The following is a 72,089-nucleotide window of genomic DNA, read 5'->3' on the forward strand; positions in this document are numbered from 1 at the left end:
TGTGAAAGCAGAGACAACTACACTAACACAGTCACACTGCGATGATAATGACCCCACTACAGGGTGATGATTTTCTGGAAAAAGCAGATCTCAGAGTTAGATACGATCCCTTATTACCTCGTGATGTTGCTACAGGGTGCTATACATTGGCACGTACTATACACATTTAGGTAATGTATGCAAGAAATAATGCCTTAAGACATGCTATAAATTCCCATGTTCCAATAACATGGTTTCACACACTAGTTAATATATTCAGCACTTTACAGATGAGTTTTCCTGAATACTTAGGCACTTGGGCAATTTTGACTTCCAGGATAAATGTTACTAGCAGACCGTCTTTGTTGTATGGTAACGCAGTACAAAGGGGTAGAGAACATGTCCATGTGGTATCATGAATCAGGAACAGTACATACCAACATGATATCACAGCTCTTTGATATCGTAAGTCAGTACCTAAAGGTTATTTGGATGTGTTAGGTCCCAAAGGACATATATTGTTTCCGGCAGTCATTACACTTACTCATACTTGCCAACCTTTTTAAACTTCTTTCCAGGAGATCCCAGGCAGGGGGGGGCGTGGCGAATGGCGTCATTTTGGTCCTGCCCCCTGCGTAAAAATGCAGTTTTTGTCGTGGGGGTGGGGCCAAAATAATGCGAATCGCGGCATTTTGACCGCTAGATGCTGTTTGCGGGATATTTGCCTGCTCTCCCGAAATTTCAGGAGTCTCCCGGACATTCCGGTAGAGTTGGCAAGTATGCACTTACTGCCCCACTGGTAGTTAAACTGGTGGTGTAGTGGAAAATCGATGTTCTTGAGAATGCAACCTATAAGTTCACTTTTATACCACACTTAAGCATACAGTTATGGAATACGGGGAGGCAGACACTTGGTGGGAACCAATGTTAGGATATATCTATCAACTCATTAGGAACCAGAGCAGAGGCGGAACCAGAGGGGGGCCATCGGGTCAATTGCCAACCCCCCGTCCGTCCGTCCCCCCCTGCCAGCAGCACTTTGCATACCTTTAAATTGCAGCTGAGAGAGACGATCAAAGTGAAGGAGGGGGTGAGGCCAACCAATCAGATTGTAGGAGGGATGTGGTTATGCTAAATCACCCCTCCCCCTAAATAAAAGTGTAGCTCCGCCCCTGAACCAGTGACACCCCTGAAGCGCTTAGCAAGGCACACAGAGCAGACAGCCATTCTGAGGGACATACTGATATTAAATTGACAGCAAATTAGGAATTTTGTAATGTCACTAGTCCTTAGGGAATTGCTAGTCCACTAAATGGCTGCCCACCCCAGGGACACTAAAGAACAATTACGTAAAACACATAACATGTATTTTCTACTATCTTAGAAAACGATCTCAGCTTATATTTGCTCCAAATTATATCTTAAAAAAAACACATCAGCAACATGATTATGTTTTATATATAGAAGTTTATTAAACATTTGACAGTTTTACATCTTGTAAAAATATAAGTTGATACATTTATAAATATAATATGCAATTGGATAATGCTTGTATAAATGTATAAACAGAGTGAAATAATTTTATAAAAATTATATGAAATGGAAGGTGAGTATGTAACAATGGCATTTAAAACACATTATGAACCAACAAAGAAGGACTATTCACAGAATAATCAGGGTAAACAATCTTTTCAGCCACAGAAATGACTGAGAAGATTTGCAGCAATAATAATAGGAATATATAATTTACATTTTACAAGTCAAACAACAAATACCCCCAAATAACATGACTCACAGTCATCCCAAGAGATTTAAACAGCACCTGTATTTCAGACTCTCTCCCCTCCCATCTTATGTGACAGATCTGTTCTGTAGGTTCCTAACATCATTACAGAGACGGGGAAGATGAGGTGGAATATAAAGAACAGGCAGGAGGGCAGAGGACACAGGGAAGAGATAATGGGGGAGTATTAACAAACCTTTGCCCATAGCAACCAATCAGATTCTAGTTAGCATTTATCTAGTGCATTCTAGAAAATGATAGCTAGGATCTGATTGGTTGCTATGGGCAAAATCTCCACTTTTCTTATTGTAGAAGAATTGATACATCTATCCCAATGTGTGCTCATGTCATGCCCAGATGCCCACCCATATAGGAGGGATGTCACAGTCAAATACCTGGGCACTGTCAGACCCCGACCACAGGGTAAATATACCATCTGTCTGTACATTTAACCCCAACCGACAGATGATTAATTTACCCCTTGATGTCTGTAGGTTCATTTCAGTTTCTCTGTGCTTATAGCTCAAATCTCAGGATTATTCAGTTCATGTGCCTTATATTACCTTCATCAGGTAGGTGCTGTTAGTGTCACTTACTTTATGTTTTACATTTAATAACAATTGTTCATTCATATTCAGGTTTCACACTTAAAAGCTAAACAGGAATTAGCTGTGTAAATTATAGGTGTGACATGTTTCATTCATTCACTTACAGTCTAAATTATAATTCTTTTATAAAAGGCACTATATACAGTGTCAGAGCAGATTACTGCCATCTCTGGCTGTAGAGGGTGATTTCAATGGCTAAATACAGTGAATGAAGCAAAGAGCCTAATTTAGAAAATCTTCTGAGTGGTGTGTGAGCCTTCATCTGCGCCTGTGTGCCTAGACTTACTCCAAAGCGCATGGGTTTGCAGATGGCAGTGTTTACAGAGGAGCAGAAATCTGCAGTAGCCAACGGGAGAAGTTAGGCAGAGTATGGAGTTAGCGCACCGTTTGCACCTAGTTTGGCGGAGCAGTGCAGAAACAAGATTCCATTCTGTCCACTGAGATTATTGAAATTAAATAAAGTGTTGCAGTGGGTATATTGTTAATGGCTGTCCTTGGTTTGCAGATGACACACAGCTATTTCCACTCTGCAAAATACTTGGTTTTTGCACCAGCTTGAGCTGGCACAAATCAGGTTTGGTACTATACTTTTGATGGGACAAGTTTTGAACCTCCCAGTTGCACTTTATCAGTTCTGATAAACCAAGCTGTACTAAGCTCTATTTAATGACAGGGTGGTTCTAAGGTAGTAGGGGTTGCACTTGTGTGATGTTTACACTTTTGCTTACTGCGCCTTTTTGAGATTTTTTTTGCTTCTCTGCAAACCTAGTGGCACTTCTCCTTGTGAACGATTTAAATTCCAGTGTTGGATCCTTAGGATGCTGAACATGTCATTTTGGCAACTGAAAAAGCTGGATGAACTAGTAAAGAAAATTTAGAGTAGTGGCTGTTTATCATTTCAATATCTTAGCAATATGTAATGTAAACATATGGAAATAAAAAGTACTTTTTACTAAATAAAAAATGGTGGTATAGAAATTAGAAGATGTGCTATTACCCTCCAAGTAATCGTGAACAGTACTTTGATTAACAGACCAAAGAAATTGTAGCTGTAGTGGTCGCAAAGACAATACAAATTATCTGCCTGTAAACATACATTGTATATCAGTTTCCAACATCTTAAAATGTAATAAAATAACTTTGGGCCTGATTCATTAAGGAAGTTAAGCAACAAATTGAGTAAGTTTTCTTGCTTAAGTTTTCTGGACAAAACCATGTTGCAATGCAAGGGGTGCAAATTACCGTTTTTATTATTTTGCGCATAAGTTCTTTTTTTCAAACAGCACACAGATACTTGATAGCTTATTTGTACACTGAAATTTAAAAATTGATCTAGTTAAAGAAGCCAGCATTTAACTTATGTGCAAAATAAAAAACTAATTTGCACCCCTTGCATTGTAACATGGTTTTGCCCACGAGAAAACTTAAGTAAAAAAAGATGAGTAATTTCCTTAATGAATCAGGCCCCTTGTGCTTAAGTAATAATAAGCTTGTTTACTTTTTGTGTTGCATATTACTAAGTACTGTTAAATAAAAAGGTCTGTTTATATGAAAATTAATATAGAAATGTTACTCCAGGTTAATGGATCCATTCCAAGGCAAAGCCTGAATTATCTTTATCTAGAAAGAACTTTATAGTGTAAGTACATCCGGTGGTCCAAAAAAACCTATACTACTTATGTATTGGAAATTATTTTTTTATTTTTTTTACAAAAGTGTACTTTATTGATTTTAAGCTATAATTATAACCATTGTGTCTGCCTTCATATGCCCTAGAATAAGGGTTACAGGTAATAAATAGTAAGACTTTCATAGGAGCACACAAATCATTGCAGAGTAAGGGTTTTGAGTTAGGAGCAAATCAAAGAAAATTAGCAACTTTTCACCTGGACAAACCACGTTACAATGCAAGGGGTACAAATTGACTTATTTTTTTGCATGCAAGGGAAATACTGGCTGTTTTTTTCACGAAGCACAAAAATACTTGATAGCTTTATTTTTACCCTAAAATGAAAGTTGATCTATGACATGCTATACCTCAACTATAAATCTGTCCCCACATTTTAAATTTTATCCTCCCCCCTTTCTAATGCAACATGGTTTTTCCAAGATCCAAATTTGCCCCTTTTTTTGGTTTGCTCCTAACTCAAAATCAGGCTTTAAACATTTAGATGTAATTCACAGATAATCAGACTTTTAAGATGTCAATATATTCTTACAAAAGGTACATTTTCCTCTTAAACCTCATTGGGCATTCTTCACAAATAATTCCCTACACATTACAGTCAAACATGCTTATACATTCTGTATCTTCTCTTACATTCCCTATCTTTATTGCCATTTATCAGCTGAATCTTCACATATCTTCATCTTTCCTGAAAATACATAAATCGGTACCTTTAATATTACCATATCATATATTGATTTTGTAAGCAAGTCTTTAATTGTCACAAATATTGTGGTGTTTAGTTAAGAAATAAGATTATATTGCAAATTGTTGTTTATAATAAAAAAATATTACATTTACATTCCATCCACATTAGCAGACCCATTATACTAACAATGGTTATTCTTACACATATGTCCTATGTACCTCAAATAAAGATACTAATACTGTTTTGTTTCTCTGTGTCATATAGCACAGAACTAAGATATCCACACAAACAAATCCAGAAGGAGTATGATGTATAAGCAATAACAATTCTTCCTATATATGCTTATATTAGTAAGACTATTAAAAGCAGAAATGAGGTTATTGATTCATGGGCCAAAAAAGACATATTCTTTGCAACAATTTCTAATAATAAATTGCAAAATATTTTATGCTGCCCATATACATTAAGCTCAAACTAAATTATTAACCTGGATGTCATTGGACTAACTGATGTGAGCTCTGAGTGGTGAACAAACTACCCCCACTAGACCACAGAGGGGAGATAGGCAGTAAAGAGCATGAGTGTATGACACAGAGATGTGGGGAGCACTGTGAGAGGGCACACGGAGCATAGAAAATGATCAGCAAAGAAAGAAGTTTTTGTCTCCTAAAATTGCACTTTGAGTGCTGAGTGGTCAGAGGATGACTGCACACAAATGTTGTTACCAGTCATCTTCAGGCTCCATTCTCCATCAGTGATATAACTAGGACTCTCTTAGGCTAGATACACACTGGAGGTTTTTCCAGCCAATCATCGGGCCAATCAGCCTATATATACGACTGTCTGGTCAGATATCGTGTTAGTGTGTATACTTACATGATGAACAACAGTTGTCCCAAAGTACCGATTGTCGTTTCATTTGGTTGGTCGGCATATTTGGTAATTTTGTTCCAATCACCTTCCAATCCTGCAGTGTGTATGTACTCATGTTCATGATCTCCATAGAGTTTACAGAACCAAGGTCTTTTCAGTTGATGCCAGGAATGAACAATGCAGGGGACGCACAATTATCATTACTGCGGTATTTGCTGTGCATTATTACCGGTACTACGGTAATTGCTGCGCATTATTACCGTTAATACAGTAATTTCAATTCTGATCAATCAGCATTGAAATTACTGTAGTATTAAATCTGTATTAAAATCTCCGTAGTAACGGTAATAATGTGCGCCCCACTTTGTTCTTTAGAACAACGCAGGGAAATAACTCTACTCCTAAATGTAGAGACTGCTGTAAATGTAATAATTTGTTTGTTCTGAGACTGAATGTTTCGTTTCAGAGTCACAGAAGCTAATGACATTTGTTATGACATGTGGATAGCTATAACAAGGCGGTTAATCAGTGTGTCAGGAATTAATGAATTAGTGACTATTGTGCTGTCAGTCTCTATATGACTAGGGAACCAGATGAAGAGCACTGATCTGAAGGTAATCTTGTGTATTCATGAAACGCCCGTCCGGTCAGACCTGCAGTCGAAGGTACAATCGTTGTAGAATACAGATTGGTTGGATAATTCTACAGTGTGTACCTAGCCTTATTGGGCTCGTATTGGGGGCGACTGCATGATATTGCTGCTGGTCTTACAAATAAATGCCAGTAAAGCTAAGAAGTATTTACCTGTTTAGGACATGCAGACTGGACCAAGCATTTTCTCTGTTTACTTTCTGGCCAAGGACAATCATTGAATTTCTGTCTCTTCGCTTGATGTCAACTTGTACAATGTCAGGTCTGAGGAGATAAGTGAGGTAGTAACTGATATGTTAGAAAATATTGTAGTTATGTTTTGTATTAATTAAATGTGAACCACATTTAATTCAGAGCATCACATGAATAAGTGGTCTTTTGTAAAAGACCTAGGGGTATATTTACTAAACTGCCGGTTTGAAAAAGTGGAGATGTTGCCTATAGCAACCAATCAGATTCTAGCTTTCATTATGTAGAATGTACTAAATAAATGACAGCTAGAATCTGATTGGTTGCTATAGGCAACATCTCCACTTTTTCAAACCCGCAGTTTAGTAAACCAAGCCCCTAATCTAATCAAATCTCTTATATGGGTCTATTTAACAAAGGGTGAAAAGACAGATGCCTGGAGGCCAAAAAAACATTTTCACAGGTGAACAAGGAGATCTGCTGGTGTAGGCTATTTAACAAGGATAATGATGGTACAAGCACCACAGTAATACCTGTTCTTTTATCACCATCTCCAGAAAAATATTTGAATAAAGCATTTTTTCAATCGTCAATAGTTGTAAAATATTTTTTTAAATAAAAATAAAATATATATTTTATCTACGTTTAAACTATCATTATTATTTTTTATTTAGTGAAACTGAAAGCCCACATTGGCATCCAGTTCCACTGAACAACAGAGAATGGCCACCAGTTTGAATTGACTTTATATATGACCCTTTAGACTTTATTTACGTCTAATATGACTTATATGGACAGTCAGTGGTCCTGAAGTGGTTAAGTGATTTAGTAATAACTGTATATGGAATGATCTGTCCCTAGGCAGGTAAGATAATTCTATGAGCAATACAGCAATGTATTAGGGGAGTTTACAAGATGTAAGGAAACAATTTTAGCTGAATAAACATAACTAACGCTGTCAATTATTTTTTTCTTTCCTGTGCGATTAAACTAAGCGGGGTCAAACAAATGTAACGTTTCAAAAAAAAAAAAAAATCATGTTTAAACAAAAAGTAAGGAAAAGCATAAAAAATGCTTTAGTCTGGATTTTCTTTAGCTCAAAACAATAGAAGGAAACTCAAATGTTTATTCCAGCTGCAAATGTGACAGTATGGGTTTATTTAAGAAAAAAAATAGGCTATTTCCTTACAGAGCATGTACAAAAATGTCACTTATACTTTCCTCCCCGTTTACATCCATCTAAATTATATTCAGTACAGGATATCCCACCCTGCAAAACCATGAATCGCTATGTTGAATGCATGGTTCCTATATTTAAGGTAAAGTCATAGTTAGATATATATGATAACTGTAAAACCATTCACTTTTGTGCCAATATAATTTACCTGCTTTCAGTGTCAGACCACTTTGGTATAATCTACCTATCTGTAATAGTCACTCTGAGGAGAAATACAACCGTTCCAGGCTCTTTCTCTCACATACCTCCCAAACTTTAACTTTAAGAAGCAAAATAGGTACAAAATAAGCCCTGTCCATGATCCAATCAGACCCTGCCCTATTCACCCAAACTCCACCCAGATCTGTCCAACCACACCCACATTCATTCAAAGCACATTCCACCTTCTTCCTGGAGATCTGAGAATACAATACAGCCATGTTTTTGAAAAATTTGGGGGCATTGATATACAATTAAATCACATTTTCTTTATTTTACTGTGGGCATTAAACAAAGGGCTGATGCCCACACATGGATCCTCTGGTAACTTTAATTCCCAGCCCATACCTGTTCAAGCCTCGGGCAGTTGGATAAGCGAGGCAAATAAGAACAGCCCACACATTCTCATCCTATCACACAATATGGTTGGCCCACAAGAAACATCACATGACATCATATAGAGAGCTATTATATGACATCATGGGAGAATAACGATATAAACCTTGTGTACGAGTGAATTTATTTCTAGATGGATCTTACTACAGACTGGTAAATTATACATTATTAATTACCCAAGATTTGGAGCCAGCTCTAAAGGGGGAAATTTTATGATTTTGACCATAAATGAAATAAAGTATTTACTCTGGCAGGAATTACCTGAGAAAGATGTATAAAAAAAAACCTTAATTTTATAAGCATATAATCAGTGGTCTAAGTGGACATTTAGAAGTAGCGGTATGGAATATGTAATGGGAATCTAAGTGAATGGAATGTGATAGTGTGACAATGATGGCAGTAAGAGAAGTGGCGGTATCACATACCTCCATATATCTGCCAACTTCAACCACTGCATATAATGAGAACAAATAGTCCATCTTACCTGTACAGCTGAGGGCAGGATCTCTTTAGTGATGCTGAGGATAATCCCAGTTTATTCTGATTCCTATTTTTTGTCTTCTTAAGAAGATCCCTGACGCGTCCCCATGGGAGATCAAACTAAAAATAACAAATAGGTGTTACTTCATAATGTATGTGCAATGACATCCAAATCCACAGATCACCTTCAGCACACAGGAATATGCAATAAAGCTATATAGATTGAATTTGTATAATTAGACAGCAGATATTAGAAAGATATTTGATACCTAATTTACACCTCTTGAGTTGAGAGTACATTCTTACAGTAAAGCATCTATGATCTATAGTCTGCCGTTTTCTGAGTATAGATAATACCATAGTCACCAGCTTATACAGCAAGTGATACCAGTGCTCACTCTTTACTCTATAAGACAATCTTACCAAGCGTTATCTCACTGGTGTATGTATATCATTATCATCTATATAGTGCCACTAATTCCGCAGCACTGTATAGAGAACTCAATCACATCAGCCCCTGACCCATATATAAAATACTATTATAATCTGTCTGTTGTTAGTTATTTTTGACTCATCTTTTGCTATGCTAAACATTTCTTGTGTGCATAATAACATATTTTTTTTTTACCATTGAGCAATGTTAAGTATTTATTTAAATTGTTCCCTTCTACAGCACTTGTCCATTGCTAGCAAGCTCTTCCTGCCAAAGATCTCATGCTGGAGTTGAAAAGCAAATATTGCAAGGTTTACACATGTTGTGAAATAACAGAGGAATGTCTAAGTTTGCAATAGGAAAAGTAAAAACATTCCTATTATCTACAAGGCATGGATGACATGGTGCTTCCCAGTTATCGCCTCTCTTCTTGGAGGCCAAACGATGTTACTCTTACCCTTTATGCTGGTACTAGACTAGTATAACTTTATTACTAACCATGTGTAAATGAGGGATTTCAGTGAGGACAGTAGTAGATGTTCTCATCAATGTGTTAAATAGCCATCATTTTTTATCTCTTTGTGTTACAGACTCAATATATACACAACAATTTTAATCCAGCTAATATTTTAACAATAGCTGGTGACCATATGGGTGTTCACTTTCATATGTCCAAATGTGGACACTAGTAACTATTTCTGTTACCGAGTATTCGAGTATGCCGTTAGCAATCTTCATCCATCAATCAGATAATCTCATAGACAACCAACATACATTTGAAGGCCTGAATCAGTGACTTTGGTGAATTATATTTGATCTTTACTACCAACATTAACTGAAACGCAGCCCAACACACTAAACTAAATGCAGCCAATTAGATAAAAGTGAACAATTGGATTGCTATGTGTGTATCTAGCTTAAAGAATTACTAAACTTTAATTATTTTTATTCCACCTCCCTTTAATCGTAGTCCTTCAAATGAGACCATGAGAATTCAACCCAATACTTTATCTCTTGCTAAATCTCATTGGAAAAGTTACTCAGGAGAGATGGCCAGAAACAAACCCTAGGGCAGCACGGTTGGCTAAGTGGTTAGCACTTCTGTCTCACAGCACTGGGGTCATGAGTTCAATTCCCAACCATGGCCTTATCTGTGTGGAGTTTGTATGTTCTCCCTGTGTTTGCGTGAATTTCCTCCGGGTGCTCCGGTTTCCTCCCACACTCCAAAAACATGCTAGTAGGTTAATTGGCTGCTATCAAATTGACTCTAGTCTCTCTGTCTCTGTCTGTCTCTCTCTCTGTCTATGTTAGGGAATTTAGACTGTAAGCCCCAGTGGGGCAGGGACTGATGTGAATGAGTTCTCTGTACAGCGCTGCGGAATTAGTGGCGTTATATAAATAGATGATGATGATGATGATGATGAAGAAAGATTGCATCAATTAGTTGTTCATTATTAGGCAACATATGAGGATAATGGAGATCCTGGTTTTTAAGGCTTAAATGCTAATACACACTGTACAGAACCCAGACACAAAACATCCACTGCATGCAGCTGCATACACATACCAGTCCCAGAAATCTAGTAAACCCATTTGGAAAAAGTTGCTTCAAAGTCTATTTATCCAGCTGCATATTGTTTTATGTAGAAATACAATTCAAGCTCCAGATGACATTTTGTGGTCAATTTGTTAATACTTAGCATAGTTAATCCTGTTATTGTTTAGAATCTTATAGACATGTATTCCAAAATCTATGATATGAATGTCAAAATACTGGTAATCTCCAAAACACATTAGTCACCAGTTATTAAACCTGAGATCATTTTTTTCAAGTTTTCCGCTAAGGACAATAACAAAAAATGAAGCTTTTCCCTGTGTTCTTCTGATTGTTACTCTTATGCAACCTGCCACAGATTAAGGCTGCACAAAATAGTCCAACATATCTTGTCAATGAAAACACATTGGTGGAAAAGTACAACCTTCAAAGCAACAGGTGTGGTCTAGTGCCAAACAATACGTAAAGCAAAGGGGGTATTAAGTCATATATTAATATCCTGGGATAGTTGGGGCAGAATGAGAAGGGACCCTGATAATATTACTCTCCAGGCCCATGACGCCATTACCCAGTTATTAGAGGACAGATGCGAATCCACCAGTTCCGGGTTGGGAATGTTCCCAGTTACCCTGTGAGAATGGTAAGAAATCATAGTGGAACTGAGTCATTGTTTTACATTTTATGTGCTGGTAAAAATGACATATTAACAACACCAACACAAATAATAAACAGATATGGGCAATATAATAATGAAAACTTTATGTACCTTTTTCATATCTTGTTCCGATTGAGCAAAGTTGTCGCTGTAATTCCTGTCCCACACTTGTTTACTTTCTTTGTCTTCATATTTCAATTTATTGAAAGTTTTTCTTAGCCCCAGTATAGAAGGACTTCTCCAGCCATCTGTTTGTGAAGGATTTCCTACAGAAAGAAAAATGATGATGATGATGATGATGTAGTGAATGTCAAGTGATGCTTATTCTCCACTGACTATAGGACATGACGGTACTTCCCCGTGAACCCATCTACTTTCTCCAATAGTTAAAAATATTAGGATACAAGCACTCCCGGTCACTCTTCTACCGGTGGTAATCGTATTAACGGTGATGTAAACACAGACAGTGTTTACACCTACATATTTAATATGATAGTGAAGAAAGCGACATGTAAAAAATAACTACTTACCTGTAAACAGACACACTGGAAAACCGATGTAAGGAGAGGGCGACACTTCCAAATTACATCACTTGCAAGCGTGACTTGGACATTTCGGATTTTAAAGCGGCAATGCCCAGACCCATGGAAGTATTACCTTTACCATAGAGCTTAGGGTTAGGGGTTAGTGTTAGGGTTAGGAATACAATTAATGTTACCATAATTAAATGTGTTCGTGTGTTGCCGCTTTATAAAAAAAGAAAATCCAAGTCGTGCTTGCAAGTAACGCCATTTGGAAGTTTCGCCCTCTCCTCACATCGGATTTTCAGTGTGTCTGTTTACAGGTAAGTAGTTGTTTTTTACATGTCGCTTTCTTCACTATCGTAATAATTATGTAGGTGTAACCACTGTCGGTGTTTACATTATTGTCAGCTCGTACTACACCCCTCTTCTGCACTTGTAGAGCATTACTGTGTCACTCCTCTACACTTGTCTTGCTATCATCTGTACTATGACCACAAACCGATTTCTTTTAGCTATTGTACATAGAGAAGATGAATATATTACAACTATAACTCAATACGACTTTCCCCCCATCTCTATCACAGCTTGCATAAAATGACTGTCAACTTCAATATTAGCACTGCCGATTTAGATGCAAGTGCAGTTTTTGCACTTTTGTCAAAATGGCCATATGGAGACACTGTACATTGTAGTGAATGCAATGTGAATGTTGTATTTATATTGTGTCATATTGGCTCATTCACACTGTAGTCTTGACATTAGCTCCCATTTTGCTGCGACAATGGGATGTGCATATTCTTTTTATTGTGGTCTGTTTCTGCACTATTAAGTTTATTTCAAACAACCAGAAATCTATAAACAAAATACTGAAACATTTTCTTTAAAAGTAGTAGAACATGATAGATATGTTATATGAAAGTGAAGCCATAAGCTATACATAGTGGGGGCAGCCATTTTGTGAGCTGAGCCAATATGTAACCTATCAAGTCACCGGGAAACAGCAGCAGCACTAGAGGGATGTAATATTCCTAGTGAATCGATAGGCTGCAGTCTCATGAATATAGATTAAGACCACAAAATGTCTGCCCCCGCTGTGTGCAGGTGACAGACAACCTTTAAATGTAAGAAAACCTATTATGCTCGTCCGATCTGTTTGTCTGTTTATATGTACTCAATAAACAGGCCCCACATAATGGACTGACTTTATAACAGAAATGTTTAAGTAATAACCAGGGTCTGGCTGGCAAATATTAGCCTGGGTGGTGAGACTTGGCTCAGTAGCCTATTAGGAACATTTTAAAGGAAAAAACTGCAGGTAGCCCAGTGGCCCAGCCCAAGGTAGTACGGGACTATTGGGACCAGCCCCCACCCCAGCCAGCCCTGGGAATAACACAGCTAGTAGTATCTCAAACAGCTAGGTTAAATGTGATTTATTGGTGAAAAGAACAGAATGCAGCTCAAGCAACTATTTTTTGTTGATGGTAGCACAATAAAAAAAGCTCCTACATATACCTATTGTTTCATTGAATTTTATCAAGGTGTGTTAAAGCAGGCGGATTGTGATAAGAAACTAACCTTTGTAGCCAAACCTTTCATTGTTAACGCCAATTTCTGGGATCATGGAGAGGTCAGATTGGTTTCCACTTTGTACAAACATACTGTGCGGCCGGTTCCTCCTTACAGGAAAATGTCTTTTAGTCTCCTGGTACGGACTAAGCAAAACATTTGCTGCTCCACAGGAGCAATGCTGTCCAAGGTACTCCTACACCAAGAAGAGAGGAGGCATGTGAGCTGTTCCATCTCAGTCCTTCCAGTCAGTGCAGTGATATCATGCTCACATTGCTAGCATTCCAAAACTAAGCTCTTTCTAATGGAATTCCTGGATCTTTTAACGTACCATTTTCTCCATACCCTCTCTGGGTAGACAGGCACCGTGACTGATTACATGACAATTTGTATACTTTAACATGCATTTATGAGCATCCTTTGACGTATGTTTGTGTTTAGGGTTATCTAGGTTCTATGTTATCTGCTTTTCACGTCATGCCTGTAGTATAATGAATTCACAAGGCATTTATTTCAGTGCATACATTTCGAGCCACTTACAATAAGAACAGGTTTAGGGGCCTATTTAAGAATTACGGGCTTTTAGCCCTGTTAAGTGTCATCGCAACGATGACAGATGACTTTTCGGACAATTTATTATAAAAGTCATGTCGAACCACACACCGGATAGGAGGCTGTCCCGGCGATTACTCTTTTCTAAGGAAGACTCTGGGTTCTGGCCCGGAATCTTTACTGTGCATTTGTGTTACACAGTGCAGGGGTGAACAGCAACGTGGCCGGAGAGAGATCTGAGGATCTCTCTCCTGTGATGTTCTCCCCATAGGATTGAATGGCTAACCATAGGGGTCAAGCTCCAATGGCCTCTAAGTCATATATTACCCCCACAGTCTTCATAACTACCAAAGAGTGATCAATAAAATAAAGTGACTTAAACACAGATTTTCTATCACAGAATCAATTATCGCAGCTTACCGGTGATACCGGCTTGCAGAACCAAGAGTAGTCTTACCGCACCCCAGGCTAGTCTTAGGAGTATCGGTGCATGCGTGACTGTTGGTTCACACATGGGCACCGGAAGCCCTGACTCAGGTTTTCAGTTCCACTTGCAAAAAAAAGTTAAAAATATATAAAAAATATAATACAATATTTAATTAATTTTGTTGGTGGTCCGATTGAAACGAGGCTTGTGGAGGATTGCCCTCCCCATGTAGTGTATGGGAAAGCTTTACTGGAGTGTAAATAAACCCATCAAACTCATATGTGCTTATAGACAAAACTAGTGCCATGTATATTATAACAAAAATATGCAATAAATAATAAAATAGTTTCACACACATAGACAGTAGTGTTTTGTCATTTGACAGTCATGGTACTCTTACCTCTTTCATCTGTTTCATTCTATCTTCCTTTTGTAAGGTAAATATTTGCTTTTGTAGTTTAAGATTATGCTCCTGAAGTTGCCCAATTTTTTCTATAAGTTGACATATGTGTTCCAAGTATCCAAGGCCTGAGCCGAGCACCTTAGATGCTCCCTGGTTTACCTGCAATATAAACAAGACATGAATTTACCTTCTCAAATAAGGTGTTATCAATGCAGGGTTGTCTTATTTGTTAGGGGTTCTGAGACGTGTAGTATATGGTCTGATGCTGGGTTAAACATATTGGGCGTGATTCATTAAGGAAAGTAAGGCAAATAAATGAGTAGGTTTTCTCCTGGACAAAACCATGCTACAATGCAAGGGGTGCAAATTAGTTTATTATTTTGCACATAAGAAAAATGCTGGGTGTTTTTTTCATGTAGCACACAAATACTGGATAGTTTTGTTTGTACTCTGGAATCTAAAGTCCTACCCTAATTATAAATCTGTCCCCTCATTTTAAATTTATCACCCCCGCCAATGCAACATGGTTTGGCCAGGTGAAAAGTTACTATTTTTTTTGCTTTACTTTCCTTAATGAATCAGGCCCATTAACATTCATTCAAATATTGGAGAAACCCTTTTATCTTTTGTTACATTAAAAAATATATCTTATAGGTTGCCTTCATCTATCGTCTTACTACAATAATAATACATGTTTGGTGGCACAGTGGATAGTAATATTGCCTCAAAGCACTGGAACCTTGAATTCTATTTTCACCCAGGAGGCTACCTGTGTGTGGTTTGTATGTTCTCCCCATGATCCTGTTTCCACTCACGGTCCTTACTGACATACCGCTAGGTTTATTGTCTTCTGACTAAACTGATCCTGTATCTGACTACCTGGGATGCAATAAGTGAATAAACCTATCTATATAGCGCTGCAGAATATATCAGTACTATAAAAATAATAATACACTCAGGGCCTGAGTCATTAAGAAGAGCAAAACATAAAAAAGGAGTAACTTTACTGGGCAAAACCATGTTGCATTGGAGGGGGAGGTTAATTTGTAAAATGTGTGGACAGATTTATAGTTGGGGTAGGGCATGTCCTAGATCAACTTTAAATTTCAGTGTACAAATAAAGCTATCAACTATTTGTGTGCTACATGACACAACAGCCACAATTTAACTTATGTGCAAAATAATAAACTAATGTGCACCCCTTGCATTGTAACATGGTTTGTCCCAGAATACATTTACTCCTTTTTTTTTTTTACTTAATTTCCTTAATGACTCAGGCCCTCAGTATTATACAAGTATTACTGCTATAAAGATGACAATTTAATGACACACATAATAATGTATTTTAAATTAATTCCTTTTAACCACTGCTGCTACAAATTATGGTAATAGAGGAAGGGACTGTCATTCCAGGGCTATTGAGAGGCAAAACCGTTTTCCTTTTTTGTAGAAAAGAAAATCTGGCCCTTCACACACCACTGAGAATTACAAGGAGGTGTTTCTGAGAGTTACAAGGAAAGGAAGGGATCACTGCATTTAACCAGATAAAGAGTGTTACAAGGTTACATCAACAAAAGAGGTGTAATGAAGCATGGTAGGGCTGACCTCATGACAGAGTGCTGGGAACAAGCAAGATCTACCTCTGTGCTGAAGGGTCAGTCACACTACTTGTTGTCACCTTTGGCCTATCTACTGCTAGCACATAGTTATCCCTAGCCCCAGGTATCTGCTATCTGGGTCTATCATGTCTCTGAATTCCTGGCAACAGGGATAAGCCAGTATGCAGGTAACTTGTTTATCTTACTAAAAGTGGACCTGTCAACAGGATTTTGTTGTTTTTTTTTTCATTTCAAAGTATATATTAAAAACCACTTATATGTCATGCTAATAATTTTTTTTCAGCTTTACTAGCAGCCCTACCCTAAGCCAGTGGCATTCAACGAAAGCTGTTCCCTGTCATATAACATGATAGATATCCTATCTGTATCTGCATTTCATGTGGTATATGCTCTCATGCGGTGTAAATATATGACAATGCTTCATCTAAGTATTGGAGAAACCTCATATGTTTGCATTGCATGAAAAACACATGTCTCTAGGTTGTCCTAACCTATAGTCCACTGTATTTGTATAGTGTTAGCTCATTCTGTCTATGTTACATTGTATCCGGGGCTAGAGTGGACCAGGACTGAGATAGAACACCGTTCCGCCAATTATTTCTTGCAGGGGAGCTGCATTGCGTCAACTCCCTGCCCTCCTTACTGTCAACCACAGCTAAAGCTAGGTACACACTACACGGTTTTCGTCCAATAATTGGCTCAATCAGCCAACATACGACCGCTCGTTCAAAAGTCGGGTCAGTGTGTGTAGTGACACGATGGTCGAAAGTCTGCCCAAATGGACGATTGTCGCCTCATTTGGTTGGTCGTACCGTTTAATATTTTCGTTCCAATCTTGTTTCCACTGTGTAGTGTGTATAAACTTCCAACTGATCCACAACAGTGAGTACGAAATTACAATCATTGCTCACGACAACATGGCTGTAAAAAGTCGCTAACGGGACGTCCACTCTTCCCTTTATCGTCCTAAACAAGGCTAGTGTGTATGCAGTCCATGGACCGATGTAAAATCGATCGGCATGAAAAGTTGGTGGAAAATTCTGTAGTGTGTACCCAGCTTAAGGTAGTGTCTAGTTCCCCTTCATAATAAGGACCTTCTGATGTTGTAGTGGGACATGGGAAATACAGACTGGTGAGCTGTTGGCAATGGGTGGTTAGGTAAGAGACATATAGGGCTATGGATTTATTAAGTAGTATTGGTGGTGGAGTTTTCTTTATATTTAAATGATTAAAACTGTTGCTAATTCATTATTGTAAATTATTTGTTATATTTTTGAGTTATTTAGGTGCTACTGGAGTAAAGATGGTTATATTGTGATTATTGCCTACCTCATATACAAACATAATCAGTAGTCACATGGCTTATAAATAATATAAATTCATTTAAATAATAGTGATATAAGAAGATAAAAAATAAAGGTAATATGCTCTTACAGCATAAAAAGGAATATCATTCCTGGGACACAGAGAAGTTAAACCACGCGCCTTCTGGTGAAAACAAATCTTTCACACATGATTTATCAATAGTCACATTTTCCAGGTGAGAAGGATGATTTTTATTATTGCCGTGATAAAAAAAATCTCCCATCTCTGCAATTTACCCCAAAATTATTGCTGGGGCAGCTGAGCGATACTCAGCTGCCCCGGAGTACTAATGGTTAATGTACCACTTTGTCGGCCCTGGATTGGCATGCACAGTGGAACAAATACCACCGCATAACTTGGCTTCACCATGCAAAGGCACCTACGGGCTAAACAAGAACAGTCTCCATCGCCTGTGAAAACACATATTTTTTGCCTTTTAATAAATAGGCCTCTAATATTTAAACAGTGGTGTCTCTGCCACTCTAACATTGGATAAATAAATACAAATGTGCCATACCCCCAAATGTGGCGGGCCATTCCTGATTTGTGGCACCTAAAATGTGTTTTCTGATTTGCAGGAACGGCCTCCAGCCAATCTGAGAATGGTCCGTCAGATGGAGGGTCCGGCTTAGCAGATCAGGGTAGTGGTGAAATTGTGTCCCGATTTTACCTGAGGTATGACGTTCCACTTGTTTTTTTTAATCAAACAGTAAACTCTTTAATGTCCTAAAGATTATAAAGAGAAGTGTTTCAAATTAAATTTCAGTAATGTAATAGTCTTATTTATAAATGTCAAATAAAGTCTGAAATAAAAACACTGTACAGCTCAAGTACTGTTGCTCTCTGGAGTGATATTGTGTTCAGTAGCACTCAGCATCCTACCCAATCTGTATATACCCACGTAGATCCCACCTACACTTGTGACAATCACGGATTTAAAAACATGTTCCATGATGACATGCATAACAGAATCAATGAAGTTGAAACTGACTAAGAACCCAGCAACATGTAGTACAGCTGTCACCTGCACTAGATTTTAAACAGCTTTTTCTTTCATTTACCAAATACACATTAGTTCTTTCCTTACTGCCAATATCATCACTTGATAAAAATAACTGGACTAATTCTGTGGAAACACGCAGTGCACATTTTTTTTAGACACTTCATCGCCATTTACAAAAGAAGGAAGTGAATTCAAAGCTTTCCCATAACAAACGCACTATTAGGGAAATGCCAAACCAATGACTTTCCGTTCTGTGCATTATGTGTGGACTAGTGTGAAGATCAAATGTTCAACAACAATACAACCCGGGGTACACGATGACGGCTCAGGATTACCTAGGCAATGTTACACAAGTTCCGTACTGATTCATTTACAAACCATCACTGTTCATAACTCACCCTTTTGGCATTTTTCAAACGTTATTTTCTTACATCATGGAGTCAAAGTACATTTATTTGGTCATTTTTACCACTGATTAACACAATATACTATGAGATGTCAAATAAAAAAAACATATCTTAAGCTTTTTCTTAATTACAAATTTTAAAAATAGACAATAATCGATTCCATCCTTTTTTCTGAGGTAACCCTAAATAAACTGTGGAGCAATCAGTTTTCTTCAGAGGTCACAAGGTTAACTGAAGATCACCATTGTACAACTAAAATATTTCAAAAGAATTACACCTGTCAGTGAGAGGTCACACAGCTGGTTAGGGCATTTCCCTCCCAACAAGGAAGAGAGATTGAGATTGAATTATTTGGCCTGAGTGCTAGGTGCTATGCTTGGTGCAAGCCTAACACTGCGCATCATACCAAGCTCACTATCCCCACCGTGGGGTGGAGCATTATACTGTGGGATTAGTTCTCTCTTTCAAGGTCAAATAGAGGGTAAAATGGATTTAGCAAGTTCTTGAAGGAAAGCCTGCTCGGTCTTAAAATTGCTGTATTCTTCTAACATGATGGAGCTCAAGAAATATTAGGAATGGGCACAAATTGCAGATGTACAATGCTGGTAGAGTCTTGCCGAAATAGACTTACAGCTATAATAACAGCTAACGGTGCTTCTACCGAGTATTAAACCAAGAATGGTGAATACATATTGTATGTCATCAGTTAATGTCTGTTTTGTATTAGTAATCAATAATATAATTTGGTTATTTGAAACTAGACAGTATTTTGTGCCAATTTGTGGTAGGAATAATCACATTTTTATTCCACAATGTAAATCTCCCAACAAAAAACAAACTAAACGAATGAAACCATATTATATATTGTATATTGTGAGTATATATATATCATCATCATCATCATTTATTTAAATAGCGCCACTAATTCCGCAGCGCTGTACATCAGTCCCTGCCCCATTGGGGGGGGGGGGGGGGGGGGCAGAGAAACCCCCCAACAAAAAACAAACTAAATGAATGAAACCATACTATATATTGTATATTGTGAGTATATATATATTTCATCATCATCATTTATTTATATAGCACCACTAATTCCACAGCGCTGTACATCAGTCCCTGCCCCATTGGAGCTTACAGTCTAAATTCCCTAATATAGACACACACTCACACAGACAGACAAAGAGGGAGATTGACAGACAGACAGAGACTAGGGTCAATTTTTGATAGCAGCCAATTAACCTACTAGTATGTTTTTGGAGTGTGGGAGAAAACCTGAGCACCTGGAGGAAACCCATGCAAACACAGGGAGAACATACAAACTCCGCACAGATAAGGCCATGATCGGGAATCGAACTCATGACCCCAGTGCTGCGAGGCAGAAGTGCTAACCACTAGGCTACTGTGCTGCCCATATATATATATATATATATATATATATATGTATGTGTGTATATATGTATATATATTCAAAAAGTAGAGAGGGCTCTCACCATTTAAGACATATAGATTATTCTTTATTTTCAACCCATTTCCTTTACATTGTAGTCGACGTTTCGTTCTCATATCCAGACATTTTTCAAGGCAGATTTACATACAAGACAAGCATAGTCTGTGGCATTTACATGATCATTAATAGGTATTAAGGGGCCTAATTTGTACCAAAAAAACATACCCTACACCATTATACCACCACCAGCCAGCACCGTTGGCACAAGACAAGATGGATCCATGGATTTATAATGTTTACGCCAAAGTCTGACCCTACCATCTGCATGTAGCAGCAGAAATCGAGGTTCCTCAAACCAGGCAACGTTTATCCAGTCTTCAACTGTTCAGTGTCAGTGACCCCGTGCCCACTGTACCCTCAGTTTCCTTAGCTGGCAGGAGTGTACACCAGTGTGGTCTTCTGCTGGTGTAGCCCATCCACTTCAGGGTTCGACATGCTGTGTGCTCAGACATGCTCTTCTGCTTACCACTGTTGTAACCCATGGTTATTTGGATTGTTGTCCCTTCCTGTGAACTTGAACCAGTCTGACCATTCTCCTCTGACCTCTCACATTAACGAGGCATTTTTTGCAGACAGAACTGCCACTCACTGGATATTTTTTGTTTTGTGCATCAATCTCTGTAAGCTATAGGGACTGTTGTATGTGAAAATCCCAGTAGATCAGCAGTTTCTGAGATACTCAAACCATTCATCTGGCTCCAACTATCATTCTACTGCCAAAGTCACTTACATCACTTTTTTTCTCCATTCTGGTGTTTGGCCTGAACAACAACTGAACCTCTTGACCCCGTCGGCATGGTAAATAGGTTCAGTTAGGATAACACAGATCTGGGTACTGTACAAAGCATAAAGCAAAATATAACTGAAATTTTAAATGCAAATAAATCTATATGAGAAACTTCAGTGATCATTCACCATCCCAGTCTCAGCTTAAAGTTCAGAGATTGTCTTGTTGTGAACCTGTTATATTTTCCATTGTAGTTGAGGTGTGTTTGTAGATTTCTTGCTTATTTTGTTCTTGGAGACCGGTGATTTCCCAGGCTGAACCCTGCGGAGGCCCAAAATGAGGTTGTTCTTGGAAATCTTGGATTTATGTTTTAGACCTGATTCAGGAATATTCAACTTTTCCATAAAGTCAGAGTGATAGGTTTTCTCCTTATGATTCACAATAATACATGTAGAGAAACCATCCGAACAGAATGTTGTTTGCTTTGAGGGTGTTAGTTAAAGATTGTATGTTTGTTCTCTGCTGCAAAGTATTCCAAAATAAACTATGGAATATTTGATTTATTTCTAATGAGATTTCATGTTTCTTCTTTTATTATCTCTCCTTTAAGACGGAGATCACGAATCCTCAGGATGAAGTCTCTTGGTTTGCTGGAATTAAGATTTGTTAAAGCCCTCAAGTATTCCAAGAACTATAGAAATTAGCAAGAGCTTTGGTGATTACTGTTTCTCAGACTGGTATTCTTCTTATTGTAATACTGTTTCTCCTGTTTTTACCAAATATTGATAAAAATGAGTTACAAATAAATATCAGACTGATCCTATATGTGCAATGGTGCAAGGGGTGCATATGCAATGGTGCAAGGGGTGCATATGCAATGGGACTTCATAAATCGTTTTGTCCGTACCTACCTCTAAGGTGCAACCATCATCGTCATCATTTATTTATATAGGGCCACTGATTACGCAGCGCTGTACAGAGAACTCACTCACATCAGTCCCTGCCCCATTGGGGCTTACAGGCTAACAAACACACACACACACACACACACACAGACCCGAGAGAGGCTACATACTAGTATGTTTTTGGGGTGTGGGAGGAAACCAGAGCACCTGGAGGAAACCTACGCAAACACGGGGAGAACATACAAAGTCCACACAGATAAGGCCATGGATGGGAATCGAACTCATGCCACCGTGCTGCTAAGATGATTTGTGTATGCAATACTGCATTGTGTTAGGTGGCCTATATTACATTCAGGTATTGTGCCACGAAAGGGCAATAAAATATTTTTTAAAATGATTTAATACATTTTTAATAAATCTGTATAATTGTATTTGGCAATAGGCCCACTTCAACGTGCGTTCCCCTAAAACATAACCCTATCAGAACATATGATTAAACCATAATGCTATCTGTGACACATCCAATAACATAACCTAAGCTTGCCTTCACTCTTTTCATTATTCAGGTCCATTTTAGTAAATACCATAGTGGTTACAATACACTACTTGACAGGTCACTGTTGTGTCTATGCCGTGTGCTTGCTCCCACATGCCTGATAGCCACAGGGAAAGAATCCCTTTATACTGCTGTATTGCTGCTATAATCTCATGCTGAGGGCAAACAGATGGCAGCACAGCTGGACGTTTTTGCTTCAGGTCAATAAATAGAAATCTCTTTGAAGTGAATACAGGGGTTTCAGGCCTATGAACCAGACATGTAGCCAGCGCGCAATTATTTCTAGTATCCTGTCTGTTGCAAAAGAAGCATCATCTTTATAGTTCCATAAGCTGCATTGAATATTAAAGTGGCCAAGCCGTTATATAGCTCACTTACTATAAGGTAACTCCACGTTTCCGCCTATGCTCATTTAACCAGAACATTACTGATCAAATGTTTAGAGGTTAACCCTTTGCATTACTTCCATCCAGATGTGTTGCTTAAACTAAATTAATAATTGGACAATGATTAGCCAATGGGCATTGTTGTATTATTTCCCATACTTGCCAACTCTCCCGGAAAGTCCGGGAGACTCCCGAAATTCGGGTCAGTCTCCCGGGTCCCGCGAGAGTTGGCATTTCTCCCGCATCCCGGAATTCCCTTGTTAAAATGGCGCGATTCACCGAGACGCGATTCTCTGTGAATCGCGCCATTTTGCCCCCATCCCGAGAGTAGATAAGTATGTTAGTTACCCATGAATTTAAAGCTATGCACGCATGTAATGTGACAATACTGAGAATAACATAACATGTTGTAACTAATATGAATATTACAGATCAAATATGAATTTAATTTCTAAAATCTCTACAGTGAGTAACTTGTAACAAGAATATCATTTATACTAGGCAAATGGTAATTACGGAAGATTTTGTTCAACTTGCGAACGGTTTCATAGAGGAAAATATTGGCAGAGAATAACTAAGTGCAGTATATGTTTTCATTACTGATTTTACAGGTAGAGGGTAATTAGGAGGAAACATAATTTAGATTAATATTGTATATACAGCGAATGGTCTGGGTTACAGAGGGCAACTCCCTCCCATTGTGGACATTACCTTGCTATGTAATTAGAGGGGGTACCTTATCCATATACATCATTTAGCAAAATATGTTATTGATTCTTTTCATTTATATAAAATTTAGTTTAAATTTAATATAGAGAAACACATTATACAAGCTTTGCTCCTTGTCTGGGTGCTGCATCCAGGTTAATACCCTAAAAACAAAGTGCTGATTTTACATCCATATTTCATTGATATAAAATTGTGGTGATAACCCCTTAATCCACATTGCAGTGTATCTGTGTCATCCCCTGTCCCAAGGATTACATTGACCAATTTGCATTGAAGAGCGGTGATAGGAGACGATTGAAGCTGCTCAATCCATAATAAGTTCTAGTTTGCAGCCTTCAAAAGTCCAGCGGACAACACTGTGCGTCAGGCACTATATGCACAGTAACTATAGTAAACAGCCCCTACAGAACATGAAGCGATGGCTCAAAATATCACTACTTATTGATTTCCTTCCAATAAATTACAACATTCTCCCAAACAAGATTTTAAAGCAGACAGCATATCTGATGAATCGAACTATGTAAAATAAATAAACCATGGGTTGAAAGAAAGGTCATAACATATACACTGAGAACAAATTACTGTCACATATAAATAAGCCCCTGGGTCTTGCAAGACCTGCTGCAGAAGGCTCAACACACTCAGCCCCTACTGATAGAGCGTGTGTTAACTTGCTAAAAAATGAGCTTACATGTCACAGACTTGCTGAGTCTACAAAAGAGGTCTTCCCATAGGGTATTTCTTTAAAACGTGTCTAAAAATAAATCAATAAAGTTAAAAAAAACTAAAGACATAGCCACCATTTATAGATAACATACATCTAAGCATGATCTGTAATAAATAATGCAGTAAGTAATCCATACTAACCAACCAAACCTTTTGCCATGGCTAAGTGCAATTTTGCCTGTAATATCCTAATTTCACTTGGGTAGACACGAATAAAACACCACTATTTCTTTTTTAATTGATTGTCCTTAAATGCAAATAGAGAGATTTCATTTGCGTGGGAGAGCAGTAGATTGAAGAGAAGACACACAATGGCACTGAGCTTGATACTACCTAGACTATCCTACCTTCAATGTTTAATTTCCGCTATATAGCACAGATATGTCCTGCAGTGTTAAACTCTGCCCTGAAAATAGCTTTTTTTTCCCCCTGTTTTTCTTTTTTGACTTAGTAAACAGTGTTGGAATGCAGATAAACACTTACATTAAATGTATAGCAAAGGCTGTATATTATTATGCTGAATATTGTACATAAAATAGTGTAGTTATACTTAACAAAATATGTAAACCAATATCTATTTCACTCCATTGCAGTAAGTTCCCATGTTAGAAGGGAGGTGTTTTTCCAGCTAAGCAGGCAGATTTTGAGTGACAACTTTGCCGGTTTTGGATTGGTTGATTCACAGTAACTCAAATGCCTGTAGAATCAGCTTTGTGACCTGAATAAGATCTGATTAGGACAGTGACCTAAGATGTGAAGAAGCTTTTTTAATGTAGCAGACAGGTGACACATTACTTTTTAAGTGAGCTGCAATGGAATTTAATGGTATCACTGAATAATCTATTTGATCACAATGGTTTGTATCTGAACATTGAAATTTTGGGATATAGTCATCCTTAAGAACAGCTGTTTAAGAGCAGACAAAATCTTTTTTGACTCATAAAATTACAGGGTAGAGGTTCGTCATTTTTTGCTTCACTTAGGGGCGTATTCAATTGTTGAGAAATTCCGCCGCGTAAAAACTACTACTGTTATTACGGTAATAAATAGTTAGCTGGATTTCAGCTCGCGGCTTAGGGAGCTTCGAGCTGAAATCCAGCGAGAAAATTACCGAAGTAACGGTTTTTCCGCGCACTATTACCGTAATAACGGTAATAGTGCGCGGACCGCGGGATTTTCTGCGTTTCTGCCGACAATTGAATACCCCTCTTAAAGTTGCCTACAAAAGACAAAAAATATAATGTATATGGGATTTGTTTTTAACATAAACCACCTTGCTTGTAAGTATTCACATAGTTTTCATCTATTTTACTTAGCTTTTTGCATCAAGCTGCTAAATTGTTTACAATCTGGTATGTGTCTTGCAATTACCATGGTAGCCACAGTTACATGACATATGATGCAGTGAACAGAGAAGCTTCTCAGCATACACATTCACAGCATAATCCCTTGTCCCTCCATCACATGACCACAGAGAAGCTCTGTGACTGACTGGCTCAGACTCATAGATCAAGTTACACTTTCCTTGGGAACAAGCAGAAATCAAATGTCTGCAGCCAAAAGACACTTTTTTTTCCCCCGCAGTGGCAATGGCATATAAATAGACTAGCACAGAGTGATTTAGAGAGGGAAGTCTGAGATACAGGAGGACATCCTGGAAAAATGACACAAGCTTCATGTTACAAAGGTATAAAACTTACTGTTTAAAAGGAACATAGATTTATGTGTCTAACAGGACTTCCTATGTCTGATTTCCAAGGCTATAACATTAGAATTAATTGTCCTAACCCTATAGGGTCAGTAACACACTCAGTACATGTGCAGGGACATAGTGATTATCACTGCACTTTTGTGTGCAGTCTGTGTTCCGTTAAAGCACAAAATGACAGCGATGGCACTGCTGATGGTCTGCAATATATCATACTTTTAATATACTTGTTAGACCCCACACATCCTTGGCTCATTACATTTTGATGTGTAGAGCAGACATCCTCAGGCTAATATTTGATAGATGGTTGAAGGAGTCATACATCCTTCACTCCCCTGTTGCTTTTTTTCCTCTAACTGGCTTAACAGGTTATATGGAATTTGAGTTATGGTCTTTTGTATGTATTATTTTTTTTCAGCATCACTGAACCAAAAAAGGGAAAAAAAAAGTAAATATCGACATTTCAACAATATAAACTCACTGAAAGCAGCAAGTTGAATAGATTTTGTGTTATGATTGTAAAATCTATTTCGGAAAATGTCAGGTGTTTTCCGTCTGTAGAAGAGGCTTGTTGCCTGCTCTTTTGTACCATGAAGCCATGAAACACGATGCAGCACGGTGGCTCAGTGGTTAGCACTTCTGCCTCACAGCACTGGGGTCATGAGTTCAATTCCCAACCATGGCCTTTTCTGTGAGGAGTTTGTATGTTCTCCCCGTGTTTGCGTGGGTTTCCTCCGGGTGCTCCGGTTTCCTCCCACACTCCAAAAACATACCAGTAGGTTAATTGACTGCTATCAAATTCTCTGTGTGTGTGTTAGGGAATTTAGACTGTAAGCTCCAATGGGGCAGGGACTGATGTGAGTGAATTCTCTGTACATCGCTGCGGAATCAGTGGCGCTATATAAATTGATGATGATGATGATAGTGCCTTGACATAAATTTATTGGTAGTGCTCAGTGAAAACATTCCTCACAGCCCAATTGGAAGATTTAGTTTATCTTAATCATCTTTTCCTCCAAATAGAAACATTATTAGCACCTGTGTTAATATTCTGTCTGAGTTATTTTTTCCTGCGTGACGTGAAAACTATGAGTAATGCAAGAATTCCCCATAGAAACCACAGATCTACGCAGTACCCCAATTCCTCAAGGAATGTACAAGGCTTTGTTTACTTGCTGAATTTCTTTTAATAACATCCTAGTAGTCAGGGATAAAGTCTGCTGCTGGGAACAACTTCACAGCATGATTATCCCCTCCTTGTTCTCAGTTTCCTCTAAGATGCGGCTCAGGATATGCTAAAAAAAAACCGTAGGGGCTGAAATCATCTGACCAGATGAGAGATGAGCAGAAACAAATATTATACCTGTGATCTTTCATTTTCCAGTTTAGTCCCCTTGTTTATCTTGATTAAAAATTCAACTATTACACAGAGTTTGTATGTAAAAAAAATCTACTGTACATTTAAAAAGCATTACAATTGCAGCATTACGACTGAATTCTGTTATTTTGTGTGAATGACCTGGCATGGGTTTAGTCCCGAATGCATGGCTATCTGCAGGAGGCTCCGTTTGTTAACCTGGGAAACCATAGGAGACCTGGAGCTGTCACAACTACCCCTAAGTACCTGTAACTTTTATGATGTTATATTTGCATAAATATTGTAAAAATGTAATGTGAAAGTTTAATTATTGATCCTTAAAATAAGAAAAATGTTACTTGTGTTTATACTACATGCCTCAAACTGTATATTATTGAAATACTCTCCTATCTTAACATTATATTCAGAAATATGTGTAACTAGCTGAAGTGCCCGGGTTTATATCTTCTAGTTATTAAGTTATCAATGAGTTGGACGTAACTGTCAACCTTTTAAAAATAATTAGCAGCTTAGCAGCTCTTCCAGCCCACCTGTGAGGTTGCTGCCCAGTGTAGTTTTTGTTTTTATATTAAATGTCATCCAAATCCATCCAGTGGAAGGCCCAGAACAGGCTCCCGGGTCAAAGTTCTGCCCAGCGTACACCAACGGGAGGTCCAACCGAGATCCTAACTCCCGCATAATACCTGAGCAGGATCCAACTGGACCACTACGTGTTGGTTTCATCCCAATTGGTGCAGGGGTATCCGAATTCATAACCGGACAGACAAACAGACCAATGATTCTTATATATAAGATAGGCAATGATGATGATGATGATGATAGGCAACAAGCACGAAAAACAAAAATTAGTTTTCTTCTGCAGTATACCAATGAGTAAAACATACATATGTTTGTGTTACATAGATAGAAATACCCTAATAGAGGGATCGCCATTCAGTGGGACGAGTATTCATCATCATCATCATCGTCATCATCATTTATTTATATAGCGCCAGAAAATTCCGTAGCGCTTTACAATTGGGAACAAACATTAATAAAACAATACTGGGTAATACATACAGACAGAGAGATAAGAAAACCCTGCTCGCAAGCTTACAATCTATGGGAGTACTGAATTGAGATCACTGTAATAACCCTTAAAGTATATTTTGTTCTGGTGATTTTCTGAGTGATTTCTTCTATTTTGGAGTAGGAACTATAATGCATAGAGTAATGTTAGTTTGAGTGCAGGAAAAGATTCAGAAGGGCACCATTTAAACTGCTGTGTCAAGCACAGACATGGTTGGGAGTCCAACTTTGTACAAACGTCTGGACTTAGTGCATATTGTTCCATTTAAAACAACAGAGGTGTATTGGATACAACTCACATAAGATTATTTTTCTACACAAAGGCCTTGGGCTGCATAAACTCTAGATACATTATTGATGACCTCAACTGTTCAGTGGGACGCTGAAGTGTAGATTTCAGTGTGGGATTACTACATAACCCTGCAGCCCACAATACATAGAAAATGAACTTTTGACGGCAGCCAAACAACTTTTCTCTAAGACACCTACTTATATGAAGAGAGGATCTTGGTGTAATCTGGCTGGGCCAAAGTAAGTTTGCGAAAGAGGGATACAAGAGAAGATTCAAGCCCCCTGGTGTGAAAAATCTGTATAAATGGGATGTGACTATGCCTTCATTATTTAAGATTGATGTAAGCATATTACCATGAGGGGCTTATTGGAATCTGTGGTGATTGATCTTGTATAGACTACTATTACACTAATAAGATTTGGGGTGTTTTTCCTTTTCCTCACTTGGTGAGGTGAGGTATCTCTTTTGGATGTCACTTTTTATCCGTGTTCTGACGTACTTCACTATTATTACGTTTTATTCTCCCCCTGTTGGTACTCACCTCTGATGAGTGACGAAAAGGTTTAAAGGAGAGGAGAAGAGGAATTAGAAGAAAACATTTCCCTATGGACTATTGAAATCTATTTCGGACCAGTATCTATAAGATTATTGAAATCCATTTGGAACAATTATCTATATTGGGCCTATTATCTATATGACTGATATCTAGCGCCTACAGTTTCATTCTAATTATTATTGTATTGTTCAGGAGGGTGGTTCTCCTTTTGATGAGATTTGGGCTGCTGTGATATTATTGGAGCGCTTTGGGAAATATTGTATTTTTTGCCAGGTAACAAACAATGCCCACCAGCCAGGTAACACACATTGCACACCAGCCAAGTAACACACATTGCACACCAGCCAAGTAACACACACACACACAATGCACACCAGCCAGGTAAAACACAATGCACACCAGCCAGGTCACACACACACAATGCACACCAGCCAGGTAACACACAATGCACACCAGCCAGGTAAAACACAATGCACACCAGCCAGGTAACACACATTGCACACCAGCCAAGTAACACACATTGCACACCAGCCAAGTAACACACACACAATGCACACCAGCCAGGTAAAACACAATGCACACCAGCCAGGTCACATACACACAATGCACACCAACCAGGTAACACACAATGCACACCAGCCAGGTAACACACACACAATGCACACCAACCAGGTAACATACAATGCACACCAGCCAGGTAAAACACAATGCACACCAGCCAGTTAACACACACACAATGCACACCAGCCATGTAACACACACACAATGCACACCAACCAGGTAACACACAATGTACACCAGCCAGGTAACACACACACAATGCACACCAACCAGGTAACATACAATGCACATCAGCCAGGTAACACACACACACTATACACCAACCAGGTAACATACAATGCACACCAGCCAGGTAACACACACACAATATACACCAGCCAGGTAAAACACAATGCACACCAGCCAGGTCACACACACACAATGCACACCAACCAGGTAACACACAATGCACACCAGCCAAGTAACACACATTGCACACCAGCCAAGTAACACACACACAATGCACACCAGCCAGGTCACACACACACAATGCACACCAGCCAGGTAAAACACAATGCACACCAGCCAGGTCACACACACACAATGCACACCAACCAGGTAACACACAATGCACACCAGCCAGGTAACACACACACAATGCACACCAACCAGGTAACACACAATGCACACCAGCCAGGTAAAACACAATGCACACCAGCCAGGTAACACACACACAATGCACACCAGCCAGGTAACACACACACAATGCACACCAACCAGGTAACATACAATGCACATCAGCCAGGTAACACACACACAATATACACCAACCAGGTAACATACAATGCACACCAGCCAGGTAACACACACTGCACACCAGCCAGGTAACACACAATGAACACCAGCCAGGTAACACACAATGAACACCAGCCAGGTAACACACACTGCATACCAACCAGGTAACACACACACACACACACACACACACACACATGCACACAATATACACCAACCAGGTAACACACAATGAACACCAGCCAGGTAACACACACACTGCATACCAACCAGGTAACACACACACACACACACACACACACACACACACGCACACAATATACACCAACCAGGTAACATACAATGCACACCAGCCAGGTAACACACACTGCACACCAGCCAGGTAACACACACACTGCATACCAGCCAGGTAACACACACACAATATACACCAACCAGGTAACATACAATGCACACCAGCCAGGTAACACACACTGCACACCAGCCAGGTAACACACACACTGCATACCAGCCAGGTAACACACACACTGCATACCAGCCAGGTAACACACACACAATATACACCAACCAGGTAACATACAATGCACACCAGCCAGGTAACACACACTGCACACCAGCCTGGTCACACCATCCCCAACTGCCAAATGGCAGAGGCAGCATTATGTTATAGGGTTGTTTTCAGAAGCAGGGTCTGGTAATGTTGTCAACATTGATGAGAAGATGAATGGTAAACATTATAGCCAAATCCTAAATAAAACTCAACCTTCTGACAAAAAGCTCAAACTGGGGAGAACATGTGTCTTTCAGCAGGATAATGATCCAAATCACACTGCAAGAGCACCGGGAGGCTTAAAGTGAAGAAAATAGATACTTTCCTTGGTCCAGTCCTGTGCATCAAAAATCTGTGGCATCACCTCAAACGTGCTGACCATTGTGACTCCACAACTAACCTAAGCCATCTTCAGCAATTCCTCAAGACGTAATGGGCATATATTACTTCAGCTATGTGTTAACAGTTAATAGAGACTCATCCAAAAAGCCAGTAGGCTGCAATAGCTGCCAGAGATTCTTCAACACAGCATTAACCAAGTGGGATTATTAAATAATAATATTTAATTTGTATTACTTTATGGTTTACTATTATCTTTATTTTTGGGAGGTCTATGTAAAGAGGAACATGTGACTCAGAAATAAAAGATCCCATTCTAATAAATTAAAATTCAAGGCTTTGTGATTATGAAGTGTGTAAAAAGGACTGATGTAAATGTTTAAATATTATCTGTAAAACGCTAATAACTTGAACAACTACAAAATATTGGTAAATGTGTGTGTTGAATATAGTACACCAATTCTCAAATACAAAATCACAAAAAATAATGGCTAATCTATGTAGAACCTGCCCACATAAAACTTGGTTTCTTTAAAGCATTGGCAGTTTCTTGAGATGATTTGATAAGAATAGAATGGAACTGTTGTACGATAATGACTTTTTTCTTTTCTCTTTCTCAATTGGAAGTGGAATTCTAGAATGCCTGCTGAATACGTCTCCTCTATTCTTTGCAGCGAGATTCTATAGGCATCAAGCAGAAAATACCAGCAGGAAATATTCAATAAAGACATTAAAGGCTCCTTCTAGGTACCTCAGCATAAATAACAATACATGATACTATTCTCTTGCCCAAACTCTTGTGGAGTTTGTATGTTCTCCCTGCGTTTGCATGGGTTTCCTCCGGGTGCTCCGGTTTCCTCCCACACTCCAAAAAACATACTAGTAGGTTAATTGGCTGCTATCAAAATTGACCCTAGTCTCTACCTGTCTGTCTCCCTCTCTGTCTGTCTGTATGAGTCTGTCTGTGAGTGTGTGTCTATATTAGGGAATTAAGACTGTAAGCTCCAATGGGGCAGGGACAGATGTGAATGAGTTCTCTGTACAGCGCTGCGGAATCAGTGGCGCTATATAAATAAATGGTGATGATGATGATGATCTTGCCCATCATTAAACAGTCACCTTCAAGTAACGATGAGCAAAATTGTGGCACCATATTTGCTCAAACTGCAATTCATGACATTAGTCTGTTTCGTAAAGTTCCAGTTATACAATCTGTGAGTTCCACTTTTGGTCCACTATTCCAGGGTAGTACTGGGAACACTTAAATCCAAATTTCACTGGAGAAACATGTAAAATTTAATTGCCAAATGTAGCTTGAGGCAAATTGTCCGCAGAAAATTTTGCTCAACTTTACCTGCAACTTTGTTGGCTTTAAATCACAAGTCACATGTGGAGTTTATCAAGTTTCACTACTCGTTTTACTGATCTACATCTTATACCATTTTTTATTTCTACTTTGCTTCCAATTGCCTTTTCTGTGCAGATTTCGCCTCTTTACAACTACAATTTTCTGTCTACATTAAGTAACTAATACATAAATATGCTGATTTGTAACATGGTCCCACTACACACATTTTAGATTGAGTCGTTGTCCCATTCATACAGAAAGCTTGTGTGATCTCCCATGAATAAGCCCTTAGAGTTACGGAGTAAATATTTCATCCAATCCTTTAATACTGTTTCATTTTTGTTGTAATGTTTACCGTGTTCTCACAAGATTATTGCTGTTTTAAATGAATGTTTAACAAAGCACAATATCTCTGATCACAATTTACTTTTTCTTCTAAAGATTGCTTTTAAAGCTCCGTGATGATACAGTTTGAACATAAAACAACAGTCTGTCAGCGCAGAGGCTAAACCTGAGCTTCTGAAGTATAGAAGCAACAAGAGCTGGAAGGGCTCCAACCTGCTTATAAAGCCTCATTCAACAAAGATTCCTTTATTTACTTAAAACGTAAATATTTTAATCAATGTTGAACCTGCGTTGAAATATGTAGTTTGTTGTACCATCAGAAAGCAACGAGGAAGGACAAAGGACATCAATCGACATAGAATAGCATTCCCCATAGATGGTGAAGACTTTTAAACCATCTTTAAATATTATATAATTTGTGTTCTGTGTCTTATGTCCACCTTGTCTGTCACGTGTGGCCTCCAATGATTGCTAATTAGCTGTATGAGAAGAGTCTGCATAGAGAGCAGGAATGTCTTAGAGCTATTAACAGAGAATAGCTGACCTTAAGGAATAATGATGTATCCAGACTAATGATTGGAAGTCAATGCAATTACCAGCATACAATGTATCTGCGGCTTCTGAAGCATCATTCTCTTACAATGTAATCCTTTCCAGTGCGCTCTACACAACTTTCTTGTTGCAATCCTTATCTTGTATGATTCATGTGTTAATATTCATTAAACAGAGTATTTCACATAAAATTGGAGAATGCATGTGTTGTCATTTGTAGACACACCGAATCATAGGAAACGTGTTGATTGGAAAGATAATTTTATGTTGACGTGGATTTAATTTAACAGTGCATGTAGATAGTACCTTTATTTTTTTTCATTCAAAATACAAGTATCCACCAGTGTCACTTTCTATAATAGAAATATGTATTACTGTAAAACAAGGTAATAATAAACTGGGAAGGGGAGGGTAAGGTTATGGACATGGAAGGGGTGTAGGGGAGGGGGGAGGAAATGGTCGTCGAGTGAGATGAGCTAGAAGGAACATGTTCTCCTATAGGAGGGGACATTGCCAGGTGATAGTTCCTTTTTTTGGACACCAAGCTGCCTCCATATAAGTCTATTGAAGCCACTTGGAATGTCCAATGGGTGGCTGAATATGTGGTTTGGCTCTATAGTAACTAATGAACATCTAAATTATATTTACATATGTAAATTATGGGAATCTTTTCATACTAAACCAACATGCTTTACTAGCTCCCTTAAAGACAAGTGATGTTCACAGTCATGTATGTAAACATGGTCATCAAGATAGAGCTCATGGAGTAAATATATCAAACATTCTAAACAAGAATAGTGGAGGTGTAACCAGGTCCGGATTAACCCTAGGGCTAACTGGGCTACAGCCCATGGGCCTCAGGCATCCAGGGGGCCCTTGAAAGTGCTCAGCAGCAGTATTGATCGGTCGGGGGCGTGGGCGCCCCCGGCGCGATCAATGCTGCTGAGCACTTTCACTGTAGTCCTTCCCCGGCACGCTGTAGTCTCCTTACTGAGGAGATCTCGTGAGTCTCACTCTCACGAGATCTCCTCAGTAAAGAGCATACAGCGTGCCGGGGAAGGACTGCAATGCCAGGAGAAGGAGGTAAGTGCCTTGGGGACGGCTCGACTCACCTGGGGGGGGGGCTCGTATCATGTGGGGGGGGGGGGGCCCTCACGGGGGAATAGAGGCCCCCTTAGCCCAGGGTACTCCATTCCCTTAATCCGGCCCTGGGTGTAACCCATAGCAACCAATCAGAATCTAGCTATCATGTACAAGAATGTACTGGATTAATGCTAGCTAGAATCTGATTGTTGCTATGACAGCACTTTCACTTTTCCTGCGTAAAACATCTGATCAATCTAATGATGTTTGATATGGGATGCAGCCTTGACAGCTACTTTATCTTAAGCTATTGCTCTTTGTTATAAGCCAGATTCTGTCATCTTCTACACTTATAGATAGTTTGGACTACATAGGGGAAAAAAACCTACACCATGTTCTAATTCTTATCTCAAGTACTTTTATTTCTCATGAACACCTGAAATGGTTACAGGTACTAGTGGCTATGTAGTAGTTTAGAAGTCCTTTAAAGCAGGCCTGTCCAACCTGTGGCCCTCCAGATGTTGTTAAACTACAAGTCCCAGCATGCCCTTCCAGCTATCAACTGGTTGTCTACTGGCAAAGCATTCTGGGGCTTGTAGTTTCACAACACCTGGAGGGCCGCAGGTTGGACAGGCCTGCTTTAAAGTAATTTCTGCACAGTAAATAAGCATTGAGCAACATTCAATTTAACAGTTAAATATACTCTAGCGACCACAAGTTTCTGCCACATTTTAGTGGTCTGGACACTACAGTTATTTGGGCAGCTCACATATTTTCCTTTGTCAAGAGGACGTTATTTGTCAGATGTCCAGAACGCATGCATTCAGCAGGGCTACCTGTCAATGATTAACTGCTCTCAGCTTATATATTGTTAGACAGCCTCTCCCTCCTAACAGAAATACCTGGGAAAGGTGGCTGGTTCTTTTCCAAACTATATATAGTAGATTGTTCTGGGTGAACTGTTCTCTACCAAAAATATATTTTTTATTTTTTTTTATTGTGCAGATAACACGGATAGGCACTTAGTGAACAAATGTATTGCTTTATAACGCAATGTTATTACTTAATGATCAATAACAGAGATATCTGATAGCAATTAAATGGCAGTAGGTAAGGTGTTTATTACTACTATCTTTCTATTTACAGGCAACTTTTTTTTTCAGTAAAACATTAAAGGCTCAGTCTGCTGGCTGCTGATCTAGCACTAGTTAATCAAAGAAAAAGCTTTTCACTAGTCAACATTATTGCTTCCCCTAATATATACAGTGCTCGGTATAGTAGCCATGCAGGTATAGTCCTAATCCTATAAAGTTAAACTAGTTTATTATTTAAAGCTGCTCTACCACCTACTAAAAGATTTTACCAAAAATCCCTTCTCCCTGAAAGATTTTACCAAGGAGCCCTTCCCCCGCAGCTTCTCCGATTCTCCTACAGGACTGGCTGCAGTCTTGGTTTAGCTAAATACAGATCTGGCAGAGCCCTGACAAAAACGACTGCATGTAGCAGCCCCAAGACTTTGGCTAGAGGGAGGGGCTTTTTTGCAAATTCTTTTACCTAGGTAGAGGTGCAGCTTTAATCTTCTCCTATGAATAAAATGTAACAGAAGATGTAAGAACTCCCAGCATGGGATCATCAACATTGATTAATTTCCGCTCCCACTTACTTTGTTTTTGACAGATGCTCTGCTATTAGTCATGGAGGGATCACTAGATATTATTTTTGGCAGATGTAAGGGTCTAATGAGTGAGGAGAGTAGCAGGTGTGAAGTAAAACGTTAAATAATACTTCTTTAGCATCCAGTGCATCCTGTACTATTTTCTGTCAGACGAGACTAATCATAACTATAAAATGTGTTGTGGGTCATAAATCTTCTAAATATCTGGGTAACGTATAGACATAACAGGTGATGCCTTGGTTAAAACTTGGTCTACATATATAAGACGTTCACTTACCTCACTCAACCTGCAACATTCGTCCATATATTCGTCCAGGCTGTCACTCGTTGGGCATCTTTTTAATTGATGTAAATCCTGAATGTCGTTGAAAGTGTCTTTGTAAAAGTCATCCATGGCTTTGGTTTCCTCCTCCATTGTAGATGAAAGTTCTGTACTAAATAGATTGGTGTCTGTAGGTGTTTTGCCATTACTGCACAGGGGCAAGTCTAGTTCCTCCTCTTCTTGGCAGTCAATAAAGTCTTCTATGGTATGTTCCTGGTCTTCAACATCTTCTTTAACATGGTCAGCGTAGTCCTTGGAGTGTTCGATATCTGAAAGGAAGGCATGCGTCTCGTCTTCCGTTGCACAAGCATTTATTTCCATGTGGCCTACGGTAGGTGAGGAAGATGCACTGAGGACCCCCGAATCACAGGAAGAATCTCTGCTATGCACCACAAAACTCTTCTCAGAACCTTTCGGAGTGGACGGTGAATTGGCTCCACTTGGCATCTCAACCCCTGAGTCCTCAGACTCAAATTTGTACAACCTCTTGAATTGCTGAAGAGGATTTGATGTCGGCAGTTCACATATATTATCTTCTTTATTTGGCACATCAGACGGACAATCTGAAGCTGCATCTGTGTGATCAAATCCATCCCCATTTAAACCACGAGGATATAATGTGTCATTTTCATAGTCATTTATTAATTTCTTCATGTGGGTCAACACGACCTCCCCATCAGATGAGACACCTTTCTTCCCTGTTAAGAGACAAAGCATTAAAATTAAAACTAAATTAAGAGAAACCACCACATTGAAACATTAAATAAAAATAGCATGGTTTTCTTCAAGCTTCTTCTGCTCTTGTATCAGACATTTTAAAGATAATCACATCATTAGATAGCATTGTTTTATTAGGTAAGTTTTGGAGTCAGAACACTTTTTGTTATCAATTTTCAACGACTGTATTGTCCGTGTCCCCCAGAACAATCTGTAGCCAATCAGGACATTAGATTGCTCACAGCATCACAACATTTTTGAGTATATGAAGGTACTGTTCTTGTGAACCATACATTATTGTGTGAGTAACTGAGGAAAGTGCTACATGTGACGACCAGTATAATGATTATTGGAAGATAGGAAGCCGGAAGCCACAGACTGAGAGCTAGATATTGGAAAGAGCAGGGTCCTCCAACAGCTCAGACTAGTGATGTCAGGTTCATCTCAAAATGAAGTGGAAAGATTCATATCACTAATATGGAACAAAGTTGATACACTGATGATGTCAATCATTGTTGACACTTCATTTGAACTATGGGCCTACTAATCCTGGAAGTGCAAGCAAAAATGAGCGTAAGCGAGCCCTATTCCAGGCGTGATGAGGATCGCGGGTCCTAGAATGAAATAGTTCTCCTGGATTCGGTGTGTATAATAGACGTGTGAAACACTTCACTCGGAATTTCACTCCCCTCAGTAATTACAAGATTGTAAAATATTAATATCGTTATTTAATAATATGGAAATTGTTGGAATAAAGAAGGAATCCTCCAATATATAATCTAATTAAATGGCGTATGCACTTTGCAGTACCTTACACCTGATCTGTTAAAGGCTTCCTCCTTTCATCTAGTGCTCTCCATACTACTTAAATTTCGTGCCTACACTGGTGTGATGATGGACACAGGATCTGAGTACTGAACCGAAGAAGCAGCAGTACCAAAAGTGAATAGATCCTTGGAAATTTATACACATCCCCTAATTACAGAGGGGCACACTTATCATAGGGTGAATAGCTGTATGGCCGCCAAAAACGAAAAAACTGAAAAACGGTGAATACTTTTAAAATATTACTCTGATTTTTTTGCCTTCGTTCATAATATAAATCTGATATCTTTTTTTTTTTTTTATCTCTTTATTTTTGCAAAAACATGAGATCCACACAGTAGGTTACATAAAAAATATAAGTTGAGGTAGATGAATCAAGACATAACGATAAAAGTATAGAAAGTTATTACCAAAAAATCTGATATCTTTTTATAAATAAGACATTATGGGGCATATTCAATTCCGATCCGATCCGCGGTAACGTGCGTTACCGCGGAAAATGCGCTGTACTGCCGGTAATACGGTACCGCAATAACGCTGATTTTCGTACGCAGCCCTATGTGCTGCGAATGAAAATCCACGTTATTGCGGTACCGCGGATTAGGTTTGCGGCCGTTCTGCCGCGATCCCGCGGATCGGGATCGGAATTGAATATGCCCCTATGATCTGAATCCCAGTTTACTGTTTGGTGTGGCACTTCTACCTTTTTTCAGAACATTATTCAATTTGTGTCTTTTAACAGTTTCGATTGAAATAATGTGATAAATCCTCCTGCATAAACATGGAATGCGGCACACATTCCTTTGCAGATTGATGGTGAATCTCTCCGAAAATCCCAGGCAATACAACATACACCTGCTGTTATGAATGAATAATACAGGGGTAATACTCACAAGTAGCATAAGCATAGCCAAACTTGCTTGCTCTGGAATTTGTAATACATTCATAAGATCTACTGATTAAAACTGTACTTTACAAGTAATAATTAGATACATTTTTTAAATGATTTCAGTAACTTTATGATATAGTAGAGTAGAGTAGAGCCATTTCTACTGAGTTTATAGGTTAAATCATAATAACTAAATAACTAAACTGATTAGGCAAATAAGCCACTGTGAAAAAATAATAGACTAGGTGATTCCGCTTACATGCCGATGTCATGCTCTGAAAACCTAGTGGTTATGGCACTGACTGAAAGATCGGTCATGTAAATTAACTTACCCAGAAATCTCTTCTATTTTTGGAGTGGTTAATTTGCGGTTTGTCCTTCAGTAGCTTAACTTGGAAAGTTTCCTAACTCATTGTTTTAATTAGGCTGTTTCAACATGCTGAATAGAACAATCTATCTTGCACTGAATAGACTAAAGCAAATTGAATCATTTATTGGTAGATGCCATAGGCTTATCTATCTATTGTTAGGTAGGATTTACTAGAGGGTTCACTAGAGCCTGCATCTTTTAGTGAAGATTAGGTGTAGCACTCAGGGGTGCCGAGAAGGGGGAGGATACAAAGTACCTGGGCCCAGGTCTGCGTAGGGGCCCTGGTCTGCTTGTGTTGTGGAAGAAGCCACCAACCTAGAGTGGCCATGCCCCCTTCGGTGAATATGGAACGCCCCCAAGTGGTTGCTATACCGGGGCCTGAAATTTCCCTTGGCTGCCCTGGTAGCACTGTCCTAGGGTGAATTGGCAAACTACCTGATAGTAAGCCCGAGGTGCTCAGTAACTCCGAAGTGGCGGTTTGGGGATAGTGCTAATTTATGAGAAGTACAGCAAGAGCTGGGTGGTGGTGATAGCCATTTAGTTCCCACCTCCTGAATTTGCCCAATTGACCCATCATCATCATCAGTTATTTATATAGCGCCAGTAATTCCGAAGCGCTGTACAGAGAACTCACTCTCATCAGTCCCTGCCCCATTGGGGCTTACAATCTAAATTCCATAACAAACACACACAGAGACAGACAGACTAGGATCAATTTGTTAGCAGCCAATTAACCTACTAGTATGTTTTTGGATGGTGGGAGGAAACTGGAGCACCTGGAGGAAACCCACGCAAACACAGGGAGAACATACAAACTCCTCACAGATAAGGCCACGGTCAGGAATTGAACTCATCACTCCAGCGATGTAAGGCAGAAGTGCTAACCACTTAGCCACCGTGTTGCCCATAGCCCATAGCCCAATGTACATTAATATGAGGAGTACATAGTATATGGCATGTAGGAGCTAGACCACAGCATGATTATTCATTAATTATATTTTTAAACCAAAATTTTCCCTGTTTATTATATTCCCTTTTGGGTTTCATTTCTACCTGTGCAATTCTAAGACACATGAATCATCTCACGTCACAATTAGAGCAATAGGAGGCAGATCCCAAAGGAGGGGAGTTGGATTGACATACAGTGCTCCAAAATGGAGCTGGAAATCCCCACCCAAAAAAAAGAAAAGCAAGAAAACAATCAATAGTAAGTTATAGATCCAAATGCACAGTGCCACAATGCAAATGTGACAGGCCTGAACTTCTAACTTGTATATTGAATGTGCTTAATGTATTCATCCCATTGGCATTTGATCATCTCTTTGCACGTATGTGTTGAACTTGACATCCAGAGGAAATCCATTACCCTAGAAATGCACAAAGTCCTGGCTTAATTAAAAAGTTTACAGGACTTGAAAGTCATATGACAGCTATTATTATTATGCAGTAGAGATATTGTACTCTGAACTGTACACTTAGTAAACAGTGCACAGATATTACATACAAGTACAAACTGGATCAAAGAGCGAACAATCTAAAGGGAAAAGGACATAAAAGACAAAAACTGTGGCCTATGACAAGAGGCAGGTTGGATTCATATAGAGCACTTATGGTTAATGATATAGTGCGGCACATGGGGTACATAACTGCACAGAGCCTGCTATACCTGTTGAGATGTTTCCTTAAAAGCTGTTCAGCACATGTGCTCTTAGATGTGCCTCTGCATGTACCATGTAATTACAGATCTACTGATAAGTGCCTGTGCCTTATTGTACTCAGTGAAAAAGTGATTACTTAGCAAGGTTGTATATCCCAAAATGATTTATTTAGGGCACCATTGTACTGTGGAAAAGAAACTACTGTGCACAGCAGACCTAGCTGTGCAGAATATTATACATACTTACAAACTTTACAATGTTGGTATCCGGGAGCCTGCGGGGGAGGCGGGCATCATGGGGGGCGGGCCTCCAAAATCCGCATCATTTTAGACCCGCACCCTGTGACGTCATGACGCAACCGCGTCATGTGACAGCATAGGGCCGGGCCAAACGCCGCGATTCACCAGGAATACCGGGATTTTGCCACACTCGTCCGGGAGTCCGGGAGACTCTTGCAAAATGCGGGAGTCTCCCGGACATTCCGGGAGAGTTGGCAAGTATGATATTATATAGTCATATGCCCATTACATATAAACCAATATCCAGCATATATATCCCCATGCACAGGAACATAGCGCCTCAATGCCCAGCATAATAACCTCATGCACCATAAATGCACTATAAATGCATAGTGCATAGTCCGAAAGGCTGACCATGCACGGTGGCTATAAGGTTAGCACTTCTGCCTCACAGCGCTGAGGTCATGAGTTCAATTCCCGACAATGGCCTTATCTGTGAGGGGTTTGTAAGTTTTCCCTGTGTTTGCGTGGGTTTCCTCCGGGTGCTCAGGTTTCCTCCCACACTCCAAAAACATACTGGTAGGTTAATTGGCTGCTATCAAAATTGACCCTAGTCTCTCTCTCTCTCTGTCTGTCTGTGTGTATGTCAGGGAATTTAGAATGTAAGCTCCAATGGGGCAGGGACTGATGTGAGTGAGTTCTCTGTACAGCGCTGCGGAATCAGTGGCGCTATATAAATAAATGGTGATGATGATGTGCAATTCTACAACTTGAAAAACAGCCAAATATAACCTACAAGTGCACAGTCACAAGCCCACCATAAATAGTTTCATGTCAGCATTACAGACCCATACCACCAAATACAGCACCAGGCATATACAGCCTCTGGTGAGGAAGACACCATACCAGCAATGTTTTCAGCCACATGCCACCAAGTAATCATAACCTGATATTATATGCATCCCCATGCCTATCTCAGCATTTACCCTGGCACCCCCCTGATGCTGCTCATTGCTAGAAACTAATAGTGATTACCTGGTGCTGCCACTGACTACAGTTGTTTTAAGATAGTAGACTTCACTTGGCTGAGTTCACTAGAGGAAGAGCAGCCTGTAAACATTCATATTGCAGGTTGCTTCCTATTAGTTGCGTTTTTTTCTCTCCATTTTTTCCATAATAAACATAAAAACAAATACAAAGTCATAACTACCAAAAAGGAACAATGACAATGAATAGTATAAATCATATAAAGCAATTACATGTGAATGTAAGCAAAAACAAAACAATAACATAAAACGTATACTAATAATAAGAATCCAAAAACTCCTAATCAGCAAATTTCCCCAATAAACAACCTCGAGATACCGGTAGTTCTTATTATTCAGATATTCTTGTAACTACCAGATAGGAATTTTCTTTCTCCTGTGAGGGACACATTAAGCTCCCCCACCAGGAGGATAAAACATTTCCTTCTGTGCCAGGTCAAAAGCCAGCTGACACATGGGCCTATTTATGACGCCCTAAACCATGCGGAAACGTGTTTAGGCATTTTTAAGTATGATATGAATTTAAGAAAAGCCTAACACAGGAGATATCTCTTGCATTAGGCAAAGTACCGCACAATCCAGCAGACCCCATAATGCTCAATGCTGACTGTGGTGTGGACAAATTTATCAAGCTCCGAAAAAGCTTAGCTTTTTGGCCCTTGACCCCGATGGCTAATGCCATCTGAAGACGGCGTTAGCCTTTTAATCCTATGAGGAAATCATCGTCGGAGAGGGATCTTCGGATTGCTGCTCTCGTCTGCGCTGTTTAATGCAAATGGAAACTGCACATGTGCTACCCTAGGTCAGAACCCGGACTCTTTATTAGGAAAAAGTAAGCACCGGGACAGTATCCAACTGGATGCACTGTCCCGACATTACTCCTATAGTAAATCGCCCCAAAAAGTAATTTGTCATCGTTGCAATAACAGATGGTACTTAACGGAGCAATAATACAAGAATTCTTAAATAGGCCCCACAGTCCCAATCTGTAGGACACCCTGTTAGTTGGCAGTTCTGGTGATCCCAGACCTGTGTTTATAACTCGTATTTGGCAATGATTATTGCTATAATATCCAAAACAATAGAGTATTTATAGTTAATGAGAGGTACGCACGTAAGTTGCATGTCTGCACAGAGCATACTGTAAGTTTTGGGATGCTTCCTTAGCCTTCCTGCTGAATGTGCTTCTGCGTTTGCCAATTTAATAACAGATGTCTTGTTAGTTTTGTGAGTTTCAGGGATGATATATGAATAGGAGGAAGTACACATCGATTAACTAAGACATCTTTGGCTCATAAGAAGAAGGTAAGCATTGTTCCCCTGGATAAGAAATGTAATGTTGTGCACAATTACACTATTCTGTACCAGTCACGTTATGTAAAATGTGTATTACTGTTTTCCAGTCACAGAATGGTGGGATACGAAACGGTAAGGAAACTAAAAGAGCTTCGGCGGAGTCTGTGCTCACTTCTCCAGCAAATGAGACCGTCCAGACACCGCAATATATTGCAGTGCCAAGACTGAGGCAATGGCTGTTTATAGCTTCTACCTTCTATTAATATCAACTAGCGTACTCAATATAATTAGTATCTGTTTATTTTATAGGCGCACCACATTTTCAGTAGCCCTTTATATTGTTAAGGGGAAAACCACATTCCATATTTTGAAAACAATCCATTCATTAAGTAGTACTTGTGGAATAAAACACGGGTATTCTCATGTCTCAGAAATCTCCATGTCATTGTAATTAGTCGGTAAAGATAAACACGTATCTCTCTATTTTAGCACTAATTTGACACAAAGGGGATTTTACCAGCAGAATTTATATATATATTTCACTTTATAGTAATCTAGCTGCAAAATGGCAGCTCTCACTTATATTATTAAATAAAATAGGTAGAAAATGAGAATTAGAAGGTTACATATACTAAGGTTAGTGTGAGTACTACTTTTACACCGTGAATCTGTACCTGACACCTACACAGAGTGCAGGCAGCCATTTTGTGGATTGAACCAATCGTCATGAGAGTGTGACTAAAATGCAGCATGGGGTCTTAGTGCTAGATTTACTAAACTGCAGGTTTGAAAAAGTGGAGATGTTTTCCATAGCAACCAATCAGATTATAGCTGTCATTTTGTAGAGGGTACTAAATAAATGATAACTAGAATCTGATTGGTTGCTATAGGCAACATCTCCACTTTTTCAAACCCGCAGTTTAGTAAATATACCCCCTAGTCTCTCTGTGTTACTCATTGAGCTGTTCCCAGGTCATATGTGATTAATATCCTCACACTTATTCACAGTGCAGTGAGTAAAAGCAGCAATCACTGCAACCAGTTTGAGCTGTCACTACATAATCTGAGGCTTTCAGTGTTATATTAGTTTAAATTGTTTATATTCACAGTGAAATTATTAATATTGTCGCATCTCTATTTACTCATTTAACAATAAAAAAGAAAGTAAGTCTGCATTAAATGTTAAATGATTAACTAAAGAAATATAAGAAACATATCATTAATGTCATCAATCCATTCCACATTAGATCTTTCCAACCACACAATTAACCTACAGGTATGTCTTTTGAGTATCTCATTAAACCCACACAAACAAGGTGTGAACATACAGACTCACATAGGGCCCTGTAACCCATGACCCCGGCACTGTAAGACAATGTGCCACCGTGGTGCACAATACGACAGAAACATTCGTATGTGTGTATATCATATTTTATGGCAATTTCTGTAAATGTATCAATAACTCAGTAGTCAACTAAGCAGTTTTACTTCACATTAACAGACTGAAATGCATTAGATAAGTATTTCTGCTAATCTGCAGTCTGTGATGGTCATGAGGCAGGTTATACAGTTCTTTAGATTAATTGGACGACTCTGTGGATCAACATTCTTTGTTGTGTTATTATTGCCAATAGCCCTGTACGTTCTGTTTTGTTCGAAAGACGTACAATAAGGAAGTGTTGTGATAGGATAATGGTCGTGTTGTCTGATCCTTACAGGTATTGGTAGAAGACTGTGGGTGTAAAGACAGTCTATCGGGCAAAGCGGGGATTTCCAGTCTGGGTTCAGGGTGGGAGAATTTCTGTCAGCAGGAGTGAGATGAGGTGATGAGAGAGGAAAAGAAGGGAAGGTCAGGAGCACATTTGGTGTTGGAGACGAGAGGTGACACAGGTTACCATCCTTTCACACCACTGTCCATATTTAAGAAACCCCCTCATCATTCCTTCCAAGTGGCACAAAACAGATGTTATCCTAGGTTATTCAACTTATTATTAGACAGTGATACATGATATATTACAATAACAGCATATGCAAAATGAAGAAGTGACAAATGAATTACACAGGAAAAAACCTTTCCCAAATACTCTCTCAGCAGCTGGATTATTTGGGTATTATTCTGAAACGTTTCACAGTAACACATAGGATATTCCTCTTATTACTGATTGCATATACAAACATCCTACCTTTGTTCATGATATTCCAGCCATTTGAGGGCACTCTTGTCTATGATATTACACTATACCAAGAATTATTGCAGCTCCCACTTTTCATAATATTCAAGTATCATTTGTATGATTTACTCAAAAAGTACAATAACAAAACAACATAAATAGGAAAAAAAAAAGTTATATAGAACCAAATTCCTCTTCTAATATATTTTTATCTCTTTGCACAAAACTTACAGGAACACGTGCTGTGTCTACTCCCTGTTTAGGTAAATAATAGATTTCTCTAGGCCTGGGAAATGGGTCTGATTAGAGTTTTCTAACGCCACAAAGAGCCAACATGGAAGTTAAACTAAATCTTCACCACAGCAACCAGTGCACTTAGCCATTGAACCTCTTATTTCCCTCAGTTACAGGTCAGCACATGAGAATACCATATTATTTATACAACATAACAATTACATGAAACAGGCACTTGGCTGGGGAGATGTGACAATGCGTCCCTGCTTCATTATTAGCACGGAGTTTAGTGATCAGTACTGCACATCATCACCTATTGATGTGTTACACAAGCAAAGAAATTGCCCTGTCCTCTGAATATTGTTCTGTGTGGAATTCAGTGGCAAAACACATGCACGTTTTATAGTATCTGACCTAGAAGAGAGATAAGATGTAATGGGCATGTTCAGACAGGAGTAAAGAAGATTAAAGGATGAAATGTCAACAGTGTTTAGGATTTTAAAGGAAATAGCTTTAAAATTAGTGTTTTGGCAAAAACATCTCTCTGTTGTTCTCTGGTACTTCCATTATGCACTGTAAAGACAGGCCAGATCTGTAACATCATTTTAACATGTTGAAAGGATTTCAGCAGACTATTTTCCTAATTTGAGGCTTCAGATAAAAGGCTGTTCTTTAAACTATATGGTTTATGATCTGGCTGAGATAAGATAATTTATGAGACTGCTGTGTTTAGGCAAGCAGTGACTCATTGTCATTACAGTTTCCAGTCCTGTTTAGACAGATGTGATAGGGTAGAGGATGTACATCATTTGCACAATGGCACCTTGCTGATTCCACAACGCCTTTGATCAAGCTCCCCGCTAAAATCACACAATTACTGCTGTATAAACTAAGTTGTGTTTAATCAGTATGTATTCAAACGTTTAAGCTAGGTACACACTACAGAATTTTCCACCAACTTTTTATGCCAATCGATTTTACATGCGATCGATGTTCCGATCGCTCGGTCCATGGACTGCATACACACTAGCCTTGTTTAGGACGATAAAGGGAAGAGTGGACGTCCCTTTAGCGACTTTTTACAGCCATGTTGTCGTGAGCAATGACTGTAATTTCATACTCACTGTTGTGGATCGGTCGGAAGTTTATACACACTACACAACGGAAACGAGATTGGAACGAAAATATTAAACGGTACGACCAACCAAATGAGGCGACAATCGTTCATTTGAGCAGACTTTCGACCACCGTGTCACTCACTACACACACTGACCCGACTTTTGAACGAGCAGTCGTATGTCGGCTGATTGAGCCGATTATTGGACGAAAACCGTGTAGTGTGTACCTAGCTTTAGTCCCAAGCAACAGCTATGTATATATTGCATACATGAACATTACTACTTTTTATCGGTAAAGCACAATTATACCAGCGTATCTCTAGCTAGAGACACACTTATGATTTGTGCAGAGTGACTCACATTTCCATCACGTAAGGAAAAACATTCAGTTACCATTTGTGCACACTGTTTTTAATATAAAACAAAGCTTATCAGACCCAACTAAATATAGCATGACACACCAGCATTCATACAAAGAGGATGACATGACATTGAATTTAGGAGCCAATCGGGGCTGTTTCTTTCATATCAGACAGATATTAGAGGAAAATGAGGTGCACTTTGTAGGAAAAGAGGGAAAGGGAGATTTGTCTAAAAGTTAGGAAATAAGCCATTCTAGCTCTAGCCACAAGAGCTTACAATCTACTAATACATTGTTACTATCAGAAGTAGGATGAACACTGTTGGGATTATTAGTTCAACACAGGGTAACAATATACAGCAGGGACATACTTGGTCAGAGGGATCGTGTGGGAATGTATTGGTGCCAACAACTGAATAGAATTCCCAGGGACACTGCGGCCAGGCAGGTGGATATAGACACATTAAACACTGTTCGTTCTAAGCAGGACTTGATGCACTACAACTCTCATCCTATTGCATCAACTGAACATGATAGCAATGTCATTGTTATATTTTAAATACTCGGCCTTTGAAAGATTACCTTGAAAATTCCAAAGAATATCAAGAGCTCAATAAAACTGTATTTTACAGAATAAAAGAAATTATAATGTATGGAGAAATGGGTGTAGGCCAAGGATCATAATGGTATATTATAAAAACTAGTTTCCTAACAACAACTTTACTACAGATAGACTTTTATGTATATGTAACCACACACACAACATGCCCTTATATAAAATAAAAAAATAATTGTAAATATAGAGATAAGGGATATTAATACATGTTGACAATAGTGGTATAATCCACTGTACAGTACACAGGGAAAACAGGTACTTTTCACTGTAGATAGTAATTTAAATAAATTTAGTTTATAAAAGACGTTACTCCATTTGCTGGTGATGCTAATTACTATATCATTGTTATACTGCAGTACCTCTCACAATGTAAATATATATTGATGTCTACTTTACATAGCTAATGACAACTTTAATTTTAAGCAGCAGAAAGGTCTACAACTTATAATTTACAATAAAAAGTCATATATCCCTTTTAATGTTGGGCAGTTTTAATTAGAGAAACTTTACTAAAATACATAGTTCACAACTTATTTTTTTTTACCATAAAGGCTCTACTATCTCATTATAACGATCAGTTACATTTGGGGAGTGGGGGGTCTGAACACCCTCTGTTGATGTACCTTTATTATCTCTAAGAGCTAGTGTTGTCTCAGCCACTAATTATACTAGGCATACAGCACCAAGCTCAAATGAAACAGAGGCCTGAACTTAATAAGACACAATTAGGACAATTTCAGTCCCAAAGAGATACACACACTTTGTTAAGAAGTGAGGCTTAAAGTAGAATTTCCACGTGATTTTACGCACCGGCTCCTTCCCCTTCCGAAAGGTCTAGGGGCAGCGCTATGCTCTGTTGTTCATGGGGCTCCTCTGTTTTTTTGTATTATAGAACTGGTAATACCTTTATTCTTACCACTTTAAAATGACTGTGGATGGAGTGAGTGGGAGAACCAATCAGAATCCGCTATCTCCAGACCTGGTTATCAGCTAAGGCTGTGAGATGAACCAAGGATCCACAGGAATAGCGGCTACATGAAGCAACCCCCCGGGGTGGGGACGGTGAGTAGAATTTAGCTATTAGATGGTAATGCAGCTTTAATTGGAGAAGCTTCTTAACTCCTTATTTGTATTAATTATAGGCTAAATTTACGATTCTAATCCGGATTTAATCTAAATCTGGGTCTGATGTATAGATCTGTATAGAAAACACCCCATTGACTCACAAGCATCTGCATGACTCCTAAATGTATAAGTGCCCACACAGTAAATTATTATGATTTGTTTTACAGTGCTTTGTGGTGTCTGTAATTGTGTACAGTAATTTGTATTTTACTGAATGTAACAATGGACACTTCCACGTCTTTCAACACATGTAAAAGTGAGGATTTTTTAATAACAAAAAGTGTATTTTTATTAAATAAAATCTTAAATATCCCTGTTAAACCTTTTAAATATTATGAGTATGAATTACTGCTAATTGCTAAATGTTCAATCACATTTTTAAACAAACCCACCAGAAAGTATTATTGGTAATATTAACCCCTACTAACCCCTGATATGGTGGTATATGCAGCAGTGGAGCACACCTGGGTGTCTTTTCATAGATTAAGTAGAATGATCATCTGGTTTATGTTTGTGGAGGTCTCTGCTGGTTATTTTCCATGAGTTTTGCATGGATCAGATTGTAGCTATCACAATGGACGGCTGTTGTACAATTCATGTAGCATCTTGCTAGAATAGACAGCAGTTCAAAGATATGGAAAGGTGACAAGAGCTGTGACCATAGCAGTTTTTTTATTTTTAAAAATATCCATTGACAAAGCACACGAAAAAAAACCCCAATAAAAAAAGCTACCAAAAATGGTAATAAGGTAAACTGCAAACCTATTAATGTTACTACAGGGCAGTGCACGGGGGCGTTGCAGGTGCCCGGAATCTCTTCACTAGACAAGACTTAGTGGTCTATCAAGACCCTTCCATTAAGAGGGTGGGCCGGAGCTTACATAAAAAGAAATAGTACAAATCTCTAAATCCGGTGAAAACTCCTGTTTTTGCCACATTTACGGCTTTGCTCCTATTGATAAATAGACCCATTACTAAAAATACATAAAATGTGAATATTTTGGTGAAACAAAAAGTTGGAATACCCTTTGTAAAAATTCTTTGCTGGCCTCGCTCAATCATTATAGCAGATGGGTGACAGCGAATAAATTATATTTTATCTGTACCTGCAGGAGAATGCTTAGAGTTTGTCTATCACAATAATGAAACAGCAACTAATATATAACCATGTATTACAGATGTTTAACTTATATGAGTACATTACTATTTAATGAATACAGTGACTGAAGCAATGTGATACACACACAGCAACTATTACTACCCCAAGGTGCATTAGCTGCTAAATTTACCAAAAGCAGCAAGTGGCAGAGGGAAGTGGGACATTATAACTCTCAAACATTCTGCTGCTTTGCTTCATTCACAACAGTGATCTCAGCAAGGCTAACCTGCACCTTTTATAATGGTGCAGTACTTTGCTAATGACAATTAGCAATTATGTAATAGCATAGCCATAATTTAACAAAAACAAAGGTGTGCAGAGTACTTTTCAGGAGTAAATTTTGGGGTTCCAGCATAATAAGTAAAACCTTTGCTTACTGTGACTGTCACCCAAATGAAAACTGTGTATGTAAGTACAGTTAAAAAGATGCTATATAGATGTCTAATTTAATATGCATCCCCTTACTCATGATAGTGTAATAAAGACAGAATACTACACTAACAATTTTTGAATCTTAAGTCCAATATATATAGGCATTAAGTAACAATTCAGCCATACATGCAGTAAAAACTTAATATATACCTCTTTTCCAATGTGGCAAGATAGAAAAGGTTTTGTGCCAGTTGAACATTGTCACTCTCTGAGTCCAACGGACCCTGCAGCTTTCTGTGTTTATTTCTCCAGTAGTGTTTTCAATCTTCTGTTTGAAATCCTTTCCTTTCTTTAATTCAGAACTATACAATATTTGGCTTCCTGTTCAGTACCCATGATTGCCGGCATGGCTGAGGTCTCTGTGCACAATATGTACAGCCAGCTATCTCACAGAAAAAAAAAAAAAAAGAGCCAGCTGTAAGAGGAACTGGAGGATGGATTCTTGTCTCTGCTACAGAGGAAACTGACCTAAGAGCTCAATCAGTGCTGGCTCTTTCAGAGGCTGTGTTTCTGAACTGTAGGTGGCTCCCGGCCAGGAGTGAGTAAAAAAAAAAAAAAAAAGGGAGCAGCCCTTAGGAATGTATCTCCCTCAGTTGATAAGCCAAGATGACTGGATGGGCTGAAACTACCACTGTTATGAGAGCACCCCTGAAAATACCTGATCTATTACACAATCTGAGCACACACTGTGGAGTTCAGTTCAAATAACTTTGCCATGCAGCATAATAGAATAAAATAATGTAGTGTGAAGTAACAGTGCAATCAGCTGTTAAATCTACTGCAAATAAAGATTCCAGATTGTGTACACATGAGTAAATGTTATTTTATTGTACTTGAGGTCATATTGTACCGATGATAAATGTTGTGGTTTTGCTGATATTCAGCCGCAGCTGTCAGATCACTCTCATCGCACCTTTTCATAGATCAGCTATGTACATGTCCCTCATTGTAGCATATATATTATTGTATATTATTACTTCCCCAAACAAATCTGGCAAGTTATGGAAAAGGATTTAGTTTGTCCCGTTAGCCCTGCTCCCCCTTGCCACAAGCAGGCTAAAGCCTCATGCCCACTGGCGCCAAAATACATGTGTATAATATTATTTATTTTAATTACAGTTATAGTTTATGTAGAGCCTGCATATTGTGCTGCACATTGCAGAGAATATTTAATCATTCACATCCGTCCCTTCCTTACAGTCTAAATTCTATAATGGCTACTATCAGGGGAAGGCGGGCTAATTTTAGCCCAAGGGAACAAGACTCGACTCAGCAGCCTGTTAGGAATATTTTAAAGGGAAAAATATGCAGGTGGCCCAGTAACTCAGCCAACCCATGGCTACTATGGCCACAGACAATGGGTGCGAACGCCAGGCTTCCACCCACATCTTCCAGCAAGAGGTTTGATGGTATTATCAGGCACAGAGGTGTAAGTACCTCTGGGGTCCCAGACGTTGGTGCAGCTAGGTGGGAGGACAGGACTGACTGTTACAGTGTAACTTTTGTCTCTGGTTGGAGTATTTCTTTAAATCAAATAAGACAACTAATAATAGCAGTATTGATTGGCAGCCAAAAGGTAGTAGACAGCTTTTGCACAGTTTTCTTATAAACAAAACTACATATGTGCTCTCTGAGCGCCTCAGTTAGATGTAAGGGTAAGTCCAGTTATATGGCACAGTTTTACACCTTGACAAAACCAAGGTGGGAGTAGGAAGGGGGACACTTCCTAGCACATCCCTAAATCAGAGTGATAAAATAAAGCTTCCCAGTATATACCTGATGCAGGCAAAGGCAACAGTATTGTCCCTGCTTGCAACTCTAAATCATACTTGCCTACCTTCGGCAAATTCTGTCCGGGAGAGGGGCGTGATTGGGGGTCGGGGCGCAGCCAAACGCATCATTTTGCCCCCCCTTCCCCTGACGAAAATGCTGTTTTGTCGTGGGGGCTGGGGCCAAAATGACGCGATTCAACGAGAATCGCGTTATTTTGGGAAGGCAGTTGCGGGATGCGGGAGACTTGCCTGCTCTCCCAGGAGTCCGTGAGACCGACCCGAATTTCGGGAGTCTCCCGGACATTCCGGGAGAGTTGGCAAGTATGCTCTAAATGAGACTCTTAGTGGCTTGAATGACCATCTTCATTTATCTGTGCTATTATTGTATTTATTACTAAACTTAGTTCTGTTATAAAAGGGGGTGTCTCTGTATTCTTTTTTTCCAGAAAAATGTGAGCAGATCTGGGGGTAAATGTATCAAGATGAGAGTTTGCCGGTGGGTTTGAAAAACCAATCAGATTCTAGCTATCATTTCTTTAGTACATTCTACAAAATGACAGCTAGAATATGATTGGTTGCTATAGGCAAAATCTCCACTTTTCAAACCCGCCGGAAAACTCTCAGCTTGATACATTTACCCCCTGGTGTTATCACACATGACCTTGTGTCAGGTGAGGCAGTATGGAGGTAACCTCACCATGAGTTACATTCCTTTAATACTTATCACTTTATGACATATGTCTAATTATTAGTCTTGTACACAATGTGATAGCATGAAAAGTAAACAGGGATATATAAGCAAGTATGCTGAAAAGTGAAAATGACCGACTTAGTGATATCAAACCAGTTTACATAAGCCTAGATCTGCATTTCAGTTTTAGTAAAACTCTTTATATCACCACAGCAGAGAACACACAACACAGGGAGGTTAGATGCTTTTTTCTATCAATGACAGTCCCTCTACAGTGGAGGTAATTCATGCAGTACAACTGTACCGTAAACAATAAAAAGTACCTGGATTTCCACCATAGCACATATATCTATAGAGCAATCAGAAGTTTGTCACAACCAGTGTTAGGAGTTGGATGCGGATGCGGAGTAGATTTGTGGAGTAGTGCAAAACTTAGATTTCATTTTGCAGAGCGAGTTTATTAAAATGAGATGAAGAGGAGGGAGTTCCATTGTTAGTGATGTCTAGCTGAACAGAGGGGTTAATGGGCATTTCCACTTTGCAAATGGACTTTATATTTGCAGCGGGTCTGTGCTGGCGGAGATGGGATGGGATCTCTTATACTTTTAATGGCATGTACCTTGCGCCTTCCAGTTCCCACTTTCTGGGGACATTTTGCCCAGTTTAATAAGACTGAGGTGACTTTGGGACAGACGTGTAACAAAGTCCGATATCCCCTCAGTCTCATGATTAATTTAAGCCATAAATGAGATTAAGCCAAGCAGTATTTCAGCAGAAATCTTTAATAAAATAATGAAACGTTTCTGTGACTTCACAATGCCTAGTTGCCAATATTTATATATATATATATATAGGGGGAATTCAATCAGCCGCGAAGTGTCTTACGGATGTTCCGGAGACGATCCTCATACCCCATAGAGGTGCGAGGAACAGTGAGCGGAGATTTCTACTGTAATTGGCGGCAATGTGCGCAGCATAATATTCACGACCCACAACGCCGGCAAGTGTACACGCAGACAGGGCATCACATGTACACGCAGATATATCTACCTGACATTCTCTTTAACAATGTTACATAGTAAGTTTCAAAAAAGACACAAGTCAATTCTGTTCAAAGTATAACTGTGTTGATTGAGAAGGAGCAAAACAAAACTCAGTGTGACATTTGTCAGTTTAGCCTTACACGGGGAAAAACATTTCTTTCTTCACCCCAAAAATATTTCTAACCACCCCACTCACAATTATGTGTTTTACTAATTATAGGTACAGACATCATTTTTGTAACAAAGGCATTCAATCAATCATTTCATTCAGTTTGTGAATTTGCTACTACCAGCCAGAGCTTAACTACCCTTACAGTAAAGAACCCCTACTATGCTGATGGGGAAAACGTATTTTTTCTGTTCCCAATTGATGGTCCATTTTACTCTGTATGGTCCTTAGTACAAAAAGTCTGTTAAAAAAATTCAAACCTAGTTTTCTTATCGTTATAATTTAGCACTTCCTTTCTTCCATGCTTTTTAACCCTCCTTAGTTCTCCTATATCCTTTGTTATCTCCGTAACTATCGTTTAAAATAAATATTATCCAATGCGATCGCTGTGGTTCCAAACCACATAGGTTTTATTCACACAGTATATTAAAAGGCAAAGTTTGGTATGCAGAAGCATGCTACTAGTACTAGCACTAGTTTCTATCAGAACGCTGTGGTCTCCAGAGCCAGAGGGGTACAATTTATACACTGCACAGTTGAAAAGTAACAGTGACATCACAAAGTATAGTTACAGTATTAAGGTCTTCATTCATAGGTTGCCAGGTCATGACCTCCCAAGAACGCTTTATAGCATTGGTGGATTCTTCTGGTCATTGTTCCTTGAACCTGCCAGCTGTCCTTCTCCAGATTGTTGCCTCTAGAGCTGTATAAACTGGTTTTATTATCCCTGTGAATGGGCTATTTAGTGTATGAAAAAGTGGTATTATTTATAACTAGCGTTCCCAAAGTGCGAATGCAATACCGGAAACGTTCTCATGCAATTGGGAACAGAATGATACCAAACGCAATGATATTTATAAATTGGAAACATATTTTAGCCTCTTTACCACTTTATTTTATATGAAAAGATTAGTAAACGTTAATCTTAAGGTTAAACGAAGGTTGTTATGAAAATAATTATGGTGTGTATAGATCGCATCGCTATTGACTGTAGTGTACAGAAAATCAATTAACACCTTCATCCAATAATTTAACTTTAATACCTTCCCACAGTGTGTTGCCTAAAACCCTCATATTCCAGATGTAGTCTAACTAGGGCCATTGGTAATACTATATTTGTCTCATATTTTTTATCCCCTTTTTATGCATCCCAGGAGTTTTATAGCCAATACAAGTAGCTACTTTCCATCTCTGTTCTCTCCACTGTATCCGATTTAATGTGTATGTAGCATAGTTACTAATACAGCTTAGATACATAACCTTATATTTATCTACATAAATCCAAATACATGACAAGTCCTATTTGCCATATGACCAAAAGACCTGCAGGATACACATAAACAACAAAACATCTCCTTTATACTATTACATTCACAGAACTAGGTTGAAAAGACTTGTTGTATAAGACACTTAATGGGGGGTTTCCAGTTTTGTACAGTGAACCTTAATCCGCCTTCATACTGCAATACCCCAACGGCTAATATATCATGAAATGTACATGCTGGGGTTTACTAAGCAATACATTGTGGATTGTACTTGCACACATTAAAGCCAGCCATTGTCTGGGCTGAACCAATGTAAACTGGGTCAGCAGAACACGGTAAGCCAGGTAAGCACAGCGCTCCTTGCTTACTGGGGTGCCTCATCAGCCCATCCCCACCGAAAATATATATATATTTGCTTTCTACATGGGCACCTTCTCCCTTAACCTCAGAGTCCCTGCTCAGGACCAGAATAGATTCCTCGCTAATTGGCGGCATTGGGGTACTGGATGTGCCAGTGCTGGCCCTGAATGCGGCCTATCGGTTTTCTAGAAACAAGTGATATCACTGAGAGGTGCTCAATGACTAGTACTCATGATGTTCCTGCCCTGAACAATTATAGGTTGTATTATCAAAAAGATTAGTTAGCACATCTAGGTGAAAGGTGCACTTTAACAAAGTAATACAGACTGCCTTTAATATAAGTCATATTTAAACCTTTCACTGTGAAGTGGGACTATTGTCAGTGGAATTGAAGGTGAAGATTGAGGACATCAATCTAGTTCTGCTCAGCACAAAGCCTGCCTGCTGCTGACATAAATATAGAGATGGTGGACAAGAAGGTGGTAAAACAAAGACACAAGACATGATAAATACAAAGGATTGATTTGTCATAGTTCTCCAAGAACAAGAGAGCTTTAGATTCTGGATGCCTGTAAACTAAAGGACTGTCGCTGCTTTGTCTCACACAGGAAGTGGAACTACCTGAGCCAAAGTAAACTATGGCTCAATGTGAAGGAAGAATATAGATTCACAAAGCCTGATTCTGTAAAGTGTGAGGGACAAATACACCTTGTACTTGTATGTGCTGAGGGGACTCCACCCCGACCTTAACTGTGGTTCATCAATCCAGCAAGTTTGTCCAACATAATGTCCCTCATGGTGTTTGAAAGGAAGGAGCCCCAGGACAACAATGTCTGGTGTCTGTATGAAGATATTGGTATTAGTCAATGTCACTTCCTGTTTGATATTTTTTATTTGTGCCTTATATCATGTAAAGCTATTCTAGTATAGAAGATATATTATAGATATTACTTTCTCCTGGCAAAGTGTTTAGTTCTCCCGGAATCATGGCAATGTGCATGGAACTAATCTGCCCCATGGTGCCCTGCAGCTGTCCATGCTTTGGTCACTTGGGATCACATGGGCCCCAGTGATGTCTTTTACTAACTAGTAGAAAATTCAAACTGTTTACGTGGACTCTTTGAAGCAGAAGAATTACATGTAATAACTGTAAGAAGGAATTTATACAATTTAATGACCACGTAGGATACCACTTGTTCATATTTGTATAGTGTTCATGTGCACTCTCGTACGTCATAACTGGCACAATCTCAAAGGACAAGATCTTCAGAACTTCCACCTTTAACTTGCACTCTGGGAAGTTATACAATCTTTAATGGTCTGTCAATATAAAGGTCACACTAACAAGACTTTCTGTAACATATTACAATTGTTTCTAATAACTTCCTAAATCTCCATTAATCATTTTTTATTTAATAATTAATTAAGGTGGTTATTTATAGTAATTAATGGGCTATGCTGTTTCTGCCCCTCACATTGCTGCTGCCTGCATGGAATGGTTTCCATTGGCTACTAAGGCAAAATACTTCCCTGGCCCAACAGCTGCTCATCAGTCTGTTCTACTAGTAGTGTGAATGTAGAAGGAATGAATTAGCTTTGCACTTGGACTTTCAAACCGATGGGAAAACAAAGTGGTCACTCCAGACAAAGAAAAACAATTTATTTTAGGCGCAGTGAAGATAGATAATGGATATAACATACAAAAAATACGAGAAATATAAATATATAAAAAAAAAAGTTCAATTTGCTGTTTAAAAAAATAGACTGCCAGAAATGCCTCTAAACTAAAGAAAATAATTAAACAAATACTTAACCGTGCTCTAAAGTCTATCAGTAATAACTTGATACAGTAAACACAGTTCCTCGGCAACAAAACACGTCATAAAAGGGAGACAGAAGGTGTTGATACTGTCTATATTTACCGCTTTGAAAAGCTTCCTATTTGCACCGGATCTGGGCTGTGGATTGTGTACATCTCATTGGAGCCTCCGCTGTTATTCGGAGTTTGTATTGCAAAGGATTGTGGAAGATGTATAACAGGGGCCACCTGATATAGTTATCTGGATCTGACCACAGGATTCTATGAGCAGGAATCCCATTATATGGGTAATTAAGACATGGTTTTTGTTTCCGCTATGTGGGATTTTATCTCTGCCCTTCACAGTCTGTATATTTGTTTTATTGAAGAATTTTCCACAAGGATTTTAAGTGTGAACCCCACTAAGTGGATAATTGAAATGTAGTGTTTGGTACCTTTATATGGAACCTAATTGATTGTGTTATCATAACTGTGTGCTTGCAATGATAGCATAGGAGTCAGGTACTAGGTGAAGGCTATAACTGTTTTATTGTAGGACAAATACTCAGTAGCAAAATAATGGAGCCTTGAGTTAGAATATGGAACATGGCAAAAAAGCAAAATAGAGTCCATGAATAGCAGGGTATAAACAAACACAATCCAGGTATTGCAGGATATAAACAAACACAATCCAGGTATTGCAGGATATAAACAAACACAATCCAGGTATTGCAGGATATAAACAAACACAATCCAGGTATTGCAGGATATAAACAAATACAATCCAGGTATTGCAGGATATAAACAAATACAATCCATGTATTGCAGGATATAAACAAATACAATCCAGGTATTGCAGGATATAGACAAATACAATCCAGGTATTGCAGGATATAAACAAATACAATCCAGGTATTGCAGGATATAGACAAATACAATCCAGGTATTGCAGGATATAAACAAATACAATCCGGGTGTGGCTAGATAGGTACAAACAATCTCTAAAATATATACTGGAAAGCAGGTAAATGCAGGAAAAGGTGGACACTCACAATGCAGAGGATAACATGATACAGGCAATTGCTGAGAACTAGATGCTGGGAGAATGCAGGCAAACTGACCAGGAATGGTGGTAGTAGGTAGATCCAATGATACATGGGAACAAATACTGGAAACCAGACTGCCCAAGACACAGGATCTATACTACAACAATAAATGACCAGCAAAGAGCAAAGTTTGGGGCCAGCATATAAAGTTACTGAGGCAAGTGCAGGTGATAATCCAGGGAAGGAGGTTAACTCCTGCATGTGAGGTACAAATACTCCAATGATACACAAGAGCAAATAGGGGTACTGCAGAGGGAATACATCACAGACTCCTGACAGATTGTATATACTCGAAGATTACAAATTTGCTCTTATAACAACAGATCACCTGTATAATGTACATGGTTTATTAAAGAACCTTGTACAGGCGGCGCCTCTTTAAATTACAACCTTAAGAGGTCGGATGACAAAGTGTCCCTTCAATCTGACGTCATTTGACGCTGCCGTGATCTTCAGCTGCCGCAATTTAGTAAAGTCCTCCTTTCAAGCTGTCAGTCTTTCCACTCAGTCAGCGATGAGCTCTTCAGTTTCATCGTGTTGGGGTAAGTAGTGTCATAATTTAAACAGTCGTAATAGTGCGTACCACCGGGCACGAGTTGGGTACTATATAATGACTGTTTAAATCATGACACTACTTTACCCCGGCACGATGAAACTGGTCTTATTCAGAAGTACAACATGCAAGACTTCTAGGGTCTAGTGTTCAGGTCATCTGGCGAGGCCCCAGAAGTCTTGCATGTTGTCCTTCTGAATAAGACCAGGTCAGCAGCAGCAAGATGAATTCAGTAATGACTCCTACACACCCCTCGCTTCAGGGGCATGTAGGTAGCATCACTGGAGGGGCGTCCAGTTGGGTGATCACAGTGGATCATATAACTGGAGACCCAGTTGGGTGATCCACTGGATAGCCTTAATGCTGGACCCCAGGTAATACAACCTTTTGGCACAGGTTTTATAATCCTCCCAAAACTGTAACTATCCCTTTCATAGCATCCTCCTCCATCCTCAATTATCGGTATCTATCAGCATTCTACTGCCTGTGATATTCTATGCAATGTTACTGACTCATTACCGGTAGTGGATACTGCTGCTCAGCATTTAGTTTACTCTACTTATCAAGTTCCTGCACTTCAGCACTGTTGAAGGGTTTCACAGTTTAGCAACGGGTTCTTGATCCAACATGCCATCCCATTGGCGAGAAGGTGGCAAGTAAATTGTGCACTCACTGTGAATGCTTTGTCATGTGTCTCTCCGTTATGAGAGAGATCTAATTATTCATAACTTCTCTGCTTTCATCCAGTATTTCCAACATACTGGATGGTCCTGAGTGCAACATTAGCATCTACTCAGCTACATTCTCTTGCCCAGGACATCCGCAGGGTGTGTTAATATGTCAATATGAATCCTAAACCCTGCAGAGCTTGGATGGAATAACCGTTTCCGTACTACAGCCTTTCATCAAGTCTTCAGTGGTTGGATTCATAATTACCTGGTCCAAGGATTTACCTAGTGAGTTTGATACATTTATGTATCATGATATGTGCTGAGAAAAGATTCGATTCTCACTGTACATCATCACCTTCCCTATGTCGTGCCATTACTATCATATTTCCCCTACTAGTTCCCATGATGAACCCATGTAACTGGGTGCAACCAGACAAATTAAGACGTTGTTCATCTCCACATTCAAGGTGACTCCCCATAGAAAAAAAACATGACTACCTCAATGGTCCTGGGAGAATCATTCAGACACAATGTTTTATAAGTAGAGACCTTCTTCTTGTGACAAGTGGAATTTTTCCTCCATCCTCTTTTATTAATTCAGGGGCAACAAGAAATGTAATATATGTATAATTTGGCAAGCAGAAAAGTTTACCTGGTAATATTTTACCTTTTCCTCTTACGATAGTTACTTTACATCAGAACTGTGGTTGCTGAGCTGGTTACCATTCCATAGTACCTAGAGCATGATTTAAATGTATAAAGGAATTCGTTTTCTATGTTCCCTCGGCTCAGGAGTAACTATGCTCGTTCCCAGGCACTGCTTTCTAATGTCACAGGTGACCTGCATACAGGGCATGCTCTTCTATCCTGTATAAGAGGAGGGAGTATAGGAACATTTTTTTGCATACCGACACAGTGCTTTGTGCACTACATAAAACTAATGTTATTTAAAAAGTGACAGGTTCTCTTCATTTATTTATAAGATATATGATATTGGTGTATTGTTGTGTTCAGGTTTGATTTGGTAAATGTACTAGCACCGTAATACCAATATACAACCTTATGTAGATCAACCGTGCCACTGCTGTGGGAAGGAAGTATATTATTTCTGTTCCCAATACATACAATAAATCTTACCTTGTTAAAACATCATACGTAAAAGAGGCAGTAAAATATGTAGAAGAGAAATACCTGATTGTTGAAGGATTGTGCAATCCAATAAATCACATCTACATCCAACAGACAGCAGAGCATTTCTGCCAAACAGCAATGTGCTTCAATGTGCTTGGATACTCTCATACAAAGGTTCATTACAAGTTTATTGGTATCTTTACATAATAAGACTACAGGATGTACTCAACGTAATGTGACCGACTTGGTTACCTTTATCTGTTACAAACCTCAGACTCTTATGTGCCACACACACAGCAATGTTTGTAAGATTTCAACTAATACGATTGTATTGCAAGAAACAAATGTTGATGTGTGGAACCTTAACTCATAAAGCCATACAGTATATATATATATATATATATATATATATATATATATATATATATATATATATACCTTTCTAATTATCAAGATGATTTGCACCACCTTATTGCCATACACTAATCTACTGCCCATTGTTACTAATTAACTGCTTCAGGTAAGCTGTAATGATAATGTCCATGCATTTGAATTAATACCCAAATCTTTGCAACAGTACTTTGCATGCATGATTATCTATCTGCTAATAATGAATTCAACATGGGATGTGGAATCCTATGAAAAAAGTACAATCTAAATGAGCAAATGTTGCTTGGGTTTAGCAGCAATACTGGTGTGCACGAACTGCATGATCAAGTCTACCACAAGCATTTCAAAGAAAATGATAGGAAATGCCATTATTGTCCTATACTATGTGACTTGCTTCCACAGGAAGTAGTGATTTCAGTATGGGCTGTGTGAGAAAATGTATTAGGTCAGGAGAACGGTGTCCTTTTAGGGACAGAAAAGATTAAACAGGAACTTATGGGTGTACATATACTTGACAATACTTGTATCACTGTATGGGGTATAGTTGGGGAGATAACCTACTGTGTTGGGTTTGTTTTTTTTGTTGTTTAAAGGAAAAAATGCAATAAAATTTTACCTGATTTAAAAAAAAAACAGGAACTTATGAGAATACATTAAACGTGATATAATTTAGTAACAAGGTGCAAAGAGCAAAAGTTGCTTTAATCCAGGCGTGGGCAGCTGTCAGACTGCGTGCTGACCTCAGTGGGACTACGAGGGGCCTCCTGATCAGGGGTATTTCTCCTCTTTTATTCTCTACCTGATTTTGATGTCACAAAGTGAGCACAGAGCATTCACTCTATATAATAGATTAGTCCGTGATTGTATATTAATTAGGGATGAGCGCGCTCGGATTTCTGAAATCCGAGCCCACCCAAACGTTGCGGATCCGAGTCGGATCCGAGACAGATCCGGGTATTGGCGCCAAATTCAAAAGTGAAACTGAGGCTCTGACTCATAATCCCGTTGTCGGATCTCGCGATACTCGGATCCTATAAATTCCCCGCTAGTCGCCGCCATCTTCACTCGGGCATTGATCAGGGTAGAGGGAGGGTGTGTTAGGTGGTCCTCTGTGCTGTTTAGTTCTGTGCTGTTTAGTTCTGTGCTGTTTAGTTCTGTGCTGTTTAGTTCTGTGCTGTTTAGTTCTGTGCTGTTTAGTGCTGTGCTGTGCTGTTTAGTGCTGTGCTGTGCTGTGCTGTGCTGTGCTGTGCTGTGCTGTGTTCTGCAGTATCAGTCCAGTGGTGCTGTGTGTTGTGCTCTGTCCTTCTGAGGTCAGTGGTGCTGCTGGGTCCTGTGCTGTGTCCTGTTCAGTCCAGTGGTGCTGTGTCCTGTGCTCTGTGCTTCTAAGGGCATAGTTATTTCCCCAATATTCCCCTGTGTTTAAAAAAATAAAAAAAAGTTTTTTTAAAAAATACCAAAAACTACTTTAATATTTTTTAATTACCACAAAATTTTCACAACCAATCCTGCAGTATAAGCCCATTGGTACTGCAATATTACCAAGTTCACACATTCAGCAGTAAAAGTCCAGTGGTACTGCAATATTACAAAGTTTACACATTCTGCAGTATCAGTCCAGTGGTGCTGTGTCCTGTGCTCTGTCCTGCTGAGTTCCGTAGTGCTGCTGGGTCCTGTGCCGTGTCCTGTTCAGTCCAGTGGTGCTGTGTCCTGTGCTCTGTGCTTCTAAGGGCATAGTTATTTCCCCATTATTCCCAAGTTTTTAAAAAATAAAAAAAAAGTAAAAAATAATAAAAAATTTAAAAAAAAAAAAATATATAATAATTATAACCAAATTTGCAAAACCAATCCAGCATTATAAGTCCATTGGTACTGCAATATTACCAAGTTCACACATTCTGCAGTATCAGTCCAGTGGTGCTGTGTCCTGTGCTCTGTCCTGCTGAGTTCCGTAGTGCTGCTGGGTCCTGTGCCGTGTCCTGTTCAGTCCAGTGGTGCTGTGTCCTGTGCTCTGTGCTTCTAAGGGCATAGTTATTTCCCCACTATTCCCAAGTTTTTTAAAAATAAAAAAAAAGTAAAAAAAAATTAAAAATTAAAAAAAAAAAAAAATATATAATAATTATAACCAAATTTGCAAAACCAATCCAGCAGTATAAGTCCATTGGTACTGCAATATTACCAAGTTCACACATTCTGCAGTATCTTGTGCTACATATAATGGAGACCAAAAATTTGGAGGATAAAGTAGGGAAAGATCAAGACCCACTTCCTCCTAATGCTGAAGCTGCTGCCACTAGTCATGACATAGACGATGAAATGCCATCAACGTCGTCTTCCAAGCCCGATGCCCAATCTCGTAGTACCGGGCATGTAAAATCCAAAAAGCCCAAGTTAAGAAAAAGTAGCAAAAAGAGAAACTTAAAATCATCTGAGGAGAAACGTAAAGTTGCCAATATGCCATTTACGACACGGAGTGGCAAGGAACGGCTTAGGCCCTGGCCCGTGTTCATGACTAGTGGTTCAGCTTCACCCACGGATCTTAGCCCTCCTCCTCCTCCCCCCCCCTACAAAAAATTGAAGAGAGTTATGCTGTCAGCAACAAAACAGCAAACAACTCTGCCTTCTAAAGAGAAATTATCACAAATCCCCAAGGCGAGTCCAAGGGTGTTGGTGGTTGTCAAGCCTGACCTTCCCATCACTGTACGGGAAGAGGTGGCTCGGGAGGAGGCTATTGATGATGTAGCTGGCGCTGTGGAGGAACTTGATGATGAGGATGGTGATGTGGTTATTGTAAATGAGGCACCAGGGGGGGAAACAGCTGATGTCCATGGGATGAAAAAGCCCATCGTCATGCCTGGTCAGAAGACCAAAAAATGCACCTCTTCGGTCTGGAGTTATTTTTATCCAAATCCAGACAACCAATGTATGGCAATATGTAGCTTATGTAAAGCTCAAATAAGCAGGGGTAAGGATCTTGCCCACCTAGGAACATCCTCCCTTATACGTCACCTGAATAACCTTCATAGTTCAGTGGTTAGTTCAGGAACTGGGGCTAGGACCCTCATCGGTACAGGGACACCTAAATCCCGTGGTCCAGTTGGATACACACCAGCAACACCCTCCTCGTCAACTTCCTCCACAATCTCCATCAGATTCAGTCCTGCAGCCCAAGTCAGCAGCCAGACTGAGTCCTCCTCAATACGGGATTCATCCGAGGAATCCTGCAGCGGTACGCCTACTACTGCCACTGCTGCTGTTGCTGCTGTTAGTCGGTCATCTTCCCAGAGGGGAAGTCGTAAGACCGCTAAGTCTTTCACCAAACAATTGACCGTCCAACAGTCGTTTGCCATGACCACCAAATACGATAGTAGTCACCCTATTGCAAAGCGTATAACTGCGGCTGTAACTGCAATGTTGGTGTTAGACGTGCGCCCGGTGTCCGCCATCAGTGGAGTGGGATTTAGAGGGTTGATGGAGGTATTGTGTCCCCGGTACCAAATCCCCTCGAGATTCCACTTCACTAGGCAGGCGATACCAAAAATGTACAGAGAAGTACGATCAAGTGTCCTCAGTGCTCTTAAAAATGCGGTTGTACCCACTGTCCACTTAACCACGGACATGTGGACAAGTGGTTCTGGGCAAACGAAGGACTATATGACTGTGACAGCCCACTGGGTAGATGCATCCCCTTCCGCAGCAACAGCAACAGCTGCATCAGTAGCAGCATCTACAAAATGGCTGCTCATGCAAAGGCAGGCAACATTGTGCATTACAGGCTTTAATAAGAGGCACAACGCTGACAACATATTAGAGAAAATGAGGGAAATTATCTCCCAGTGGCTTACCCCACTTAGACTCTCATGGGGATTTGTGGTGTCAGACAATGCCAGTAACATTGTGCGGGCATTAAATATGGGCAATTTCCAGCACGTCCCATGTTTTGCCCACACCATTAATTTGGTGGTGCAGCATTACCTCAAGAGTGACAGGGGTGTGCAGGAGATGCTTGCGGTGGCCCGCAAAATTGCTGGACACTTTCGGCATTCAGCCAGTGCCTACCGCAGACTAGAGGCACATCAAAAAAGCTTGAACCTGCCCTGCCATCACCTCAAACAAGAGGTTGTGACGCGCTGGAACTCCACCCTCTATATGCTGCAGAGGATGGAGGAGCAGCAAAAGGCCATTCAGGCCTACACAGCCACCTACGACATAGGCAAAGGAGTGGGGATGCGCCTGAGTCAAGCGCAGTGGAGACTGATTTCCGTGTTGTGCAAGGTTCTGCAGCCATTTGAACTTGCCACACGAGAAGTCAGTTCCGACACTGCCAGCTTGAGTCAGGTCATTCCCCTGATCAGGCTGTTGCAGAAGCAGCTGGAGAAAGTGAGGGAGGAGCTGGTAAGCCATTGCGATTACAGCAAGCATGTAGCTCTTGTGGATGTAGCCCTTCGTACGCTTTGCCAGGATCCGAGGGTGGTCACTCTTTTAAAGTCAGAGGAATACATTCTGGCCACCGTGCTCGATCCTCGGTTTAAAGCGTATGTTGTGTCTCTGTTTCCGGCGGACACAAATCTACAGCGGTGCAAAGACCTGCTGGTCAGGAGATTGTCCTCTGAAGAGGACCGTGACATGCCAACAGCTCCACCCTCATTTTCTTCCACATCTATGGCTGCGAGGAAAAAGCTCAGTTTTCCCAAAAGAGGCACTGGCGGGGATGCTGATAACATCTGGTCCGGACTGAAGGACCTGCCAACCATTGCAGACATGTCTACTCTCGCTGCATTGGATGCTGTGACAATAGAAAAAATTGTGGATGATTACTTTGCTGACACCATCCAAGTAGACATGTCAGACAGTCCATATTGTTACTGGCAGGAAAAAAAGGCAGTTTGGAAGCCCCTGTACAAACTGGCTCTATTTTACATGAGTTGTCCCCCCTCCAGTGTGTACTCGGAAAGAGTTTTTAGTGCAGCGGGGAACCTGGTCAGTGAGCGGCGAAGGAGGTTGCTTCCTCACAACGTTGAAAAAATGATGTTTATAAAAATGAATAATCAATTCCTCAATGAAGTACAGCACTGCCCTCCAGATACTACAGAGGGACCTGTGGTTGTGGAGTCCAGCGGGGACGAATTGATAATGTGTGATGAGGAGGAAGTAGACACTGTAGGGGGAGAGGAATCAGAGGTTGAGGATGAGGACGACATCTTGCCTCAGTAGAGCCTGTTTAGTCTGTACAGGGAGAGATGAATAGCTTTTTTGGTGTGGGGGCCCAAACAAACCAATCATTTCAGTCAAAGTTGTTTGGTAGGCCCTGTCGCTGAAATGATTGGTTTGTTAAAGTGTGCATGTCCTATTTCAACAACAGACCTCTCAACTGCAGCTCATCCCTCCTCTGCGGGGATAATGTCTCCTGTGCTCTGACACGTCACTCTGTGTACTCTCAGCCTCAGGATCTGACACTACAGCTACCATGCCTCTTGTAGCAGCCCTCACTCCAGGGCCTCTTCCATGTGCAGTGTCCCCCTCTCTCTTGGGTTCACTATAGTGGCATGGAGTTCTCCCCCTCATCCAGGGCACACATTCCTTGCCCTGGCTCAGTCACCACGCTCAGACTTCCAGGCAATGCTGGGGGAGCCTGGGAGCTTCCACCCCAGGTCCCCAGCTACAACTCTCCTCTCCTGTGTCTTCTCTCTCTTTCTGACACTTTAAAGATCGTGCCTTTAAATGAAAAAGTCAGTCTTCATTGCACGACTATGTGCAAGTGCAACAGGGACATTTTTTTGGGTTTACAAAGTCAAACAATAACACTACGACCCTGTCTGTCTGGGGTCTGTCAATGACGAATTGTCTGGAGCATGTTTGGAGGAGGTATTGTGGCCCCGGTATCAAATTGGGTACCGGGGCCACCCCACTATGCAGTCCAGATACTTGTTTGGTGGAATTCCGACACGTGGAGGGTTTTTAAATTATATTGTGGCCTCGGTACCAAATTGTGTACCGGGGCCACCACACTACGCAGTCAAGATACTTGTTTGGTGGAATTCAGACCAGTTGAGGGTTTTATTATTATATTGTGTGGACCACTCTATCTATACCACACTACAACTCTATACCACTCTATTTCCTACTTTAATTCTATTTAATTCTATTTCCTACTTTAATTCTATTACTAATTAATTACCATAAAGAGGAACAAAAAAAACCAATTTTACCAAAAGTATAATATGACTTAGACTTACAAACACTACACTTGAAAGATCGTGCCTTTAAATGAAAAAGTCAGTCTTCATTGCACGACTATGTGCAACAGGGACAGTTTTTTTGTTTACAAAGTCAACTAATAACACTTGGACCCTGTCTGTCTTTAACATACTTGATGGGATCTCAATGACGAATTGTCTGTAGCATGTTTGGAGGAGGTATTGTGGCCCCGGTATCAAATTGGGTACCGGGGCCACCCCACTACGCAGTCCAGATACTTGTTTGGTGGAATTCTGACACGTGGAGGGTGTATTTATTTTATTGTGGCCCCGGTATCAAATTGGGTACCGGGGCCACCCCACTACGCAGTCCAGATACTTGTTTGGTGGAATTCTGACACGTGGAGGGTTTTTTAATTATATTGTGGCCTCGGTACCAAATTGTGTACCGGGGCCACCACACTACGCAGTCAAGATAGATAGATGCGTATCATAGATAAAGTACATTCAGTGGTGTGGGGCAAATTGAAAAATATTCCAAATGCACTGACATTATCAAAAACAAGAGGTTGTCACACGCTAAAACTCCAACATGTATATGATGGAGAGGATGGAGGAGCAGCCGTATGTGTAGTGTAATGCAGATCTGTTGAAGGTTTTTTATATATTTTATTGTGGTGCCCAGTGCCCACTCCTCTACGCAGTCCAGATACATTTATTGGTGCGAATCATAAAAGTTCAGGGTTTTTAATATATATTGTGGTGACCCACTCCTCTACGCAGTCCAGGTACATTTATTGGTGCGATTCATAAAAGTTCAGGGTTTTTAATAGATATTGTGGTGACCCACTCCTCTACGCAGTCCAGGTACATTTATTGGTGCGAATCATAAAAGTTCAGGGTTTTTAATATATCTTGTGGTGACCCACTCCTCTACGCAGTCCAGGTACATTTATTGGTGCGATTCATAAAAGTTCAGGGTTTTTAATAGATATTGTGGTGACCCACTCCTCTACGCAGTCCAGGTACATTTATTGGTGCGAATCATAAAAGTTCAGGGTTTTTAAGATATCTTGTGGTGACCCACTCCTATACGCAGTCCAGGTACATTTATTGGTGCGATTCATAAAAGTTCAGGGTTTTTAATAGATATTGTGGTGACCCACTCCTCTACGCAGTCCAGGTACATTTATTGGTGCGAATCATAAAAGTTCAGGGTTTTTAATATATCTTGTGGTGACCCACTCCTCTACGCAGTCCAGGTACAATTATTGGTGCGAATCATAAAAGTTCAGGGTTTTTAAGATATTGTGGTGACCCACTCCTCTACGCAGTCCAGGTACAATTATTGGTGCGAATCATAAAAGTTCAGGGTTTTTAAGATATTGTGGTGACCCACTCCTCTACGCAGTCCAGATACATTTATTGGTGCGAATCATAAAAGTTCAGGGTTTTTAATATATATTGTGGTGACCCACTCCTCTACGCAGTCCAGGTACATTTATTGGTGCGATTCATAAAAGTTCAGGGTTTTTAATACATATTGTGGTGACCCACTCCTCTACGCAGTCCAGGTACATTTATTGGTGCGAATCATAAAAGTTCAGGGTTTTTAATATATATTGTGGTGACCCACTCCTCTACGCAGTCCAGGTACATTTATTGGTGCGATTCATAAAAGTTCAGGGTTTTTAATAGATATTGTGGTGACCCACTCCTCTACGCAGTCCAGGTACATTTATTGGTGCGAATCATAAAAGTTCAGGGTTTTTAATATATCTTGTGGTGACCCACTCCTCTACGCAGTCCAGGTACATTTATTGGTGCGATTCATAAAAGTTCAGGGTTTTTAATAGATATTGTGGTGACCCACTCCTCTACGCAGTCCAGGTACATTTATTGGTGCGAATCATAAAAGTTCAGGGTTTTTAAGATATCTTGTGGTGACCCACTCCTATACGCAGTCCAGGTACATTTATTGGTGCGATTCATAAAAGTTCAGGGTTTTTAATAGATATTGTGGTGACCCACTCCTCTACGCAGTCCAGGTACATTTATTGGTGCGAATCATAAAAGTTCAGGGTTTTTAATATATCTTGTGGTGACCCACTCCTCTACGCAGTCCAGGTACAATTATTGGTGCGAATCATAAAAGTTCAGGGTTTTTAAGATATTGTGGTGACCCACTCCTCTATGCAGTCCAGGTACAATTATTGGTGCGAATCATAAAAGTTCAGGGTTTTTAAGATATTGTGGTGACCCACTCCTCTACGCAGTCCAGGTACAATTATTGGTGCGAATCATAAAAGTTCAGGGTTTTTAAGATATTGTGGTGACCCACTCCTCTACGCAGTCCAGGTACAATTATTGGTGCGAATCAGAAAAGTTCAGGGTTTTTAAGATATTGTGGTGACCCACTCCTCTACGCAGTCCAGGTACAATTATTGGTGCGAATCAGAAAAGTTCAGGGTTTTTAAGATATTGTGGTGACCCACTCCTCTACGCAGTCCAGGTACATTTATTGGTGCGATTCATAAAAGTTCAGGGTTTTTAATATATTGTGGTGACCCACTCCTCTACGCTGTCCAGGTACATTTATTGGTGCGATTCATAAAAGTTCAGGGTTTTTAATATATATTGTGGTGACCCACTCCTCTACGCAGTCCAGAAAGATACCTTGTTGCAACGTTTTGGACTAATAACTATATTGTGAGGTGTTCAGAATACACTGTAAATTAGTGGAAATGCTTGTTATTGAATGTTATTGAGGTTAATAATAGCCTAGGAGTGAAAATAAGCCCAAAAACTTGATTTTTAAACTTTTTATGTTTTTTTCAAAAAAAATCCGAATCCAATACCTTAAATCCGAACCGAGACCTTTCGTCAAGTGTTTTGCGAGACAAATCCGAACCTCAAAAATAACGAAAATCCGGATCCAAAACACAAAACACGAGACCTCAAAAGTCGCCGGTGCACATCCCTAATATTAATGTCATCCCACCAATTTGATTTGCGAGTCATAGGTCATCCATCTGAGCTGCATGGACACTTCATATACTGTAGGTCTGAACTCATAATGCGATTATGGTAATTTATATGCATCCCACTTGTGAGCCCCCAATAATATTATAATATTACCTAGCAGTGCCGTAACTTATAGATTATAACTGTAACAGTATCTGTAATAATCGATTGGATGCCACATATACAGTATATGCCAATTGCACCTTTTTAGCAAGTAAGGCATTTGGTTATGTACCTTAAATTATTTATTTATGCAAATATTTGCATTTCTGTGATTTTTTTTATTTTTTGTTTGACAATT

General features: G+C 39.5%; 1 protein-coding gene across 1 annotated transcript; it reads right to left on the reverse strand.

Annotated features, from left to right (window-relative positions):
- Positions 1 to 1,468: 1,468 nt before the first annotated feature.
- On the reverse strand, positions 1,469 to 52,131 carry LOC142161171 (uncharacterized). Its single transcript, XM_075216478.1, has 8 exons — positions 51,772 to 52,131; positions 37,321 to 38,063; positions 14,882 to 15,043; positions 13,512 to 13,698; positions 11,524 to 11,678; positions 8,774 to 8,889; positions 6,423 to 6,533; positions 1,469 to 4,745 (listed from the first exon to the last, which is right to left on the reverse strand). Exons 1-8 carry the CDS (start codon positions 51,818 to 51,820, stop codon positions 4,727 to 4,729), a joined length of 1,542 nt encoding a protein of 513 aa, XP_075072579.1. The 5' UTR covers positions 51,821 to 52,131; the 3' UTR covers positions 1,469 to 4,726.
- Positions 52,132 to 72,089: the final 19,958 nt, after the last annotated feature.

The sequence above is a fragment of the Mixophyes fleayi genome, chromosome 6, assembly GCF_038048845.1.
Source record: "Mixophyes fleayi isolate aMixFle1 chromosome 6, aMixFle1.hap1, whole genome shotgun sequence".
NCBI classification, from domain to species: Eukaryota; Metazoa; Chordata; class Amphibia; order Anura; family Limnodynastidae; genus Mixophyes; species Mixophyes fleayi.

What these genes read in the sequence shown, in the direction of transcription:
- LOC142161171 (XM_075216478.1), bottom strand. Translation starts at nt 51,820, where the DNA reads ATGTTCAACTGGCACAAAACCTTTTCTATCTTGCCACATTGGAAAAGA. An exon ending in AATGTTGCAGGTTGAGTGAG is followed by an intron (nt 15,044 to 37,320) that starts GTAAGTGAACGT and finishes TTTATATTGCAG; the next exon opens with GTAAACCAGGGAGCATCTAA. An exon ending in TCCTGCCCTCAGCTGTACAG is followed by an intron (nt 6,534 to 8,773) that starts GTAAGATGGACT and finishes TTATCTCCTCAG; the next exon opens with ACCTGACATTGTACAAGTTG.